This window comes from Humulus lupulus, chromosome 6 (genome assembly GCF_963169125.1).
Source record: "Humulus lupulus chromosome 6, drHumLupu1.1, whole genome shotgun sequence".
NCBI classification, from domain to species: Eukaryota; Viridiplantae; Streptophyta; class Magnoliopsida; order Rosales; family Cannabaceae; genus Humulus; species Humulus lupulus.
Window position 1 is genome coordinate 14,368,457 of NC_084798.1, and position 72,089 is coordinate 14,440,545.

A 72,089-nucleotide genomic window follows, 5' to 3' on the forward strand; every position below is an offset into this window, starting at 1 on the left:
TCTATGGTAATCTATGCAATCATCTCACTTTTTCTAAAATTAATTAAAATAATACCACAACTAAAAGTATTATTTTAAATTAACACTATTAATGAACATGTCATAACTAAATAGCAAACAATTAAGTAACTGAGCTACTTGGATATTACATAGACCCAGATAAGTTTGAGACACTACTTAATGATGCTGAGAAACCGATTTACCCCGGTTGTAAAAAGTTTACGAAGTTATCCGCACTCCTTAGGTTGTACAATTTGAAAGCTAAACACGGTTGGAGTGATAAAGGGATGACTGATCTACTTTGTTTTTTGAATGATTTGTTGCCGGAGTGTAATGAAATGCCAACTTCATTTTATGAAGCAAAGAAAACATTATGCTCATTGGGCATGCAATATGAAAAAATTCATGCATGTCCTAATGATTGCATATTATATCGGAATGACTTTGCAGATGCAAAAGTGTGTCCTACTTATGGTGAGTCACGATGCAAAAGAAAAGAAATGGTGAGGATGTCAAGGAAAAAGTACCCGCCAAGGTCTTGTGGTACCTTCCTCCTATTCCTCGTTTCATCCGGTTGTTTAGAAATGCCGAACATGCTAAAAAATTTATCGTGGCATGCTAATAAGAGAATAAATGATGGTAAATTAAGGCATCCTGCTGACACCCTAGCTTGGAAGAGGGTTGATTTGAAGTGGCCTTGTTTTGGAAATGAATCTCGTAATATACGTCTAGGTCTTTCGACTAACGGGATTAATCCACACACTTCTCTTAGTAGTAAGTATAGTTGTTGGCCTGTTATGCTTGTCATTTACAATCTACCCCCACGGTTGTGTATGAAGAGAAAATTACCTTGTTGACATTGTTGATATCAGGACCTAAACAACCTGGTAATGACATCGACGTATATTTGTGGCCTCTTATCGATGATTTGAAAACTTTGTGGGATGAAGGGGTTAAGGTTTCTGATGCGTACAGGCAAGAATAATTTAATCTTAGAGCTGTATTGTTGTGGACTATCAATGACCTTCCTGCTTATGGAAATTTATCCGAGTTTAGTGTGAAAGGACATAAGGCTTGTCCCGTTTGTGAAGAAAAAACATGTTCTGAATACTTAAAACACTCCCAAAAAGTATGTTATATGGGTCATAGGAAGTTCTTAATTAGTACGCATAAATATCAAACTTGGAAAAGGCATTCAACGGCAAACAAGAGTTTGAGGAGGCTTCTCAACCTTTAAATGGGAGTGAAGTACTTGAGAAGATCTCTAAAATCATGTTTAAGTTAGGTAAGCCTAAAGTTCGTACACCTACAAAGCGGAAGGGTCGTGGGAAGGCTAAGGTTGTGGAAGAGCCCAAAAGTTGTTATAAGAAGAAATCTATTTTTTTCGAGCTTGAATATTGGCAATTCTTACTTGTACGTCATAATTTAGATGTTATGCACATTACTAAAAATGTATGTGATAGTTTGATTGGAACTTTGTTGAATATTCCTGGGAAAACTAAGGATGGAATTAAGGCTAGACAAGACTTGGCTGCAATAGGTATACGTGAAGGATTAACTCCGAAATTAGATAAGAGACGAACATACTTGCCTCCTGCTGCTTACACCTTCACTAAAGATGAAAGGAAGGAAGTTTGTTCCTGTCTATTTAATGTAAAAGTTCCAGATGGCTATTCATCAAATATAAGGTCATTGGTAGACATGAAAAGTTGTACTCTGAGTGGTATGAAATCTCATGATTGTCATATTCTAATGCAACACTTGCTACCAGTGGCAATTCGTTCTGTCTTACCTCAAAAAGTTCAAGAGATTATCACAAGGTTATGTTTATTTTTCAAGTCATTGTGTTGTAAGGTGATTGATCCTATTAAGTTACCCAAGTTACATGATGAAATTGCTGAGGTCTTGTGTGAGCTGGAGAAATACTTCCCACCTTCCTTTTATGATATAATGATTCATCTTACAGTTCACTTGGTTAGAGAATTGAGATTTTGTGGTCCCGTTTATTTAAGATGGATGTATCCATTTGAATGATACATGAAGATTCTTAAGGGGTATGTCAGAAATAGAAGTCGCCCAGAAAGGTGCATTGTGGAATGTTATATTGCTGAAGAGACAGTTGAATTTTGTTCCGAATACATAGCTGGTGTACAGAGGATTGGGGTAAATGAAGTTAATAATGCTGAGATTCAGAGTCGTCGGGGTAATGTTGTTTGCGTAGTGAGTCAGGATGAACTAGATGAAGCACATCGTCTAATATTGCAAAATATTAATGAAATTCAGCCTTATATCGAGTAAGTTTATCTTCATAGAAATAATGCATATGCAATGTAAATATGTGATAACTTTCACAATTAGTTCACTAACAACATATGTAATTTTGAAGGGAACATTTTAACTAGATCAAGACAAAATTTCCATCAAAGTCAATGAACTCCAAATGGTTACAAGACGAACATTATCGTACATTTAATAGTTGGATAGAAAATAAGGTATATTATGTCGATTTTTTAATTTTATTTTTATTATATAGTAATATATGTTGTTTGACTAGTTTTATTTTTAATAGGTTGTCAATGAATTGAAAAACACATCAAATAATGTGTCAGACATTGTTAAGTGGATCTCTTGAGGCCCTTCTCATAGAGTCATCAAGTTTTCATCATATATAATCGATGGTACACAATTCAATACTAGGGAGCGTGATACCAATAGAACCACACAAAATAGTGGTGTTAGTCTTGTCGCTAGAACTATGCAAATATCCAGTGCGAAAGACAAAAATCCTGTTCAAAGTGATATGACTTTGTATGGAGTAATTAAAGAAATCTGGGAGTTAGATTATATCACAAATCGAATACCTGTTTTATTTTGTGATTGGGTGAAGAGTGACAGTGGCATAATATATGAAGATTTTGGTTTCACATTAGTAAACCTAAATCGACTAGGGCACAAATCTGACAGATTTATAATGGCTACACAAGCAAAACAAATGTTTTATGTGAATGATCCTTCAGAAAACCAATGGTTAATTGTGCTTACAACACCAACAAAAGAATGGAATACCAAAGATGGTGATTTGCATGATATACCTATTGAAGAAGAATCAATCATATTCACTTCACCAATATGTAATGATGAAATTGATGATGATGGTGTTTGTTTACGTGATAATGGTGAAGGTTTATGGATTGATAACCTGATGTGAGGTATAATATAATTATGTTTGTCATACTTGCAAAAATGATTTTGGTTTGTTTATGATATGTTTTTGTTTGTCATTTTTTTTTCTATATATATAACTTATCATATTGATTTTTATGTTTCACAGATGTCAGATCCTTTTGGTGATAGTGATGAGGAGGAAAATCCTCAACAAAATCCTGATATTGAGCCAGAGATTACAGATGAAAAAAATGTGCGAGGACGCACATGGATGAATAAATTGATTAAGAATAGAAGTGAAGGAAATCTTATACCTGTAACATTCAATGAGTATGGTCAAGTAATAGGTACCACAAGAAGAAATCGATCTTCAGCATTGGGTTCTATAGTGAGGACTATTGTGCCCATCACCTGTAACTCCTGGAACGAAGTTCCAGCGAAGACCAAAACTCATATATGGGATTTAATGAAGGTATGATTTAATTACTTCTATTTAAGAACGTTTTCGTAAATAAGAGGAAATGTTGAGATCTTTCATGGCCCAACATAGTGGTTCAGGATCCAATATTGGAGTCCCACTAGTAGTTTCAACCCCACCGGGACCATCTTACTATGTGCCCGACCCACAAGCACCATCTTACTATGTGCCCGACCCTCCAGGGCCATCTTGCTATGTGCCCGACCCACCAACACCATCTTACTATGTGCCCGACCCTCCAGGGCCATCTTGCTATGTGCCCGACCCACCAACACCATCTTACTATCAGCCTGAACCACCACTACCATTTGTGACTAAGGTAATTTCAATTTGATAGTTGAAAATGACTATGTATGTACATGCATACGCACATATATACATAATGCTACTTATTATAATGTGCAGGTACCTAGTTGTCAGTTAGCCATTGGTTCGCTATCCAATATTGTTACATCAGGCAAGCTCATTGACAAAGAGTCGGGTAACAACTACCAAGTGGTGATTACTGACGCTATTAAGCCGGCGACACCTCTTCCTTATGCAAAACCTGATCAGAATATGTACATAGTCATTCAGGCTATTGGGCATCCTATATCATGGCCTAAGGAATTGGTCATCGTATCTGATGATATACATGAACAGGTGATGTATCATGTTTATATAATCATATTTGTTATTATATATTTCAATTTGTTTGTAAATTTTCTAATAATTAATATTATTTTACAGACTTGTTCTAGAAGTAATAACATATTAGAACGACCAATTGCTCCTTCAACACAACGACCCCGAGAAAGAATACAACGTTTAAGTGATCCTCTGACACAAGACACCAGTCCTTTGGAACAGATTTACAATATTATATATCGTTGGAATGACGATGACTGTGTCAATCCAGGCATAGATGATGATGTATTCGATCAGGATATTTCATATGCAAAGACCAAAGAGGACATACTTCAATTTTTCGAATGGAAAAGACTGGACAAGGAGTTGTCGTTTGCTACATGAGGTATCTCATAAGTTTTTTAATTAACCTTTCTTATTTGATTTATTTTAACAACAAATTTCCTACATTATATTTTTGACTACTACTCTTTTTTTAATAGGTTGTTATACAATTTTTTGGTAGAACAAGGGCGCCAAAATAAATTTTTATTTGTCAATCCTAATGTTGTAGCCACTAAAGGAAGTTCATTTGAAGAGCGTGTTCAAGGTCTGTTTAAGCGCTGTCGTCAATTAAGATCAAGTGAGCAACTTATGATTGTCCCCTAGAACCATGGGTAAGTTCAAAAATTTGTTACTGCCAGATACTTAGTCCTTATAACATTTGCGTTGGAGACTTATACCAAGTATTGTTTTTCTTGTGCAGTGATCATTGGATGTTGATTATATTGGCCCCATATGCATATTACGTTTGTTGTTGTGATCCGGTGAACTCAGAGCTGGAAACCCGTGAAAAAATTGTGGCAGTAAGAGTCAATGCTTTCAACCTTTTTCTGACCAGTCTACCAAAGCCTCCGCGAGATTCCAAATAATATAGAAATTGTGCAACCAAAAGTAAGTAACTACGACTTTAATTATTTTGAAAATTTATACTTGAACTTTACTAAAATTTTTTTATTAATTGCTTGATATTTTTTTTAAATATTAGTGTCCGCACCAACCAGACAATGTGGCATGTGGATATTATGTGATGAGAATGTTGAAGGATTACATTGAACATTCACGACCTGGACGTTACTTGAAGAAAGAGGTATGTATATAAATTTATACAAAGTTAACAATTTATTTATTATTAAAGTATATATAATCAAATAATGATTAACTAATGTATTTTACTTTGTATTTTTTGTAGCTAAACACTACGCCATATACATCAGCACAAATTAATGAAATGCGACAACACTGGGCGAACCATATGCTATCGATAATTCAAAGTCATCGTCCCACATATTAGGTTTTTTTTTTTACTTTTTCTTTCTTACTATATGTCTAGCTAGCTAGTGTAATATTTGTTAATTTTGTATGTTTAACAACAAATATTACAATTTTGTATATTTAGCTAGCAAAAACATATTATATACACATTTCGGTTTTATTAATGAAAATTCACAATTTAAATTTTCATATAATTTAGATTTTTTAATTAATATATTTAATTCTATTTAAAAAAAAACTAATATATTTAATTCTATTAATTAATATACTGAAAATAATTATTTAATTATTTTTAAAAAAAAATACAAAAACCAATGATGACTCGTTATATATAAGTCATTGAATGTCTACAAAGTCTCCCCATGGGAGACGTTGTAGGTACCTATGACGTCTCCCATGGGGAGACTTTGTAGACATCCAACGTCTCTCAGGGGGAGACGTCATAGGGCAACTTTAGATGGCTCCTGCAACAACGTCTCCCCTAGGGGGAGACATTAAATGTCTACAATGTATCCCCCATATAGCCATTAAATGCCTATTTTGTTGTAGTATATAAAAACACACAGAAATATATAAAATCAAAATAAACCCAATAAATTCAAAATTACTTTAAAACTTAATAAATCAATTAAAAACTCAAGAATTAAGCAACAAGTAGCACATAAAAAGTGGTAAAATAACTCTATTTTGTAAAGTTATCATAAAACCACATTTCTTATGTAATTCATTTATTATCAATAAAGTAGTAGAAATCATTTTGGTAAATCAAATTGCGTTGTTTACATATTTTATTACATGATTAAATATTATTAATACAAACGTTTATAAAATCCCGAACATATGTATATTTAAAATTCAAGTGACTTGGTCACATTGGATTATAATTGTAATTATATGTTCAAAAGCATTTTGTCCTAAGATTAAATCAATACACTGGATTTTTACTGATTGGGTAATCTATGATAAGATCTACTTACACATCTGGTGTGATTTCATATCCAGGACATTGACCAAGTAGATAAGATCGGATGTATTTTGTTACATTGGACTGGACCGATATTGATTATTGACAAGATATGTAAATATCGTTATTATCTAATCTAATCATATCACAACGTTGACCATAGGTCAATTCAATCTTAATTCTGAGTGATTAATATTCTGCAAATTGTATTATTCAAGTCTTTTGATTTGTTCGCTACCAGCTTACCCTACGGACTAACTTATACTTACATATTGAATATTTGGTAGTATTATTGAGTGAGAGTGTTTATCATAGATATGAAATCTATAGCTTCTGTGTTAAGAAGTGAAATGATGATTTCTTTATAGCTTGGCTCAAGTGTTAAATGATAGAGTACTCATTTCTGTAATTCAATTTACAGAAATATCATTTACAAGGAACTTAGTGGGAGTTAAAGATAAAATAATAATGAGGGATGAAATGGTAATTTGCACACGTCTTATTAATAGATCATCTATAGATGATTGAATGATGGTTATGGTTATAACAATGGATAACGTATTTACATTTGGTGTAAAACGTTCTATGAATTGAAGAGTGCAATTTTGAGTCTATAGTGGAGTCACGAGGAATTAATAAGGTAGTGAGATTATTTGTTATAAATAAACTCACGGTAACTTATTGGAGCTTGAGTTCATGGATCCATGGTCCCCATATCATCTCTTATCAAAATGAACCTAGTAGTCTTGAATAATTAATTTAATTATTAATTATAATAATATCACATTGACTAAGTCAACGAAAATAAATAATGTTAAATTATACATTGATATTTTGTGAGAAAAGAAATAGAATAAAATTTGAGATTTTTATTGCAAAGTCTCAAAAAGAGAGTATTATAGCTAATTGTGACAATTTTGTTGATATTGATAAATTTGTATTAGTATTAATAAAATGAATTGAAAAAATGTCAAAATTATAATTGGTTAATTTTGACAAGTATTTTATTCATTATAATTATTAAATAATTAAACAAAATGGGTAACTAAAACATATTTTATGTCCTAGCTAATTGCCTATATACGCTAGTGTTATAGAATGCATTAGGTAAACTGAATTTGACAAGGTAAAAATCCACTACTAATATTATATACCTAGCTGCCCACTCTCTCTAGATTGTTTTAGAGAAAGACTTGGAAGATTGTGGTCTTGTTTTAAAGTGGTTTGGATTCCTTGCAATACCTAGCATTCAACAAGGACAAAATGTTAGGAAATCCAAAGGGTATAGTCATTGTTCCGCTACGCATCTCGTAAGTCTAATGATTATATTGCTGTATTTACGAATCTTTGTATGAAAATCACTTCTATGTATGTATTTATGTTTTTCTATTGTATGTTATTTTGTGCAATAAGAATAATGCGTATAGACTTATATAAATGAGATCCTACAACTAGCTTCAGAGCTAAATGTTGCTAGTTTATATGTTTATATACATGTATGTGATTTTTGTTTTGACATGTTAGATATGTTAATTGGATGGTAGCATAAATGTTTGCATGTTTAAATTTTACGTATGTGTGATGCTAAAATAATATTGTTCATGATTTTTGTATGTTTATGATTGTTTATGTGTATTTTATTTTGTTGTATAAAATCCATAAACTCTTTACATAAAATCAAAATTTAAAAATTGCACAAAAAAAATCATTTTTTTGGGTATTTTTTTTCATTCAGCCTATAAAATATGTATATATGGATATATGTTTAAGTATTATTACTATTTTTTTAATGTTTTATGTATATATATATTATTATATAACACACCTTTTTAACTTATAAGAATAAAAATAAAAATAAAAACAGTAAATAATAAAAAAAGAAGAAGGTGCTGCGGCACAATTTTTTTTTAGGAAACTATATTTATATTTATATATATATTTGGTAAAATATTTATATATGGAGGGCAATTAAAAAAATCATTTTATTTTGCATTTGTATCTTTAATTTCTTGATAAATTGTATATTTTTGTGCAAGTAAATATATTTTTGATAAAAAAATTTCTAAAAAGAGAAGATATTTTTTTTTCAAATAGAAACAATTGAACTAATTTTTATTTGATTAATTTTTTTAAGATTGATTGAATTAAAATTAATTGTGATTAATTAATTGATTTCATGAAATCGATTAATTAATTTTTTTAGCTATTTATTTATTTTGCTAATAAATGTGTACATGCATAAATTAGTAACATGTCATATAGATTGTATGCTAGAACCATTCAATTAATTAACATATCATGCATCATTATAATTGTCATTTTTACAAATTTGTGTTTAGATGATGGACTTATAGTAATGACCCATTATTTTAAATAATGAGAAAAAGACAAATAAAATGAGTCATAATCTTGATAGGTTTTATTTCGGTCCAATTGTACATGTAAAATTTAAATTACTCTCTTGTGGGTAGTTCCACTATTGAAGATTCATTTATTTTGCATTACTTCAATGCATTTCTATTTATTTAAATTTTATTTGCAACTTTTTAGATATTTTTTATATTATAATTCATATGATATATGATTTTTTAAATTTGACATATAATACTTTGTATTATATTAAAAAGTTCTTATATATTTTAATTAATAAATATTCAAAATATATAAAATTATAAACCTAATATTTTGAGTTAAGTATATTTTAATTATTTTCTCTAGATATTTTAATCTAAAAACAAATTATACATATATACATAATCAATAATATAAACAGTAAAATAAAAAATTTAATTTAAATAAAATAATTTTTTCAAATAATCAATTAATTATTGTAATAGTGTTAGTTTTAACTTTTAATTTTAACAATAATATCTCGTAAACCAAGAAAATTTGGTTTAATTTAATACACTCTTTTTAATTATAGCAGTTATTCACTTTTGCAAGGCTCAACATTTTATAATAATTATTTTAATCAGTTGAAGCTTTAGCATATTTGATTTAATTGTTACATTTTATAACAATATAAGGCTTTTTCTTTCCAAAACTGAAAACAGAGCCTCAATATAATAGCACATCTTCCACTTTTGACTACACTTTATATATGGATTTGATTCTCCACTTTAACTAATAAAATCATATTATTATTATATGTAATAATGATGATATTTAATCATTATAAAAACTTGATGAAATAAATTCTATAGTCCAAACATAAACACAAATATGAGATATAGTCCAAATATATTAAGATTATTTGGTGGGTACTGCTCTTTTAATTAATACTCAGTAGAATAAGTTGAGAGAGGTCAAGGTAAAAGAAGAAATAAATCATTATACAAAGTTGATCAAATAAATATTATATATCAAAATAAGCCAATGTCACTTGCTAATTTCCAGTTGACTTTCATTGCGTTATCCAAGCCCTGTTTCATGGATTCCTCTTTTCTAGAAGACTCACAGAGTTCCTTGCGCTTCTCAAGTCCAGCATTGTACTCTTCAATCTTCTTCTGCAGTTCATCTTTCTTCTTCTCCATTTTCATTGGGAAGTGCATGTCAAGTACTTTACTTACTTGTTGATAGTAGAAATTTCTTGTGATCTTCTCAAGAGATGCACTTAGAAAATCCACCTTAAAGTCAAGTCCTACAAATCTTATGTAGTGATACCATTGTTGAAAAAGATGTTTAGTGATGTCTATCACCAAAGTGGTATGCATCTCTTTCATCACTTTACATACAAAGAAAAACCCCATGCTCTTCAATTCTTGGGAACCATAATCCCTTGTACTAATATCTCCATATTTGTGAAGCAAATTATTCATAGCAGATGCCAAATGTAAAGATATGGAATAACCTTTAATATCAACAAGTGTTAACGCTAGATCACTAGATTTTATTCTCAACTTCCTTCTCAAATAGGTGGAATGAAACTCATTGAAGATAAATGACATGAAATCAGCTTCTGTTAAATTAGAAAATTTTAGAACCTCATCAATATTATCATCTTCAGGCTCAACTTCAGTAGTCGTTGTACTCACTTCTTCTCCCTCATCCCAGTTAAAATCATCCTTCAACCAGCGTAGCTCATATTGATCAGTTAATTTATGTATCAAATCCCTTAAAGTCAAATGAGATACAACATGATCAATCTCTTTAGGAAATTCCCAAAGATCTTCTCCCAACACTTTCAGTTTCACATCTCTAAGGTCTCATTTTAATACATTTATAACCTATATTAAATATATATATATATATATACAACTCATCAATATAAAATTTCATATTATAATAATGCTAGTCTTTAAGAAAAATAAATTTTAAACAGATCCAGGAGGAAATATAAAATTAAACACTTATACGAATTTTGACTATATGTTTTGATATAAAAAACGATGGACTAATTTGGACAAATTAAAATAGTAACTCTTCACAAGTTTCAGTTATTTAATTTTTATTTATTTATTCAATTGTTCTTTTAAAATACTAGATTTGATGGATTAATGATTTTTTTTTTGTTGTTGTTGTAAATTGTGCCCATTTCTCTTTCTAAAAACAAAATACATTTTAGGATATAGCTCAAATCAGAAGGAAAAGAATATACATTATTTTAGTGATGAGACAAACATTATATTAGAAGGATTTCAACAATGGTTGTATAAATTAATAAAAAATATATAAAAGTAAAGAGCAAATTTCAATCAACTAAAAAAATATTGGATTTTATTAATTAATATCGTGTCAATAATATGAAAAGTAAAAAAATAATTTGGCTAATTAACAACCTTTTTTATCCGGTAAAGCCCAATCAAGTTAAGCTTTATAAGGTCAACAAAAGAATTTCATGGAGCTACACAATATTTAAAATTTAAAAATGACGTGACAACATCAAAGTTTATGTGTGTCAATGCCAATCAATTTCACACTAACATAATTTTTTTAAAATAATAAATAAAAATAAAATCAATATTAAAACAAGAGAAATAAGTATATTTAAAATGATGATATAGTTTGTTTGGCTTTTCACCAAATCTAATAAAATGATTAAGAAAATATATTTATTTTATATATATTTTTTTTTTGCTTATTTTTAAGTAATTTTAGTGTAATATTTAAGTTAACTTTGATTTATTCATTTTTTTCCTTATTTTCTTTGGTGGTAATTAAATATTTTGATCTTTAAAGAAAAATTGAATATATTAAAGCAAATTAAATTTATACTATTATTTTAAAAGAAAAATTATAAAGATTATATACTAAATATTGAAATTTACTTGTTAAGTTATGTAATGCTTTAGTTTTGTTAGGTGGGTTTAATGTTTCATTCTCTTAAATTTTAGCATCCCAAACTACTATTTTCCCTTTGTAATAAGCTCATTGAGATATGCTATATCTAAATCTAATGTTAAGTTTCCATAATATTGATGTAAAATTTCTCATTTTAATTCAGAATATATCATAATATTAATTATCTATTGGAGCTAATAAATTTAATTAGCAAAGCTTCTTAAAGAATTAATAAGATATATTATACTAAATATAAAAATGAATGTCAATTAGTACATACCTCAGAGATAACACAGTGTACGTGAGCGATATATTTGCACTTCCGACAGCAGTAAACACGTATTCGTGGATTTCTTTCTTCTTCACAAATGTCACAGTAATATTCACCAAAGTTATCCTCAATGAATGAATCAACAAGATCTAAGGAGTGCATATGACTGTCATGTTTTATGATAGAAGGCAATGGACCACATAATAAATGAAGTTTGAAGTCACAATCCAAACATTGAAATTTGGAGGAATTTGTTTTATAGAATTCCTCAGTATTGCACATGATTGATTGCTTCAAACAGGTGTTGTAGGCATTGCATTGTTCAACTGCATTGTTTATTTTCTCCATAAAGCAAAGAAGATGTGGATGATCTTCATACTTAATGCATGGTCTTCTCACACCACATTCTAAACACAACCAAAAATCGCATTGAGGACATTCGAAATATAAGACAGGGTTGTTTGTATTTTCACAAGTGCTACATTTACGATTGTTGTATCTTTTCATAAGAAGGAAGAGACGGTTGTGATTAGGATGGTGAGAGGTTTGGATTTCTTGTGGTAATTAGTCAATGCATTATTTATGAAGAAAATAGTTACATCTATTGCAGCCATAATAAACTCCACCATCTGATGATTCTGATGGTGGGCTCTTGGATCAGCATGCAAAGCATCTAACATTAACACCTTTATAAATAGTATCTGTTGTGTCAACAAGTAGTAGCAAGTGGGGATGGCTTGAATGTTGAATGCAATGTTGGCCTAAAGGGCATGTTGTTATGGAGTTTGACATTTTAAAGCATTCAACATCCAAGTCAAATTTACAGCCAACACAACTGAACACGAGCCTATTTATTGAGACTTGACCACAACAATCGCATATGACATTTCGTTTTGTAAGAGAAAGAGGGTGGCGAGGATGTAAAGGGTATTTGTTGATCTGCTTTGGTAGTTCTTCACATGACTTGTGGACATAATATTCGCACGAATCACAAAAATAATAAGGAGCTGCCATAGAAGACTTACATATTTTGCAAATAATTTTGTCACCACATATCTTATTATCCTTTAGGAGCAAAATATGTTGTTGAGGACAGAAGTGTTGAATCTCCTCCATTTTTGATCTATTATTATGATTTAATAAAGTTGAAACAAAAATGAACATGCATTAATAGCTTAACAATATATCTATATCAATATAAATATAAATTAGAGGGCTACATGTACTCGTTATATTACATGTTAGGAAAATTAAATATCAAAAGCGAATAAATAATCAAATGGGCGTACCAATGAATCAAAATTCACCACAGAACAAAAGCATTCCTCTGTTTTGATTTTTATAAAAAAAGAAAATGTACACTATTGATTATGCTCTGTTTTGAAATGTATCATATTTATGTTTTAAAGGTAAGAAAAGGCAAATAAAGTATATATATATTTCTCCTGCTGCAATAACTTATTATTTTTTATAATTTATCTTCTATGATAATTCCTTTTAAATTTCAATAAATAATATTTCTTAAACAATATGATATCTCTGCATTATTATCAGTTTCAAAAAAATTTAAAATCAATTTCAGTTTTTAAGTATTACTAAGATGCTTGTTTTTTTTCTTTTCACATGTGATAAACATATTAATTAATTAATGGTTAATAGAATATTATTAACTTGTGTATCAATAATTCTTTGGATATAAGGACAGAGAAAAGAGAAATCTAACACACAAAACAACAAAAGAAAATTCTATGCATGCAATGGTTACAAAGTGAAGAATAAAAAGAAAAGGAAAGCACTTGTTAAATGATGAAATATTTGTATGTATTCGTCTTTATATTACGTTGAAGATCCTAAATGAGTCAAAGAGTAACAAAGAAGATCAAGGAGTAACAAACACTTGTTACTTTGTAATTTGATCATCACATCAAGTTCCTTGTCATGCATAGTAAAAAAAAAAGTAATTTGATTATCATATTGCTTGGAAGAAAGGAAAAGTATAAGAGAAAATGAAAAGAAGTTTTGAATACGTGACTTTGAGTAATGAGCTGAGAGCATAATCATAATCATAATCATAATCTTAACAGTACACTAACTAACTTGTTAACAAAAAAGAACTAAATATAATAAAAGAAACAAAACAACAAAAGAAAATTATTTGCTTGCAGTAGTTACAAAGTGAAAAGTCAAAAGTCAAAGGAAAATTAGTCAAACCATGAAATGTTTGGTTTTGTAATTTTTATATATTATTGAAGATTTATAAAAGTAAAGAAGATCAAGTCTTTACCTTTTATTTAGGCCTAATTTGAGGTGTTTGTAATTTGATCATGTCAAGTTACTTTTTATGGATACTAAAAAAGAAAGTGATTGTAGATACATAATTTTTGTACACTTAAAATTAATTAATTTTAGTCATTACTAATGAGAAAATAAAATTATACACAGCCGTATTATAAGTCAAGTGCCCCTTATTATTAAAACAAATTTTTTTAAATACTTAATACATAGAAAATAGAAAAAATAATTATATATATTTTTATATATATAGTAGAAAAACAAAAGGATGTTAAATTCCTATTATGATAAAGTAAGCCATTGGCTCCCAATTACAATCATACTTTACAAAAAGATATTATCCCATTTAATTAAGTCTCATTTGTTGATGTAAAGCGTTAGAATACCAATCTTCATCTTTGCAACCAAGATAATGATCATAGGCTTGAAAACTTCTCTATATATATATATATTACAGATGCTGACAGAACTGAAAACCCAACTAAGAAGGTATTATAAATAATACAAAAATTATCATTATAACATTATTACAAACATAAACATATCGTGGGCAGTGACCAAATCTCTTATAAAAATCTCTTACAAAGTCAAAAGTCAAATGTCGAACGATTTGCGCATGCGTTCGAATGCATTTTTGTATCCATCACGATCCAAAGGTTCGGGAGATGAACGAGAAGACATTATCACATCAAATGAGATGATTGTCGAAGATTTGAGCTGAAGGAAATCTCTAGGGTTTCTTAGGAGCTTCTCTCTGGAAGTTGGAACAAAGTTTGGGAATTTGAATGAAAATTATTTTGAAACAAAAACTACTTAAATGAAAGGTAAAATTTTGAGCCAAACGTCTTACTCGATAACCGTGTTCGCATTAAGTGTAACTTGTCAGGTAATCAAATAATCATGTACCTACGGATTGCCTCGGTTTACGGAGAATGACGGTTTTAGGTGAACCTTTTGGTGTTGAAGAGTCGGCCCAAGATTCTAACAGATCAACACACCACGCCTGTCCGAAGCTTGGGCCAGGGGGCATCTGTTGGGCCCAAAATGTTCGGCCCGAAAACACTTGCCTCATTTATCAAATATTCAAAACGGAGCATTTTGACAAAGAGAGGTTCCGAAGGCAGAAGCTGTGGGTCAGAGGCAATCTGCGCCTCTAACCCCTGAGCGAGACATTTTAAAAGTCGGTATTTTTGGAGGGAAATTCAGTTATTCTCTTTCCCCCTTTCCAGGGTTCGCTTGAACCAACTAACTGCTTTGTATTTTTCATCCTATAAATAATGAGATTTTGAGAGGAGAAAGGGATCGAACTTTGAACTGACTTAAGCATCGGAGTGTCTTTCTTGCAGGTGATCCCGACGAGTCAAAGGCAGATTTCATCACCGGAGTAGAAACAAGTTTTCATTCATCGTTGGGTTTTTACTTCCAGATATAGAAAGACAAATTGTTGTCCCAACAATAATATATTAGAGATTGTAAAATTTAATATGTTATATTATATATATTAATAAAATATAATATAATATAATTTATAGCTAAAAATAAAAATACAACACTTTAATTTGAAAACTTTATGTATTTTAGCCATTTACTCAATACAATATAAATACTGTAGGAAAAACTCATTGCAGGATCTTTATTCATTTTCATGCAATTTACATATTATCAAACAAACATGCAAATCCCTAGAACATGCTCCTATGAAATTGATACAAATACAAAGTAAAGTAAAAACTTACATTACGCAGCGGAACTGGAACAACTCCATCCTTCAATCTCTCTAACCCTTGATTCCTTTTTGTAGCAGAGTATTATCAAGAGATTGAACAAGATCAGCAACACAGTCTTCCTCACCAAGCCTTTGATCAACCTAGAACTAGTGTGGGCTGGTTCTCAACACATGAGACAGAGATCTAGAAAAGAAGAAGATATTGTGGCTAAGAAAGGATTAGAGTGTCTAGGTTTTCACTTACCCAAATCAACTAAGACTGACTTGCTTCTGAAAACCCTAGATATCATATTCCTTATATAGGCAACTTAATGAGATTTATTTAAATTTAAATTAATTAAAAATAATAAACAAAAATAAAAGCCTTGGGCTGCCATAAATGGACTTGGGCCCAATCTCTTTATTTTGAACTTAAATCCCAACTGTGCCTAAATTCAAAACCTTTTATTTATTTATTTATTTATTTTTAATTAATTAGTTAAATCCTTATTCAAATTAACTAATTATAATTTGAAACTTGATTTAATATTATTTATTTATATTGATACCAATTTATCAATATTAATAAATTTACCCAAATATTCTATTTTATTCTCTAAATCTCATATCTCTGTAAATTTTCCAAAATTGACCTAGTCAACTTTAAAAATCCTAATTGATAATTAAATCAATTAATTGAGACATTCTAGATGATTTACTCAAAGGTGATGCGGGGACCATGGATCCATGAAATCAAGCTCCAACAAGTTACCGTGAATTTATTTACGAATAATTTCACTACCTTATTAATTCCTCGTGACTCCACTATAGACTCGGAATTGAACTCTTGAATTCATAGAACGTATTTTCAAAACCATAAATACGTTATCCATTGTTATAACCATTACAATCAGTCAATCCTCTATCGATGACTTACTAACGAGCTGGGTGCAAATTACCGTTTTACCCCTCATCAATATTTTATCCTTAACTCCCACTAAGTTCCTTATAAATGATATTTCCGTGAACTTAATCACAGAAATGAGATCTCAATCATTTAACCTTTTGAACAAAGCAATTAAGGAAATCATCTTTTCACTTCTCATACAGAAGTTATAGATTTCGTGTCTATGAATAATACTCCCACTCAATTACACTAATAAATCTCCAAGATGTAAGTATGGGCTAGACCGTAGGGTAAGCTGGTAACGAACAAGTCAAAAGATTTAAATAATATAATTAGCAGAATATTATCACTCAGAATTAAGATCGGCTTAATATATGGTCAACGCTGTGACATTGATTAGATTTGATAACAACGATACTTATTTATCAATCAATAATCAATATCGGTCCTAGTCTGATGTAACTAAATACATCCGATCTTATCTACTTGGTCGATGCCTTGGACAAGACATCACACCCTGAATGTGTAAGTAGATCATATCGTAGATTGCCTAATCAGTGAAAATCCAATGCACTGATCTAATCTTAGGACTCGTTCTTTTGAACATATAATTACAACTATAATCCACTGTGACCTAGTCACTATAATTGTAACTATCCATATGTTCGGGATTTTATAAATGTTTGTATTATTTCAATAATCATGTAATAAAACAAGCAAGCAACACGGTTGTCAAACTAAATGATTTCTACTACTTTTATTGATAATATGAAATCATGCTACATGTCCGACATGGTTTTATAAAAACATAAAACCCAACAAATACAAGATTCTTTCCTAATAGTAGTAGAAAAAACACATACAAAGTATGTGTTACAATTACAATTTATTTTTATTTATTTTTTGAAAGAAAACTTCAATGCACTTCTATTTATTTAAATTTTATTTGCATCTTTCTGATATTTGCATATAATATATGATTTTTTTAATTTTACATTAAATACTTTATATTATATTAAAAAATTATTATATATTTCAATTAAATAAATATTCAAAATATATAGAATTGTAAACCTAATATTTTGAGTTAAGTATATTTTAATTATTTTCTCTAGATATTTTAAATCTAAAAACAAATTATACATATATACATAATCAATAATATAAACAATAAAATAAAAAATTTAATTTAAATAAATTAAATTTTTAAATAATTAATTAATTATTGTAATAGTGTTAGTTTTAACTGCTAATTTTAACAACAAAAAAATAGCAATATCTCGTAAACCAAAAAAATTTGGTTTAATTTAATACACCCTTTTTAATTATAGCAGTTATTCATTTTTGCAGGGCTCAACATTTTATAATAATTAATTTAATCAGTTGAAGCTTTAGCATATTTGATTTAATTGTTACGTGATTATTGTTGTTGTTATTATTATATAGCATGCTAAAATAGTAATGTGTGTAACTTTTGTTTGCAATTTGGAAGTGTGCCAATATAATAGCAGAGCCTAAATATAAGGCTTTTTCTTCCCAAAACTGAAAACAGAGCCTCAATATAATAGCACCTCTTCCATTTTTGACTACAGTTTATATATGGATTTGATGTAATAAAATCATATTATTATTATTATTATTATTATTATTATATAGATGTAATAATGATGATATTTAATCATTATAAAAACTTGATGAAATAAATTCTATAGTCCAAACATAAACACAAATATGAGATATAGTCCAATTATATTATAAGATTATTTGGTGGGTACTGCTCTTTAATTAATACTCAGTAGAACAAGTTGAGAGAGGTGGAGGTAAAAGAAGAACAAAATCATTATACAAACTTCATCAAATAAATATTATATATCAAAATAAGCCAATGTCACTTGCTAACTTCCAGTTGACTTTCATTGCGTTTTCCAATCCCTGTTTCATGGATTCCTCTTTTCTAGAAGACTCACGGAGTTCCTTGCGCTTCTCAAGTCCAGCATTGTACTATTCAATCTTCTTCTGTAGTTCAGCCATCTTCTTCTCTATTTTCATTGGGAAGTGCATGTCAACTACTTTACTTACTTGTTGATAGTAGAAATTTCTTGTGATCTCCCCAAGAGATGCCATTAGAAAATTCACGTTAAAGTCAGCCCAAAATTCTACAAATCTAATGTAGTGAAACCATTGTTGAAGAAGATGGTTAGTGATGTCTATCACCAAAGTGGTTGTTGGAAAAATTATATTTTATATATAATAAATAGCCAATTTAGGCTAATGTGTGAATGGAAAATTGATGCCTTAAATGTGGTCCATTGATAGCTGCTAATAAATGCAGATTTGGTCAAGGATGTAATCACCGTAAAAATGGTGAATATTCTGATCGATATCAGAAATTATGGTAAAGATTGTGATTGATCAATATCACTAATTTTGTGGGATTTTTGGCATTAATTCCCTTGTGTTCACACTTGGTATTCCACCCCATATGAAGTCTATAAAAGGAGGCTTCACCTTTCATTCTAGACACACCAACAAAATAGAGTCACTCACAAAAAGTTCTTTTGTCTTCTTCTTCTTTGTTTTTCGTAAGTCTTAAGGTGATAGAGTGAATGTATTAATCTGAGTTCGCTGGAGTAGTGAAAGTGGTGTATTCCTCTACTCGTTAGTCGTTGTATCCTGGGAAGTGGTTGCTCACGTATCCTCTAACACCAATCAGGTAGAGGGGGCAAATCTGCTTTAAGGAAAACGTGTTTTACGTGCCTCGGCTTTCTTTTCACTTATCAGTTTTATAATTTATTATTTTGTATTTATTTTTTTTTTGTTCTTCAATTAAATATATATTACTATACATTTTGTTCTTCTCCACTATATGATTTTTAACAGTGGTATGCATCTCTTTCATCACTTTACATACAAAGAAAAACCCGATGCTCTTCAATTCTTGGGAATAACCTCCTCTACTTGTACTAATATCTCCATATTTGTGAAGCAAATTATTCATAGCAGATGCCAAATGTAAAGGTATGGAATAACTTTTAATATTAACAAGTGTCAACGCTAGATCACTAGATTTTATTCTCAACTTCCTTCTCAAATACGTGGAATGAAACTCTCCGAAGATAAATGACATGAAATCAGCTTCTGTTAAATTAGAAAATTTTAGAACCTCATCAATATTATCATCTTCAGGCTCAACTTCAGTAGTCGTTGTACTCACTTCTTCTTCCTCATCCCAGTAAAAACGACCCTTCAACCAGCCTAGCTCACGATCACTTAATTTATGTATCAAATCCCTTAAAGTCAAAGGAGACGCAGCATGATCAATCTCTTTAGGAAATTCCCAAAGATCTTCTCCCAACACTTTCAGTTTCACATCTCTAAGGTCTCATTTTAATACATTTATAACCTATATTATATATATATATATATATACAACTCATCAATATAAAATTTCATATTATAATAATGCTAGTCTTTAAGAAAAATAAATTTTAAACAGATCCAGGAGGAAATATAAAATTAAACACTTATACGAATTTTGACTTTATGTTTTGATATAAAAAATGATGGACTAATTTGGACAAATTAAAATAGTAACTCTTCACAAGTTTCAGTTATTTAATTTTTATTTATTTATTCAATTGTTCTTTTAATATACTAGATTTGATGGATTAATGATTTTTTTTTTTGTTGTAAATTGTGCCTATTTCTCTTTTTATAAACAAAATACATTTTAGGATATAGCTCAAACAGAGGGAAAAAAATATACATTACTTTAGTGATGAGGCAAACATTATATTAGAAGGATTTCAACAATGATTGTACAAATTAATAAAAAATATATAAAAGTTAAGAGTAAATTTCAATCAACTAAAAAAATATTAGTTTTTATTAATTCATATCCATGTCAGTAATATGAAAAGTAAAAAATAATTTGGCTAATCAGTATGACCTGAATGATCATTTAGTTATAAAAATACTAACAATCTTTTTTTTTTCTAATTTTTTTTTTTTTGGTTCTCTTTGTCCATCAATTATTACTTTATTATAAATGTTAACTACAACAAGTAAATACTTTCAAATAAAAGATTAATTTAAAATTGTTCTTTTGGGCCGAAAATTTCCAACACGCTATAGCATTTTTAAAAAAAATTGTAAAATACTTATTTTTAGTAAGACCCAATCAATTTAAGCTTTATAAGGTCAACAAAAGAATTTCATGGAGATACACAGTATTTTAAATTTTAAAATGACGTGACAACATCCAAGTTTAATCAATTTGACAATAACATAATTTTTTTTAAATAATAAATAAAAATAAAACCAATATTAAAACAAGAGAAATAAATATATTTAAAATGATGATCTAGTTTGTTTGGCTTTTCACCAAATCTAATAAAATGATTACGAAAATATATTTACCTTATATTTAATTTTTTTTTGCTTATTTTTAAGTAATTTTAGTGTAATATTTAAGTTAACTTTGATTTATCCATTTTTTTTCCTTATTTTCTTTGGTGGTAATTAAATATTTTGAACTTGAAAGAAAAATTGAATATATTAAAGCAAATTAAATTTATACTATTATTTTAAAAGAAAAACTATAAAGATTATATACTAAATATTGAAATTTACTTGTTAAGTTATGTAATGCTTTAGTTTTGTTAGGTGGGTTTAATGTTTCATTCTCTTTGTAATAAGCTTATTGAGATATGCTATATCTAAATCTAATGTTAAGTTTCCATAATATTGATGTAAAGTTTCTCATTTTAATTTAGAATATATCATAATATCAATTATTTATTGGAGCTAATAAATTTAACTAGCAAAGCTTCTTAAAGAATTAATAAGATATATTATACTAAATATATAAAAATGAATATCAATTAGTACATACCTCAGAGATAACACAGTGTACGTGAGCGATATATTTGCACTTCCGACAGCAGTAAACACGTATTCGTGGATTTCTTTCTTCTTCACAAACATCGCAGCAATATTCACCAGAGTTATCCTCAATGAATGAATCAACAAGATCTAAGGAGTGCATATGACTGTCATGTTTTATGATAGAAGGCAATGGACCACATAATAAATGAAGTTTGAAATCACAATCCAAACATTGAAATTTAAAGGAATCTGTTTTATGGAATTCCTCAGTATTGCACATGATTGATTGCTTCAAACAGGTGTCGTAGACGTTGCATTGTTCAACTACATTGTTTATTTTCTCCATAAAGCAAAGAAGATGTGGATGATCTTCATACTTAATGGTTCGTGTTCGTCTCACTCCACATTCTAAACACAACCGAAAATCACATTGAGGACATTCGAAATATAAGGCAGGTTGATCTTTATTTCCACAAGTGCTACATTTACAATTGTATCTTTTCATAAGAAGGAAGAGACGGTCGTGGTTAGGATGGTGAGAGGTTTGGATTTCTTGAGGTAATTGGTCAATGCATTGTTTATGAAGAAAATACTTACATCTATTGCAGCCATAATAAACTCCACCATCTGATTCTGATGGTGAGCTCTTGGATTGACATGCAAAACATCTAACATCAATATCTTCATCTTCATGAATTGCATTTGTTGTGTCTACAAGTAGTAGTAAGTGGGGATGGCTTGAATGTTGAATGCAATGTTGGCCTTCCGGGCATGTTGTTATGGAGTTTGACATTTTAAAGCATTCAACATCCAAGTCAAAATCACAGCCAACACAACTGAACACGGGCGTCTTTGTTCGACCACAACAATTGCATCTGGCATTTCGTGTTGTAAGAGAAAGAGGGTGGCGAGGATGTAAAGGGTATTTGTTGATCTGTTTTGGTAGTTCTTCACATGACTTGTGGACATAATATTCGCACGAATCACAAACATAATAAGGAGCTTCTGTAAGAAACCCATGACATAACTCACAATTTTTTTTTTCATTATTAATCTCGCTATCCTTAAGGTCTTCAGTCATGTGGAAGTAATTCGGAACCTGCTCCCATGGAGTGAAGTATTGCTTGTACGCCAACCCCTGTGGAAGTATTCTCAGACCTTTTTTCTTCGTGTAGAGGTCGAAACCTATAATTAAATCCGGCGACAAAGGTGTTGATCCTCCATTTTTTATCTGTTTAGATTCAATAAAGCCACAAAAATAATAATAAGTGAGACACACATTAATAGCTCAACAATACATAAGTATAAATATAAATATATAAACAAATATAAATTAGAGGCAATACATATACTCGTTATATTACAAATTAGGAAACTTAAATATCAAATCTGAATAAAAAATTAAATGGACTTACTGATGTATCAAAAATTCAATGCCAAACTTGGAAACTAGAAAAATAAAAACGAAAGAGCACTCTTCTAATTTGTATAGAAAAGAGAGAAAGTACTCAACTGTTTATGCATTGAATAAATTATTTCTTTGATTGAGAAAGCTGAGTTCATTTCTATTATGTTTTTATAGAAAAGAAAAAGAGAATAAAGTAAATATAAATCATTTCCTTGTCCCATAACTTATCTTTATGATAATTCATTGTCTATTTGCATAATAATATAACTTAAAGATGACTCATATCTCTCCCTCCTTTAATAACATTTTCAAACAAATTCAAAATCAATTTCAATCTTTAATTAGGATACTTTTTCTTTTCACATTTGGCACATATGTTGATGATTCTTTGGAAAAGGAAAAAGAAAAGTGAAATATATCACAAAAATAAATAAAATATAAAGTATATTCTTTGCTTGCAATATAGTTTTAAAGTGAATAATACATCAATCATATTATAATGAAGTTGTGCCTTTTGTCTCCCCAAAACTAATATATACACCTATTTATGTTTTTCTTGCACATTGTTTCAGACTTACAAAAATAAAATAAAATTAAGAACCAATTTTTTAATTTGTGAGGAATTCAAAAAGTAATCATGCTAGTAATATTAGTTATTTCACTAAAATTTTAATTTTTAATAATCGAATATTTCAAAGTTAAGTTACAATAGTACATGCTTATATATTTTTTAGACATTTAATAGAAAATTTCTTCCTTGCATATTACTAATTCTTTGGAAAAGTGGAAAAAATAAAATTATTTGCTTGCAATAATTACAAAGTAAAGAGGAAAAGTAAAAGGAAACAACATTCAAAATCATGAAATATTAAAGATCCTTTAGTATAGAGATCCTATACTTATCACAATAGCAATCCATTATTACACTTCCAGATCTAGTCATCTCTTGTTGTTTTTACCAGTAACCTTTTATCAACAAATAAAGAAAAATAGAAACAACTAGATTTTTTTTTATTATTTTTATGAATGAATAGGGATATTTCTTTAATCTCTTTATATTTCTTTCTAAATAATCTCTTTATGATTTTTTCACAAATCTTCTAAAATAGTTTTAGTACAAAATTGTTCAAAAATAAATCATTTTATTTATAAATTTTTTTAACTCTGTAATTTAATATGTAATAAATTAAAGCATATTTATTTAGGAATCTCAATTAAACTTAATATTTTTTTCAAAAAAATAGAAAAAATTAATCATAATTTTTAATTTTATTGTTTGAGCTCAATATATGAATAAATATAAATAAATTTAATTTTTCTTGAGAAACATATATCTTATTAAAATTAAAATTATATATATTCACATATATATATATAAAAAGAGATTAGAAAAAGTAAATAAAAAATAAAAAAGAATGAGAGAGAATAAGTGGGAGTGTAAAAAATAATAAAATACTTTTACATTTTATGAAGTGTTTTCTAAATGTAACTGAGTAACAGTGCTTTATGTAAAATACCTAAGGTTTAGCTCATCTAATGTAGAAGCCTTTTACTAGTTTTTAGGTTAATATTTACAAATTAGGTATTTTACCTATGCTAGTGTGAGTGCTCTTACTAATTAAAACAAATAAAATAAAACCAAAATTTTTAAAATGAATTAAACTAAAACAAAATAAAATATAATTTTACTTTTCATCTTCATCAACTACATCATTGTGTTTTCACCAACACCAAAATCTGGGTACATGAAAAGCACCATATCTGAATTTTGTGTCTCAATTATTTATTTATATAATTTATCACATCTAAAAATAAGATTTATATAGGAAAATTCTAAAATATGGGCATGCCTTTTGTCCCCACCGTTAGGAGTATTTCTGTATATACATATAAAATCAAAACTTATAAACAAGACAATATATTAGAATCGTATATCAAATTAGCAATATAATAAATTTAATTGGATCAACGATTTTCATTCCCATGCTATGAAAGAACAAGGGTTGAATCTAAATACCACACATTGCTATACTTGAACATTAGACTTTGCTTTCTGGAATAGTATGAGCCCAAAGACTATCAATCCTTCTCCCTTAGGAGAGAGAGAGAGTATTCTCTTTTACAAGCAAACAAAGGTACTCCCAAGTGAGGCTTCCAAGAGAAGCCTCGTTTTTTATTAAGTGGATCAAGTGAGGCTTCCGAGAGAAGCCTCGTTTGTTAATTAAGTTGGATGGTGGAAGTTAGCTTGTAGGTCTATAAGAGAGGTCGATTCTAGGGAAGCAAAAGAGACTACCATACTTTATTCATGTGATAACCAGAGGTGGTGCCCTTTGGCAATGAGATATGAGTTGAATTGCATGTGACATGCTTTCCTAGATGTTGTGCATGACAAACATCCTTTTGATCGATTCATAAGAGTGTTTCTAGCTCCAAGGCTCCAATGTCTCTACTTTAGAAGTGAGATTTGGCACTTGCAAAGTGGGGAGGAATTACCCGAGACAGAAGGATGAGCATGAGGCCTTCAAGTCTCCCAGGGATGTGAACTTGATGCCTTTGGGCTTGTCTAAAGGGTAAACTACTTAACTTAAAAGTTTCTTGTGCGGTAACGACACTGTTATAATTCAAGTCATTTAGGACTCTAAAAGTAAGACATGAAAGACTTTTTACATTACCTACTTGCTAGACATGAAATATAGGGTTGTGAAAAATATCCATATTCATGTCTCCCAGAACATGTATTTCCTTGCAAATCTAATGGGGTTGAACCAAGTTATTCTAAACAAACATTTGAGACTGTGGATGAGAATATCCATGATCAAGAACAAGAATAATTAAAATTATTAGTAAAATCACAATATTCAATTTTTGTGTCTGTAAAAAGAGAAATTAGTTACATAAATACTCAATATTTAAAATTGGTTGTTGCTAGATATTAGTATCCAATGTCATAAAAAAGCAATTCTATTACACCTAATATGTTAACTTCTGTTAGTTGCTAACTAGACCGACATGTGTCAGATTCTTATTGGTCTAGCTTATATATATATTTTAAATTATTTTAATTAATTTTAAAATAAAAATTAATTTTACAACACACTTAAATTAATAATATAAAAAATATAACTAGTGTGACATGTTAATTTTTAACTGGTTATCACCCTACAAAACTGTAACTAATTAGTGTCATATTTGTAACCAACTACCCTCTTTAAAATTTTAAAATTTGAATCAAGTGAGATAAAAAATTTATGTAAAATTCTACCTTTGTAACCAGTTTCCCCAGTTTCACATTGGCAACCAATTACAATATTTCTCAGTTTAAGAATAGCTACTAGTTACAAGTATGGAACCAAAAGAAAAAAACTTCGCAAACTTGGAACTAGTCACAACATTTCTCAATTTTAGAATTATAATTGGTTACATGTCTAGAACCAAATGGAAAGAAAAAAATCACAAACATAGAACCAATTATAACTTGTTTAACGCCCAAAATGTGACTACACTAAGCGGTAGTTGTAGTAAGATTGGGCGGTCGATCCACAAGGAGGTAACCTAAAATCAAAAGGTTAGTAGAAAATAACACAAAAAGTTAGTAACAAGAAGTAAATAAAATTGTAAATGGAAAGAGGTTTGAGATTTTGGTATTGTATTTTTGATAAAGTGATGAAATGAGATAAGTGAAATAAAGGTAAGACATAATCAAGAGTTTGAGAAAATGAAAGGTTTCAAGAATCATCCATATGCTTGTTTAGTTACTTGGCTACTTGATTTACAAAAATACACAAGTAAATAGTTCACATCCCAACATTTACTTGGAAAATCTAACATTAAAGTCCATAGTTTTTTCTAACAAAAGTTCATTTGAGTTATAAAGTTCTTTACTTTAAAAGCACAATGTTAATTTTATGAAAAATCTAAAAATGACAAAATACCCAAGGGCAATAATGCAATAGAAGATTAGACATAAAATTATGTATCAATATTACTTTTACTAATTAGAAGCACGTAGAAAGAGCATGACTAATCCTATATACTATTAGCATAAGTAAATAAAGATAACAAAATAAAGATAGAGATGAAAGAACATAAATAACTCAAATATATTACATTAAGAACATAGTAAATCAAAGTAGCAAAATAACATCACTTGCATATGGAATCATCCCTAACCTTCCTAGGAAGATTAGGCCATTATGCTCATGATTCTCACAAAATTCTAAGAAGAAAATATGAGAAGAAAGTGAGTGGAAATTTTGCTATAGTTTCTCTACTCTAAAAATTACATATCTATTATGAAGAAAGAGTCCCTATTTATAGAAGGAGAAAATGACTAAAAAGAAATTAAACAACAAAATGGGGTTTACAAAATAAATCTGAAATATTAATAATAAAATATGATTTCGAAAAATCAAATCTTATTATTAATATTATAATAATATTAATAATACCACAAAAACATGATCTTTAAAGCTCAAAATAGCAATTTACAAAGCTCAATACCTACAAAACATGGCTAGTGACACAAGAGGGTTTTGACCCATTTTCAGCCAATGAGGGAGTGACACGTAGGTGGCTGGGCTGAAGAAGCAAGATGCTTGGGCGTGAGAGGCTGCTGCACTTGGAGGAGACGTTGGGCCTGGTAGTCTGTTGGAGAAACTATGCATGCTGGAGGAAATATGCAAATATGCATGCTGGAGTCTTGGCAGTACGGTGCCTTGGAGGAGATGATGCGGACAGGTGGCAGCTGTGGCGTGCTAGGGGTGCAAAGAGGCTGGCGGGCCTGGGCCTATTTTGGGCTTCAAGTTGCGAAAATACTAACTTTTCATCATTTCTTCAGTTTTATTTATTTATTTTTTTTCTTTTTCTCTATGCCAAAATGCACTTTAATTCCTACACAATAACAATAAATTAAATTCTAATCAAATATTTTCATTTATAAAATAAATCATATTAATTCCATGAAAATATTAATTAAAACTTAATTTATTTTGACAATTAAAATCAACAAACGTGCATTTTTCACTACTAATCACAACTCTAAAAAAAAGAATAGTTGTAACTAGTTACAACGTTATTATTGTAACAAATTATTATGGCATGATTTCAAGATTTAGAAAAAAAAAATTCAAATTCAAATTCCACCCAAAAATCAATTATTAGTTTCAACCATTTTAATAGAATTATAAATTGACTATTATTGAGATTGGGTAAAATAAAATCAATCATTGATGTATAAGTAAAAAAACAAATTGAGAATATTTATATATATATATATTTATATATATATATTTATATATAAATAAAGCTAGTCATTCAATTATTTTTTAAATACTTTTACATTAGTGTCTCTCTTTACAAGAAGCATATGAAAATTAGTTAATAACTATACATTTATAAATAGGAATAAAAAAAAGACGAACTGTATTATATAAAAATAAATATATATGCAGCAAAGTTAGGTATATATACATTATAATACTTGAATTTTATTTAAATTTTAATATAGAATTTTATATAGTCATATATTCTCACATTTGAATTTTGTATCCACCACTATTCAGTTCACATACATAATTATACAATTATATATATACAAAACTACCTAGAATAATTTAAAAAAAAAAAACTATATAACAAAAATAAATAATATACATACAAAACTATATAACAAAAAATAAAGAATATACAAAAAGCTTCCTAGAATATATATATTTTTTAAAACACTACTTATTCGTATATATAAATAAAAATAACAAAATCTATATATATTTTTTAAATGAATCATTTTAAGCTTGAATGTGTTTTATATAAATAGTTTATTAATTATTCATGTTTAATATTTTTTGTTGTTGGAGAATTAGTTAATACATATGAGAAATATGAGATTTTTTGAAACTTAATTCACAAAATAAGCCATATAAAGTATGATTTTTTTAAAATTAATTCAAACAAAATGTATACTTATGATAAAGCAATATTTTTATATATTAGTTTTTAAAAGTCATATTTTTAAAAACTTTCCCTATTCTAATGTGGTTATTATAACTTACTAAGTCACTACATATCGGGCAGAAGATGCCTTATTATTGGGTTTTGTTTGGATTTTGGGCCTGATACGATTTTGTTTCTATTTTATTTATGGGAAATCTACAAAAATGCCCTAAAAGTTACGGTACATCACAAAAATACGGAATTTTTGGATAAAAACACGGAATGGAAAAATTGTAAATACGGAGTGGCAAAATCATAAATAAAAGCTGTAAAATATAATTTTTTGTAATCAACGTTTACAAACTAGTAAATATCTGTTACAAACTTGTAAATATCTGTTACATGTTTGTAAATAATATTTACAAAATCAGTTATAGAATTGTAGATTTTTTTTTAGATAAAACTTTCAAACAAATTCGTAACTAAATTTTTTATTTTTGTAACAATAGTTTACAAATATAGTTTTACAACTAAGAAAGATATTTTTGTAGCTAACATTTACGAAAATATTTTATAGTTAAGAAATCATAAACAAAATATACATAAAAATATTATACTTTTCCATATTCTTACAATATTGTACCAACAAATTGCAGGAACATTTATATTTATGCTATACAACTTAAAAATATAAATTTAAAATATTCGTTATTTATAAAACACTTTATTGAATATATATATAGTGGTGAAATACAATATTTTTTAAAACAAATTTTACAATTTTGTAGCAACAATTTACAAAACTAATTTCACAACCAAAAAAGTTTATTTTTGTAACTAACATTTACATATATATTTATAAATTTATTTAACATGATTGTTACAGAGATTTATAAAATTAAGTTGTGAATTTAGTACATGTTTGTAACAAAAATTTATAAAACTAAGTTTGTTACTAAAATATACTATTTTATTTTGTAACTAATATATACAAAAATGTTAGATGACATAAAACAAGTAACAAATATTAGAAAAAATATATAACTACTAATATAGAAATAGATTATATTTATTAAATATGATAATTTATGCAAGCATAAATATTTGTTTAATATTAATAGTATATTCATTTTAAATATATAAAAATTAAAAAAAAAATTGAAGAGAAAATGATTGAATATTATTATATCACATCAATATAATTAAATTACATCAATTAATGATGTTTCTTTTTATGAATAAAAGCTCATCAATTAATGAACTGTACTCTTGTTTTTTCTTTTTACTAATCTCTGAGTATTATTTGAAGGCACCGTATAATTGTAATTATTTGTATTCACCGTATATTTCAAATTTTTTATAAATATGCAGTGTTTTATGTAATTAATCATTTATTTAGTATATAGAACAATACAAAAAGTTTTCCATTAAAAATTTATAACATTTGTTATTTCTAATTGCTAATTTTTCTTTCTCTAATTGCCAAATAATGTAAAACATAAATGCCATTTATGTTAAAAATCCTACGCTATATCTCTTCTATATAAAAAAATGTGTAGATAACAAAAATTATTAATTTTAACGATTTATTTTATTAATTTTAATGAAATATTCTAAATATTTAACGGAATATAATTTTAAAACTAACTAAAAATAAATATTTATGAATTATATTAATATAAATTCAAATATTATAAAATATCATTATTATCATAATATTTAATATAAATATACATATATAATAATTATATTAATATAAATTCAAATATTATTATGATAATATTATATAATAATTTATTATATATGATAATTAAAAATTAATAAAAATAAATACTTTGAATAGACATGTTTATAAATTTAAAACTAAACAAACGTGCATTACTCGTTATTTATTAATATATATATACAACAATTAATTCACGAAAAAATTGACAAGGACTATAAAAAATTATCTTTTAATGACAATTTATTTATCACAACTGAATTTTTTTGTGAATAAACAGTATTTTTAGTCACAACGAAAATTAATGGGAATTTTTCAAAAATATGGCTTTTATACCATTACTGTGCAAAAATATGAGAATTATACTTTTATTAATTTGTATGAGAAAATTTATTAAAAATAAAATTAAAGTATGAGAAACACAATTAGTAGCTAACAAAAATATGGAAATGTCATATTTTTTTATCATACTTATTTGTTCTTCTATTTTTTACTTTTTGTTTTCTACCAATTTTTTTCCTTTATCTTTTTTTTTCTTTCCATTTTTCCATTCTTCTTCTTCTTTTAATTTTTATTCATTTATCTGTTTTTTTATTTCATTTGTATTGTTCTTATTTTTTGTTCATATTTTTTTAGTTTTTTTTTTCTTTTTTTTTTCTTCATTTTTGTATTTATTATTTTCTCCTTCTATTTTTTTTTTTTTTCACACATATGAGCTTTTTTCTCTTTCTTTTCTTCTTCTTCCATTTTTTCTTTTTCTTTTTCTTTTTTTTCTACCAATTTTTTCATTCATATTTTTTTCTTTCCATTATTCCATTATCTTTCTTCTTCTTCTTTTCATTTTTATTCATTCATCTATTTTTTTTCCTTCATCATTTCTTTTGTTTTGTTTTTTTTTCATATTTTTTTAGTTTTCTTTCCTAAGTTTTTTTCCTTCTTTTTTCTTCTTTTTTTGTACTTATTCTTTTCTCATTCCATTTTCCCCCCATTTTTTCACACATATTTTAACATTACATAATTATTTTAATATTTTATTTATTTATTATCTTTTATTATTGTAATTGTTTTATAGTTTTTTCCTCTATATGTAAAAAAATTCAAATCAATTTTATCAGCATTTTCTTTTTACTGTAACCCTTATAGGAACACCAAAATTTGGAAAGAAAACTAATAAAAATATGAAAACATGAATGGGTAACTAGTTACCCTGATGGGAACATTCAAATCTAGAAAAAAAAATTATATGAAGAAAATGGGAGAGAAGGGAAAGGGGGTGGGGTGGATCTGATTTTTTTTTTTCTATCTTCAGATTTGTGGAAACTCGTTACCTTCCTGTTTTTTGTGTGTAAATTTCTGGGGGTAACTGGTTACATTCACGTTATGATGTGTGTGTATATTTTTTGGTTCTTTATGGTAACTAGTTACCTATGTTACTAAAATCATAGTTACTTCTTCCTATTTTTAATGAAGTGTTTCCTTTTTTTCATTCAAATTTGATGTTTCTTCATATTTAATATGAGTAACCTGTCACCCCTCTTACGGTAACTAGTTACCCCTCTTATGGCAGAAGGTTACTCCTCTCAAGGTAACTAGTTACTCCTCCTGGTATATGTTATTTAACCTAGCTCTATGATTTTTTTTACATAATTGTCAGAGATCAATCAAGTAACTGGTTACCTTATACAAGATTTGATGTAATGACCCAACTATTGGGTCATTATATTTGAAAAAAGAAACATACAATATAAAAATAAGGAAAAAATGTTTATAATAAATAAAAAATAAATAAACACAATTCATATCATAAAAAAAAAATTGCAAAGCAACCAAAGAAAAATTTAATATAAAATTAGTTATATAAAAATAATACAAAAAAATATATAAGCTAAAAAAATATAAATCAAATTACAAACATACACTTCAAAATTAATAAAACTTGATTAAGAGTAAAACCATGGCATAAACCAACTTCTATACAAAAATATGGGAAAATAAACCCATAAAAAGTGAAAAATCTTAAAAAAAGCCATAGAATAACTTTTTTTGAAAAAAAAGTCATATTTTTGCACACTCTATTAAAAATCTCATATAAATGTAATTTCTTCAAAATTAATTGTAACGAAAATCAATATTTAGTTAAAAATGCTAAGGATGTAAACGGGGCAGGGAATTGGCGGGGAGTGTTCCCCCATCCCCGTCTCCATTTATATTTTTAATCCCCGTCCCCGCCCCATCCCCGTTTATTCCCCGTAGGGGGCAGGGTGGGGAATCCCCTATTGGGGCGGGGAATCCTCACGGGGAACAAATTTATTTAAAAATAAATTTTAAATTAAAATTTTAAAATAAAAGTCATAAATTATATGTAAATTAAAATATTTCACAATATTTATTATTTAAAATATTAAACATTATCCTAAAATAAAATTGAAAATATTAAAAAAAAAGTTACTACTATACTACAATAACATATAAAGAAAGATATAAAATACATATAAAATATTACAAAAATATATAAAAATTTAAACGGAGCCCCGTCGGGGTGGGGAGTGCTATCCCCAGCCCCGCTCCATTTAACATTCGAAGATAAAAAATTAACCCCGTCCCCGTCCCGTTCCCCATTTAGACGGGGATTCCCCGCCCCATTAGGGGTGGGTCCTCGCGGGGCCCCGTCCCATGGAGATAATGTGCATCCCTAAAAAATGCACATTCCAATCTTATCCAAAAAAAAAAAAATTAAACTAATAAACTTCCAAACAACCAAATTAATTTTTAAATGTCAATCTGATAACTTCTCAAACCATCGCACCGTTTAAATTAAAGTCCTTATTGTCAATATTATAATTAGGCCATCATTTATTGGTATATTTGACTGTTCGGCTTCTACTCATTATGACCCATACCGGTAATGGTATTTCTGCAAAACCCATATTGCTAATGGTATTTCTACACATTTGAACATTGTTTGTGTTTAAGAAAGATTTGTATTTTGTTACTACTTTTTTTCCAGTTGCTAAATAGCTCCTTAATTTTGAATATACTGGTACTTTTGCTAGTTTTTCAAGCTTAGTAACTGATTATTAATGTTTTCAGTTCATAAGTAATGACAGGTTAGTAGTTGAAATATAGTTGTTGATTTAGTAGCCAACAATGATCAAATTATTAAAAATGATAGTTACTGATTATAATTATGTTATTGATTTAATGTTCGATTATTGCCATATTTATGATTTATTTTATATATCTCTTAGTTTAGCGAATGGTTATTAATGTTTCAATTCTTAGCTAGTTTTGAATTACTAGTTGAAATCTGAATATTTATTTGGTAACTAGTTACTATCATATTTATATAAACATTATAACTTGTTCTCATTAAGTTAATGATAAAGTATCTAGGTATTTTCATGCTCTGGTTAGTGACTAAATATTGCCATGTTATTGTCTTAGAATCAAATTTAGTTTGATTTAAACAAATAATGACTTATTTTCCTGATCTATTTTTTTTAATTATTGCATTAAACAAATTGATATTCTGTCTCCCTAAAGGATAATTACCTTTTTTTTTATTATTACTCAGCAAGTTTCATTATTTTTAATAAGTATAATTTTGTTATAATTTTAACTTCATTTGATTTTGTTGTCCCCAGCCATTTTTATTAATTAATAGAAAACTCAAAAGAATCACATCTCAAGTCTAAACTATATTATAGTTATATAATGAATTGGTCTCAAATTAAAATAAGGAAACATTAATACAATAGTCACATCTACACTTCATACAGATAATAATATCAACTTAATTAAAGAATGAAAGAAACATTACAATATATTTAGTTGCAATTACTACATATTGTATATGTGCTATAGTACTATACTATATATATATACAATAGCTAAATTGAAGAACTAAGGCTACTCAGAACTCTGGTCATCATTGGTATGAAAGAACTGATCTTTGGGAGATGATGACTACTGTGGAGTCCTTAGAGATGGCGAGGCTTGATCGCTGCCAAGAGGAATGTCAGAGATGGCGGCGAGAATCCGATTAATACTCGAAGATCGAGGCGGTTTGAAGCTAAGAGATCTCATCTTGTTGGAGAAGACATTGGAAGAGCTTGAAAGAATGACATAAACCAAGCCTTGGACTATACAAAAACACCCACCTACAAAGCAATCTCACCTAAACGTGACGTGTGTATATATATTTATATATATATATATATATAACAATTCTTCCATAGAGATTTCACTTTCAGTGTTTCTCGACCTGTGAACAGTTTTCGGCGCGACTTTTTTTTATGATTGTGTATATTGTAGCTATTTAGAGCATCCTGCAAATTTTCAGAAAATTTTTAATAGTTTACAGTACCGAAAACTAGGTTCAAACATGTTATTTTCCACGCGCATAAAAAAAATTAGTCACACGTGCAACAACATGTTTGAACCTAGTTTTCGGTACTGTAAACTATTCGGAATTTTTTGAAAATTTGCAGGATGCTCTAAATAGCTACAATATACACGGTCATAAAAAAATATCGCGCCGAAAACTGTTCACGGGTTGTAAACACTGAAACTCCTACCGATAAGACTTAAAGTGAAACCCCTATTGCAGAATTCCCCTATATATTTATATATATATCAAATATATATTAATATTGAATTTATTAGGATTAAGACAGGAACATCATTTTTACAAATCATTTCTTTTATGTGATGTATTTTAAAATTAAGATTGTCTCTTCCGTTGTAATTCATTTCAGATCAAAAAATATATGTTAATATCACATTGTTAAAATATATCGTGAAAGGATATCACAAGTTCATGTTGATCATAGAAATAATAATGAAAATTAAGGGATATATATTTAATTAAATATATAATAAGTGTGTAGATAACAGAAATTCTTGTTTTTAACAGTTTTTTATTTTTTTAATATTAGCTTTAACGGAATATTCTTATATTGAACATAATATTTTTATATTTAACTGTAGTTTGTAAACACTTAAACTTAAATAAAATAAAATAAATAATTTAAAAAAATTAAAATAGGATATTTTTAAAAGATTTTACAATGATAATTATTTAAAAATAATAAATAATTAAACAAATTAAAATATAAAATTTTTAGATATTTTACAATAATAATTATTTTTAAATAATAAATAATTTAATATTTTTGAGATATTTTACTATAATAATTATTTAAAAATAATAAAATCATACATTTTATTATACTGATTTGATCGATCGACTAATTAATTATTTATAAAAGTAATAATGAACATTAATTGCACACTTTGATTATTAATAAGAGTTGAAAAAGCTTGAAGTAGAAAAGATTCATTACAAAGTGGCGTCATCATAATATTATTATCGAACACAAAATAGTAGAGGTTTATTATTGGATACCAATTTGGCTTGCTAGCTTCCACTTGGCTTTCAATGCCTTATCCAAGCACTCCTTCATGGATTCCTCTTTTGAAGAAGACTCTTGGAATCTTCTCCAGTCAATTTTCTTCTTTTGTAGCTCAGCTATCCCAACAATCTAGAATTGTTGGGATGTGGTCTTCATCAAGATGTTTCCTTAGCTGTTGATAGTAGAATTTTCCTATGATCTTCTTCAGAGATGCCCTTAGAAAATCCACCTTAAAGAGACCCCAAAATTCTACAAAGTATATGTAGTGAAACCATTGTTTAAGAAGATGTTTAGTGATGTTTATCACCAAAGTGGTATGCATCTCTTTCATCACTTTACATACAAAGAAAAACCCCATGCTCTTCAATTCTTGAGAACAATATGACTCGCTTCTACTAATATCTCCATATTTGTGAAGCAAATTATTCATAGCAGATGCCAAATGTAAAGGTATGGAATAACCTTCAATGTCGACAACTTCTTTCAATGCCATATTACTGGATTTTATTTTCAACTTCTTATCCATATAGGAAGAATGAAACTCTTGAAAAATAAACGACACAAACTCATCTTTTCCAAAAGTAGAAAATTTTATGACCTCGTCAATTTGATCATCGTCTTCAAGTTTAAGTTGAGTAGTGTTTTCACTGATCACTTCCTCATCTTCATCCCAGCAAAAATGATATTTAAGCCAGTCTAGCTCATTTACACGTAATTTAAGTATTAAATCTCTTAATGTCAAAAGAGATAATGTGCCAATGTCTTTAGGAGAATTCCAAAGATCTTCTCCCAATGTCTTTAGCTTCACATTTCTAAGGTCTCCTTTCAGTACATTTATAATCTACACAACGTTCAACTAAATAAAAATTATATATTAACATCCTGGATTAACAATAATTCAATAAATAACAATTATTATTAAAAATAAGAACAAATTTTAATCAACTAAAATAATCAATTCTTGACACATGCGTCAGTTATCTGACTGGATTAAAAAATTTGATCGAATACAATGTGTAACTAGAACAATTATTTACTTATAAAATACTAACAATTTTTTTTCCAAATTTATTTTTTCGTCTTTTTGTCCGTCCATTATTACTTAATTACAAATAAAAACTAGAAGAGCAAAATTATTTCAAACACTATTATATATTTCTTTTCTGTGTGTTTTTTATTGTGTCTCAACTCCAGCATTCACAACTAATAAGAATTCGGCTACCAAGTGAAGTTTAGTAATCATATTGGGTATAATTGTCACCATTACTCATATTATAGTTATTAATCATTTTTTGTAGCACATATTATAGTTATTAATAATTTGGTATAAAAAAATTATGTGAATAATTTCTTTGATTACGAATAAGTATATATATTTATATAAGTTAACTATACCAAAATTTGTATCCAAATGATTATAATAGTTATTATTTATAACTATATATCTACTGATTTTTGCTACTAAAAACAACCACTTAATGTTTTATCTTACTAATTTTTACTGCAAATTTTTGTATTATATAGAATTATAACAAAATGCTCAAAATATAGTTATTAATTTGATTAAAAAAATTATATGAATATCTTCTTTAATTACTAATAAGTTATAAAATAATGAAAAAAATAAAAGCTTAATATATTACAATTTGTACCCAAATTTACATCTTTTATGAGTTTTTTTAACAAGTTTACAAAAATATGATCTTTTTCTTCAAAAGAACTTATTTTATGGCTTTTTAAAAAAAAAAAAAATCAATTTTATGGATTTAGATTCCCATATTTTTGTATAAAAATTAGTTTATGCCATAGTTTTACTCTTAATTAAGTTTATTTAAATTATGAGATTATTTTAGTTATTTAAGTGTTTTTTTATTTGATTATTTTTATATTAGTTTCATTATATAATATTGACTTAGAATTTTAAAAACGGAATTTAATCAATTTTATTGTTTTTATATTGTTTAATGTTTATTTTTCATAATTTAATTTTACAATTTCAAATCACAAATATATTTTCACTTTACTATTTTTAGTTTTGATCTCTTCCACTTCTCTTCTCGTTGACATCTTATTTCTCCTCCCTCTTTGTCAATTTTTTTTGAGAAAACTTCTTAGAGCAGTCCCAATGACTGCTGTATAGCACATAATTTTTTAAAATTTTAGAGAACCGGTCAAAAAAAGAGCTCCATCAGCTACTGTATTATACATAAATGTTTTAACTTTGCTACAGTACTACACTATATTTATAACATACTGTTCATACTCTAAATTATTTTTTTTATTAATTTCTCATACTTTCTCTCTCTCCTTGTCTCCTTCAAGCTCTACTTCCATTTTTTTTTATTTGAATGTCTTTCTTTAGTTATTTTATATTAATTGAAACTAGCAACACAACAAAAAATTAGTTATGATTAATTTATTTAAATTATAATTTTTTTTCTTTTTTTTATATATATACTCTAATATATATATTTTCTCTCTACCATAGATTTTTGCATAACAAATCTTTCAATATCTTTAGTTATATAAATATTTGAAATAAATATTAATGTAAATATTAAGATATATAATAATATTATTAATAGTTAGATAAATATTTGAAATCAATAAAAAATAAAATATTTAAATGTTGTAAGGAAAATATATTTTAGCTTATTTTATAAATTTGGATTAATTAAAAATAAAATATTATTATATTTGACATTATGCATAGATAAATATTGCAAGTATTAAAAGATATATAAATATTATTGTAAGAAATAGAGATATTACTGAAAGTGATTGAAAATATTTAAAATTAATAAAATCATAAAATTAATAATATTTAAATGATATAGAGAATCTGATGTATGGTGTAATGTAAAACTTAGAGGTAAAATAGAAAAATGTGTGTTTTGAAGAGGGATTTTAAAGGATAGAGTAGAGCATCCATTGTGAGTGCTCTTATTAAGTCACCTTCCCTTCAACTCAAAATATTTTATTATTTATTATCATTTTTTATTATTGTACTTGTTTTTTTTATTATACATAAAAAAAATCAAATTAATTTTTTTGTTCTATTTTTTTTTTTACATTTTTTTTTAATATATCATGACTATTTTTTTCCTTGTTTGGGTTAAGTAACTAATAACAATCACATTTTCATATATGATTTTTTTTTTCAAATTTGGATATTCCCATCAGGGTAACCAAATACCCATTCACATTTTCATATCAGTTATTTTTTTTATTTCAAATTTGAATGTTTACATTAGGGTATAACTGGTTACCCATTCATGTTTTTTATATCTATTTTTTTTCTTTTCAAATTTGGATATTCCTATCATGGTTATTGGTTACCTATTCAAGTTTTCATAGCTATTTTTTTTTCTTCCAAATTTTGATGTTCCCACTAGGGTAACTGGTTATCCATTCACATTTTCATCAAATTTTTTCTCTATTCATATTTGAATGTTCTCATAACTGGTTACACATTCACGAATTCATATCTATTTTTTTTCTTTTTTAATTTGGATGTTCCTATCAGGGTTACTAGTTACCCTTTCAAGTTTTCATATATATATATATATATATATATTCTACATTTGGATGTTCCCACTAGGATAACTGGTTACCCATTCACTTTTTCATATAATTTTTTTCTTCTAGATTTGAATGTTTCCATCAGGGTAACTAGTTACCTATTCACATTTTCATATTTTTATTGTTTTTCTTTCCAAATTTGGATGTTCCAAATAAGAGTTAAAGTAAAAAGAAAATGCTGAAAATATTTATTTGAATTTTTTTTTACATATAATGGAAAAAACTATAAAAAAAAAACAATTACAATAATAACAATAAATAATAAAACAATAAAATAATTATGTAATGTTAAAATATATGTGTGAAAAAAAGTAAATGGAAGGAGAAAATAATAAGTACAAAAAAGAAGAAAAAAAGCAAAGGAAAAAAAACTAAAAAAATATGAAAAAAAATTAAACAAAAGAAATGATGAAGGAAAAAAAATGAATGAATAAAAATGAAAAGACGAAGATAAATAATGGGAAAATGGAAAGAAAAAAAAAAGACGAAGGAAAAAATTAGTAGAAAAAAAAGAAAAAAAAAAGGAAAAAAAAATGCTCATATGTGTGAAAAAATAAAAAAACGAAAAATAAAAGGAGGAAATAATAAATACAAAAATGAAGAAAAAAATATAAACAAAAAAGAAAGAGAACTAAAAAAATATGAAAAAAATTAAGACAATACAAATGCAAGGAAAAAATAGATAAATGAAGAAGAAGAATAATAATAATGAAAAAATAGAAAGAAACACAAAGAATGAAGGAAAAAATTGGTAGAAAAAATGTAAGAAAAAAAAAAATAGAAGAACAAATAAGTAAGGGAAAAAAGAAAGAAAAAAACTGAAAAAATATATTATATGGTCTTATGCAAGAAAAATTGTAAAAATTTAGCTGCAGCAGCAAAAGAAAATTGTTTGTTAGGGTGTCTCTCTAGCTGCAGCCACACAGATAGGTTTATGTTAAATGATTTGTATGGTCTTAAATCTAATTAGTTCTGAATTACTTCCTACATGCAATGCAAGTTCAGAAATATATTATAAGTATTCTATTATGTTTATATATTTATATGAACAAATTCTGAACTTTGATGAAAAAGTAGTCACCCTTTTGTTGTATGTGTTAAAACTTGAATGTGTTTTGAAAACCTACATAGCTTGATTAATAAATTAATTGATTTAAAACCTAGTTAGTGATCTAATCGATTCTCCATGATTAAATAATGTAATCTAAGGTGACTGCTAATTATGTACACCGCCCCTGCATTTTGTGCTATACCTTGATAATGTTTATTATTTTCGTGGAAATTTCAAATGATCTGCATCATCATCGATCATTGATATATTTCAAATTTCATTGTTATATTACTTTCTACATGCGTAAATATGTGCCTCTTTTGATAATATATATATATATATACTAGATACAAACGTGCATACACATGTTTGCTTAGTTTTATTTATAAAATTTATTAATTTTTTTATTGAATTTATATTAATATCATATAAATTTCAAATAAATATCATATTTTAATTAAATAGTTTATTTATTTTTGTTTAAGTTTATATTTGTTCTATTTTTTGAATTTGGGAGTGACAATTATATATTATATGTTTAATGTAATATTAAATATTATACCTGTATTTTAAATTTAAGTTTCTTGCTAGTTTTTTTTTAAAAAAAATCAATTTGTTATTAATTGATAATAGATTATATTATATATTTAATATGATATTATTCTAATAATTGAGTTTAAGTTTAATTAAATTTTATTTAAGTTATAAAATAATTTTATTATTTTTAAATAATTATCATTGTAAAATATCTCAAAAATATTTTATTTTAATTTGTTTAATTATATATTATTTTTAAAAAATTATAATTGTAAAATATCTCAAAAATATCTTATTTTAATTTTTTAATTATTTATTTTATTTTATTTTAATTTAAGTATTTACAAACTATCATTAGATATAAAAATATTCTGTTAAATATAAGAATATTCTGTTAAAGTTAACATTAAAAAAATAAAAAACCATTAAAACAAAAAAAATTTATTATCTATACACTTATTATATAAAATAGATATATATAAGCCTCTATTTTCATCATAACTTTCTTATCACTACTACTTCACACAAAAACAAAATAATAAATTAATCTCCCACTAATAATGAATGAATTAAAACTGTGAGACCCTTGCCGTATTGTTATTGAAATATCCCGTTTCTTCTCTCCAACATGACCTAAGAAAATCATATCTCTCTCTATATATATAAAATTAATTCTTACATCCAAAATTTTGGAACTTCTGTCGGCCGGCATTAACACACCTTATAAATGTGCAGGTAATTTAAGTATTAAATCTCTTAATGTCAAAAGAGATAATGTGCCCATGTCTTTAGGAGAATTCCAAAGATCTTCTCACAATGTCTTTAGCTTCACATCTCTAAGGTTTCTTTTCAATACATTTATAATTTACACAACGTTCAACCAAATAAAAGTTATATATTAACATCCAGAATTAACAATAATTCTGTTACACCCAGATTTCGAGATAAGAAATTATGACCTCGAAGGCTGGACTTGTCGAGTGTGAGCTAGAGATATATAAAAATGCATGTTCATGGTCTAGCTGTAAAACCCCCGTAGCAAGATAGCAATCTCGAAGATGTAACCTCGAGATTCTTTCTAAGCTCGAAAGAGCATAGCATCGAGATTCATCCGTCAACGAATGCTTTCAGACCGAGTAGTCTGAGCTTAAAGAGCACAAGCTCGAAATGTGACAGCCTCGATGGTATCTATCTGCTCCGAGCAGGTCTTGGAATAAGACGGCCAGTTCGTAACCTGTCTGTAAACCTTGACTGATGCGATGCTGGTTGCTGATCTCGGAGATTTGATGAGTCATCTGATGTAACGCGTTCTGTACGTTTAAAGATACTTATTGTTGTAACATCTCAACATTAAAGGGATATTAACAAGTCTGTTATCACAAAATTGTAGTTGGTATTGGAGGAAGATTGTTGAAGTCAAGAATGCTATTAAGGAAAAAATGGAGATGGAGGAGTTTAGGAACATGAAAGTTACTATTTCTGGTTTGTGTGGGAAGCTTTGGCCGAATCAATCACAAAAAGTTTGGCATGCCTTCACTTGGAACAGGTATAGCTTTCCTAAACACAAATTTATCACTTGGTTAGCTTGTCAAGATAAGTTGTTAACAAGGGATAGGCTGATTCGGTTTGGCATTACTACTGAAAGTAATTGCCTCCTTTGTGAGCAGGCTGCTGAATCTCATCAGCATATTTTCTTTGATTGCTTCTATAGTAAAGAAATTGTTTCAAGGATCCTTTCTTGGGTGGAGATGAAGGTGACTCAAAGAACTTTAGAAGCTTGTTTGAAGAGCATTAAGAGAAGGAAATTGTCAAAATTCAGGAGAGATTTTCTTGTGGCTGTTCTGAATGCTGCTGTGTATTGCATTTGGGAAGCAAGGAATGTAAGTTTGTGGGAGCAAAAAGTCTATACTGTAAATAATATAGTCAAAAAGATTAAATATGATGTTTGTAATAGGTTTTCTCATTTTAAAAGAGAGAGAACAAGTAAAGTAGATAGAGATTGGTATGAGGCTTTGAGCTCTAGTTATGGAGCATTTTGATGGCTGTTGTATAGAGTTGTAAAGAGGTTGTTGGGCAATAAAAATTCTACTCATTTCTCAAAAAAAAAAAAAAAAGTCTGTTATCCATTTTCTGGTTTTCAGGGGACGTTTCCTTGTATATAGGAGTTACAGCATTTAATATCATTATTTCAATTAATATGCAGAAGTATCTTCCCTAAATATGTGGGAATGAACTCTGAAAACTCTCTATAAATAGAGAGGTCATGAGCACTTGTAAAGGACCGATCTTCGGATATCTTGAGAGAAAACTCTGGAGAATTCATCTCTGAAGGATTTCCAGAAAACTCCAAGTTCTAATAAAATAGACTCGTGGACTAGGTAGATTTAACTGTTGAACCACGTAAAACTTTTGTTGTTCCACTATACTATTCACCTGCACCATAGCTCATATTGTTTAATTGCTCTATATTTTAAGTTGACGAAAAACGGCGTCAAAAAATTCAATAAATAACAATCATTATTAAAAATAAGAACAAATTTTAATCAACTAAAATAATCAATTTTTGGCGCATGCGTTAGTTATCTGTTAAAAAATTTGGGCTAATTTGTATTTAATAATTTGATCTGTTACAATATGTAACTGGAATAATTATTTACCTATAAAATATTAACAATTGTTTTTCGTCTTTTTGTCCATCCATTATTACTTAATTGCAAATAAAAACTAGAAGAACAAAATGATTTCAAACACTATTATTTCTTTTTCTGTGTATTTTTTATTGTGTCTCAACTCCAGCATTCACAACTTATACGAATTCGGCTACCAAGTGAAGTTTAGTAATCATATTGGGTATAGTTGTCGTCACCATTACTCTTTTTTTTTTATTTACATTTTTTGTAAAGATCATGACTATTTTTTTCCTTGTTTGGGTTAAGTAACTAATAACAATCATGTTTTCATATATGATTTTTTTTTTCAAATTTGGATGTTCCCATTAGGGTAACCAAGTACTCATTCACGTTTTCATATCAGATATTTTTTTTCTTTCAAAATTGAATGTTTACATCAGGGTAACTGGTTACCCATTCATGTTTTTATATCTATTTTTTTTCTTTTCAAATTTGGATATTCCTATCATGGTTACTGGTTACCTATTCAAGTTTTTAAGCTAATTTTTTTCTTCCAAATTTGGATGTTCCCACTAGGGTAACTGGTTACTCATTCACATTTTCATCAAATTTTCTCTCTCTTCATATTTGAATGTTCTCATAACTGGTTACACATTCACGTTTTCATATCTATTTTTTTTAATTTGGATGTTTCTATTAGGGTTACTAGTTACCCTTTCAATTTTTCATATATATATATTCTACATTTGGATGTTCTCACTAGAATAATTGGTTACCCATTCACTTTTTCATATATTTTTTTTTCTAGATTTGAATGTTTCCATCAGGGTAACTGGTTACTCATTAACATTTTCATATTTTTATTGTTTTCTTTCCAAATTTGGATGTTCCAATAAGGGTTAAAGTAAAAAGAAAATGCTGAAAAAATTGATTTGAATTTTTTTTACATATAATGGAAAAAACTATAAAAAAAATAATTACAATAATAAAAATAAATAATAAAACATAAAATAATTATGTAATGTTAAAATATATGTGTGAAAAAAAGTAAATGGAATGAGAAAATAATAAGTACAAAAAAGAAGAAAAAAAGGAAAAAGAAGCAGAGGAAAGAATACTAAAAAAATATGAAAAAAAAATAAAACAAAAGAAATGATGAACGAAAAAAAAAGAAAAAAAACAAATAAATGAATAGAAATGAAAAGAAGAAGAATAAAATAATGGAAAAATGGAAAGAAAAAAAAATGAAGGAAAAAATGGAAGAAGAAAAAAAAAACTCATATGTGTGAAAAAATAAAAAAAAAAACGAAAAAAATAGAAGGAGAAAAGAATAAATACAAAAATGAAGAGAAAAATAGAATGAAAAAATGAAAAAAAAAAGAAAAAGAAAAAGAAAAAGAAAAGAGAACTAAAAAACTATGAAAAAAAAACAATACAAATGAAAGGAAAAAAAATAGATAAATGAAGAAGAAGAAGAAGAAGAAGAAGAAGAAGAAGAAGAAGATGATGGAAAAATAGAAAGAAACACAAAGGATGAAGGAAAAAATTTGTAGAAAAAAATAGAAAAAATGGAAGAACAAATAAGTAAGGAAAAAAAATTGAAAAAATAAAAAAAAAATGAAGGAAAGAATAAAAAATAGAAACAAAAAATAAAATTACCTTAAAAATCAAACAAAACATAACTATGATAAAAAATGTGGCATAATTATATATATTTTTTTCAAATTTATGTGAAAGAAAATCACATAAATATGAACTTCCAAATAAAAAAAACCATAAAAAATATAGAAAAATTAAATATCCATATTTTTGTAAAACAACCTTAAAAAATCCATAAATATGAAAAAATCCCAATAAATAACGACAAAATTAATGCACCTAAATCCCAACAATGTTGAATTAATATATATAATTCTTTATAAAAAATAAAGTCAATATTAAAACAAGAGAAATAAGTATATTTAAAATAATAATCTAGCATGTTGGGTCATTTTCACCAAATCACATAAAATGATTAAGCAAATATAATTATTTTACATTTAAAAAAATTTGCTTATTTTTTCAGTAATTTTAGTATAATATTTAAGTTAACTTTCATTTACCTATTTTTTTTCTTATTTTCTTTGGTGGTAATTAAATATTTTGAACTTTAAAAAAAATTACTATTATTTTAAAAGAAAACTATAAAAATTATATACTAAATATTGAAATTTACTTGTTAAGTTATGTAATGCTTTAGGATGGTGAGAGGTTTGGATTTCTTGTGGTAATTGGTTAATGCATTGTTTATGAAGAAAATAGTTACATCTATTGCAGCCATAATAAACTCCACCATTTGATGATTCTGATGGTGAGCTCTTGGATTGGCATGCAAAGCATCTAACATTAACACATTTATAAATAGTATTTGTTGTGTCAACAAGTAGTAGCAAGTGGGGATGGCTAGAATGTTGAATGCAATGTTGGCCTCGAGGACATGTTGTTATGGAGTTTGACATTTCAAAACATTCAACATCCAAGTCAAAACCACAGTCATCACAACTGAACATGAGACTCTTTTTTTATTTTTATTCACAACAATCGCAATAGGTATTTTTTGATGTAAGAGAGAGAAGGTGGCGAGGATGTAAAGAGTATTTGTTAATTTGCTTTGGTAGTTCTCCACATGACTTGTGGATATAATATTTGCACGAATCACAAACATAATAAGGGGTTGTCATAGAAGACTTACATATTTTGCAAATAATTTGGTCACCACATATCTTATTATCCTTTAGGAGCAAGATATGTTGTTGAGGACATAAATGTTGAATCTCTTCCATTTTTGATCTATTATTATGATTTAATAAAGCTGAAACAAAAATGAAACACACATTACATTAATAGCTCAACAATATATCTATATAAATATAAATATAAATTAGAGGACTACATGTACTCGTTATATTACATGTTAGGAAAATTAAATATCAAAAGCTAATAAGAAATCAAATGGGCGTACCAGTGAATCAAAATTCACCACAGAACCAAAGCGCTCCTCTGTTTTGATTTTTATAAAAAAGAGAATGTACACTATTGATTATGCTCTGTTTTGAAATGTATCATATTTAAGTTTTATAGGTAAAAAATGGGAATAAAGTATATATTTTTTTTTTCCTGCTGCAATAACTTATTATTTTTTATAATCTATCTTTTATGATAATTCCTTTTAAATTTCAATAAATAATATTACTTAAAAATGAGGATATCTCTGCATTATTATCAGTTTCAAAGAAATTTGAAATCAATTTCAGCTTTTAAATATTACTAAGATGCTTTTTTTTCTTTTTCTTTTCACATGTGATACAGATATTAATTAATTAATGTTTAATAGAATATTCTTTACTTGCGTATGAATAATTCTTTGGATATAAGGACAAAGAAAAGAGAAATCTAACACACAAAACAACAAAATAATACTCTATGCTTGCAATAGTTACAAAGTGAAGAATAAAAGGAAAATGGAACACTTGTTGATGAAATATTTGTATGTATTCGTCTTTATATTACATTGAAGATCCTAGATGAGTCAAAGAGTAACAAAGAAGATCAAAGAGTAACAAACACTTGTTACTTTGTAATTTGATGATCATATCAAGTTCCTTGTCATGCATAGTAAAAAAAAAAAGTAATTTGATTATCATATTGCTTGGAAGAAAGGAAAAGTATCATAGAAAACGAAAAGAAGCTTTGAATACGTGACTTTGAGTAATGAGCTTAGAGCATAATCATAATCATAACCATAATTTTAATCTTAACAGTTACAATAACTAACTTGTTAAAAAAAAATCTAATATAAAAAGAAACAAAACAACAAAAGAAAATTCTTTGCTTGCAGTAGTTACAAAGTGAAAAATGAAAAGTAAAAGGAAAAGTAGTCAAACCATGAAATGTTTGGTTTTGTAATTTTGATATATTATTGAAGATTTATAGAAGTAAAGAGGATCAAGCATTTACCTATTATTTAGGCCTAGTTTGTAATTTGATCATATCAAGTTACTTTTCATGGATACTAAAAAAAATGATTGAGAATACATAATTTTGTACACTTAAAATTAATTAATTTTAGTCACTACTAATGATAAAATAAAATTATACACAGTCTGTACGCCCTGATTTTCTCACGGGTTGATTAGCAGGCCGAGCTACGGACTAATCACGATTAGTCCATGAACATCCCCAAGACCGGAGCTCCTGTTTCGAGGTCGTACCTTCTTAGCTCGAGCAATCCTTAAGGACTCGCCAAGGTTGCCCAAGACTGGAGCAAGGAATTTGAGGGCCGAAGGTCGGGTCAGGGGAGCAGCTCGTGGTACGAGCTAGATATGGAGCTCTGACCCTCTGTAAAGTCAACACACGCAAGATAAACGTGCATATATCTGACATCACGTGTCCGATATCCCCTTGACTTCTCGGACACGCAGTAGGAACGTGCGTATTCAGGCACCCACGGCTGGGTTGGGCCGTGCGGCCCATTATCTCCTTACCTATTGATTTGACCACACTTATGTGTCAGGTTTAGGAATTAATCATAAGTGTCACAGAGTTGACATGACAAATAATAAGGTCACGGGATGACCTCCTTACCAACTTCCAGGTGCCTTCTCCTATAAATATGGAGACCCTAGGAGTTGATAAGGGTTGGAAAATATAGTCTCTGAAATGATATATACTTTGTAACCAAATACCCAGAGTATATCAATAATATTGACTAGTGGAGTAGAAGGATTTTAACATTTGAACCACTTAAAAACGTGTCTTGGGTCATCTATTTCATTATCTAAGATCTTATATCTGTTACGGTTCTATTATCAGCACTAATCTCTAATATTGACTAGTGGAGTAGAAGGATTTTAACATTTGAACCACTTAAAAACGTGTCTTGGGTCATCTATTTCATTATCTAAGATCTTATATCTGTTACGGTTCTATTATCAGCACTAATCTCTTTCTCTCCTTCTCTTAATTACCTGTTGGCGAAGAACCGCGTCAACAGTTTGGTGCTTTCATTGAGAGCAAGTTCGATTAGTGCTGCTGCAAACATCCAACTATGGTGACTACTCGATCCAGGCATGGCAACGAAACAGAACAACATGATGGGCAGGAGGCTCATCATACCGCCATCCCTGATGAACAAATTCCTGAAGTCCAGCAGAGGCCAGGAAAGCAGCCGGCGGGCCAAGACGATACTGGTAGTTCGGCGCCCCGGCCACCTAATCCGAATCTGTGTTATTATACTGCGGTGGAGATGGAGAATGCTCAACTGAGGGGCCAGTTAGCAGCAGCTGGTCAGCAAATCCAGGATATTCTGGCCCGACTACCCCCTCTCACAACCAACGTTAACGTTGGAGAGAGGCAAGGTGAGGCTCCAAAGTCTCGCCGGGGTAATCGGTCCAGGCATAGCCGTTCGGATAGACTTCCGGCAGCCAACTCCACCCCTTCATCACACCATCGAGAGGCAAACTTCGGGGAAATGCCTGGGACCGGACAACAGCAATACAGCCGTTCGGTCAGGACATCAACTCCTAGCTCTCAACCATCCTCGAGGACGCCAGGGAGAGCTCGAGGAAATTCCCGAAGGAGATCCGGGGAGGGCCAGCGACGTCAGCCTGTCCCCGAAGACCGCCCGGCGCGGGACCAGCAAGTTGGCAGGGCCGAAAGGCCTCCGCCGAATTTGATCCGTCCAGACGGAACTAGGATTGCCTCCCCAGTCAGGCATCCTCTTTCTCCAATCAGATATCCATCTCCTCCTCGGACAGCCCGAGACATCCCGGCTTACGGGAGTAGTAGGAGAGACCCGCCATCAGCTGGACCTTCCTGGCATAGCAGGGTGCCAGGGGAAGGCTCAGGTCGTCACCACCAAAGACGGACTCCAAGCCTATCCAGCAGGAGCCACTGGACCGGCAGTCGCTGAAGTGATCTCTCCGGGGGAGACCTGCGTCAGCGGTTAAGTTCGGCTCAAAGTCACCAAACCAGCCAGGGAGGCGACCTTCGGGATCACCTCAACTCTCACAGAGAGGATCGAGCTAGAGATGGTAGTCAGGCTCGCTCGGGGGGGGCCCGATCCGAAGTAAGTAACGGAGGGAATGTCCCAAATAACCTATCTCAAGATAGGAGGGGCAATAACCCACCTAATATGTACAATGGATCCGGAGCTGTTGAGCAGCCCCGAAATAACCAAGGATCTCAGGACCAAACCCTCGAGCGCCTAACTCAGATGGAGGAACTGATGAGGAAGCTCCTATCAGAAAAAGAAAAAGACGAATATGATTCGGGAGACGAGATGAAACTCTTCGCCCCCAACATAGCAGCGACGGCATACCCATCTGGTTTCCGTATGCCTCACTTGTCAAAGTTCAACAGGGACGGAGACCCGTCGGACCATTTAGGGATGTTCAACACCCTAATGATGGCCCATAACATTGGCCCGGAGCTGCGGTGCTTAATCTTCCCTTCCACACTGACTGGACCTGCCAAACAATGGTTCAAGCAGAGTAAAAGACAGTCAATTAGCTCCTGGAAGACCTTCTCAGCTGACTTCAAAAGGGCGTTCCGCGCCTCCCAGGCTGCCCGAGTCCAAGCCGACTCCCTAGCTAACGTGAGACAGCAACCCGGTGAGACGCTGAAAGCCTACTTGAGCAGATTCGCGAATGTCGCTGCCCGAGCCAGGGATGCAAATGATAGCTCCAAGCTCATGGCCATGAGAACCGGAATCCTGGTCGGGGGAGACCTGTGGAAAGACATTCAGAGGAAGGGAGTCAGCTCGGTTAACGAATTCCTTAACAGAGCCCAAGAGTGGATAAATTTGGAAGAAGCTGAAGCTTCAGCCGCGGGGACCAGCCAGGTTCCCGAGAAGCCCGCTGGAACGGGGACGGAGATCGTGGTGGCGACCCCCGATGTCGCGCAGAACAACCAGTCCGGTGGTGGCAAAAGAAAGGGGAATGGTGAAAACAGTCAGCACGGTCAAAAGAAGAATAAGTCTGTGGATAAGTTCAAGCCCGTGTTCACAACATATACCGAGCTCACCCAGTCCAGGGAAAGTATCTTCCTGGCCAACTCTACTCGGGTCCCCTGGAAGAGGCCGGAACCATTGAAACACCATAAGGGAAAGAGAGACGCTTCCAAATTCTGCCGTTTTCATAACGACGTCGGCCACAATACCGACGATTGCAGGCATCTCTAAGATGAAATCGAGACTCTCATCTGAGCAGGCCCCTTGGCGCAATACTCACGAAACAGGGTCCCAGCGAGTCGACCCGGTCCAGAAGTCCCAGCCAGTCAGCCCGGGCCTCGGGTAGATCAGGACATCCCTCCTCCCGTGGTCGAGGGAGAGATATCCACCATCTCTGGAGGACCGCACATGGCTGGAACGAGCAGAGGCACCCAGAAGAGATATGTGAATGAATTAAAGGCCCACAACGGAGCGGAGTTCGTCCCGGAGCAACGTCAGTCAAAACAGCAACGGTTAGAGAAGCAACCGATCACTTTTACGGAGGAAGATGCAGGCCATGTCCAATTCCCTCATAATGATCCCTTGGTTGCAGCAGTCCAGCTCGCCAACCGGAAAGTAAGGAGAGTGTTGGTGGACAACGGAAGCTCGGTGAACCTCCTATTCCGATCCACCTTAGAAAAGATGGGTCTGACCGTCGCTGAGCTAAAGGCGACCTCCATGATGCTGTATGGTTTTTCGGGAGAAGGATCGGCAGCGATAGGGACGATCGAGCTGGTGATCACCCTAGGAGAAGAGTCTCGGACAGTCTCCAAACTACTTGAGTTCGTGGTCATTGACTGTTCCGCTGCCTACAACGCCATTTTGGGCCGACCTACGCTCATAGCTTTCGAGGCAATCACTTCCATTCGGCACCTCGCCATGAAGTTCCCTACTTCAACCGGAATCTGTACTATCAAGGGCGATCAGCTCGCTGCCAGGGAATGCTACAGCATTTCCATGAATGGAAAATCTAAACCCGGGCTGCTGGCAATGGCCATTCAGAGCGAAGAGGAATCTCAGGGACCCCTGGCGGATCCTGAGATTGAAAAACCTCAGAACGCCGAAGAGGGAAAGCTCGCCTTGAGTGAGGACATTGACCCCCAGGTAGGCGAGGACAGATCCGAGCTCCAGGCTATTGAGGAGCTCGAGGAGGTGAACATTGATAAACAAAATCCATCACGGACGGTTAAGCCCGGGAAAAATCTCTGCAGTAAGAGAAAGGCGGAGCTGACTATGTTTCTGCAGAAAAACCTGGACGTATTCGCATGGTCGCACGAGGACATGGTGGGAATTAGCCCAAGTGTCATTATGCACACGCTCCATCTGGATAAAAGCGTTCCTGCCAAGTCTCAGAAGCAAAGGCGTTTAGGAACAACCCGAGCCGAAGCCCTAGAAGAAGAAGTGGCCCGGCTAAAAAAATGTGGATTTATCCGTGAAGCCAAATTTCTAGTTTGGGTCGCCAACCCCGTGCTAGTTCCAAAGCCCAACGGGAAATGGCGGACCTGCATTGACTTCTCCGACCTGAATAAAACCTGCCCCAAGGATTGCTTTCCATTGCCAAGGAGCGATCAGCTGGTGGACGCCACGGCGGGGCACGAGCTCATGTCCTTTATGGACGCGTACTCAGGCTATAATCAGATCGCGATGAATCCGGCGGACCAGGAGCACACCAGCTTCATGACCCTGACTAATGTCTTTTGCTACAAGGTCATGCCGTTTGGTCTGAAGAATGCCGGAGCTACCTACCAAAGGCTAGTAAACAGAATGTTCACGGACCAGATCGGAAAAAACATGGAAGTATACGTCGATGACATGCTGGTCAAGTCAAAGACTGCCGACAACCATATTTCCGACCTGGAAGAATGTTTTAACATACTGCGAGAATATGGCATGAGGCTCAACCCTCAGAAGTGCACTTTCGGTGTCGCATCGGGAAAATTCCTGGGTTTCATAGTCAATACCCGAGGAATCGAGGCAAACCCCGACAAGATCAGGTCATTGCTCGAGCTTCCTTCCTTCCTTCCCCCAAGGCCTCACAGGAAGAGTGGCAGCACTCAACCGGTTCATTTCCAAGTCAACCGATAAGTGTTTGCCCTTCTACAACCTGCTCCGGGGAAACAAGAAGTTTGAATGGACAGTAGAATGCGAAAGCGCATTCCTCGACCTGAAGGCGCATCTGGCTGAACCGCCTGTGCTATCCAAGCCCAAGGCAGGAGAGCCTCTTTTCCTCTACATGGCCGTCACTGAGGACACAGCTAGCGCCGTGCTAGTACGAGAAGAGGACCAAGTTCAGAAGCCAGTCTACTACATCAGGAAGAGACTCCTCGGAGCAGAATCACAGTACCCAATGATGGAAAAACTGGCGTTCTGCCTAATCACGGCCTCGCGAAAGCTCAGGCCGTACTTCCAGTCTCACTCAGTACACGTCATGACCGATCAGCCTTTAAGGCAGGTTTTGCAAAAGCCTGAAGCATCGGGACGTTTGTTAAAATGGGCAGTCGAACTCAGTCAGTTCGAGATTTTCTACACTCCACGAACTGCTATAAAAAGTCAGGCCCTGGCCAACTTTGTGGCAGAGTGCACGGGATTCCAGGAGGATCCATCAGAAGGCTTACCTCAGGTCGCCTCGCCCCATTCGTTGTGGAGGATCTTTGTGGATGGTTCATCTAACGAGAACGGCTCCGGGGCCGGAATCATTCTGATATCCCCCGAGGGACATAGATTCCACTCGGCGCTAAGGTTCGGGTTCAAGGCGTCTAACAACGAGGCAGAGTACGAAGCTTTGTTGGCTGGGCTGAGGATAGCCAATGAGTTAAAGGCAAGCTCCGTCCAGTGTTTCAGTGACTCCTAGCTCGTGGTAAACCAGGTTCTGGGCGAATATCAGGCGCGGGGACCCAAGATGGCTGCCTATTTGGTGAAAGTAAAAGCCGAGCTGTCCACATTTGAGCGAGGGTCGATCGAACAGATACCTCGGGAACAGAACGCCAATGCGGATGCTCTTGCCAAACTCGCCACCTCGGGAGAGACAGAGACCCTGGGGTTGGTGCCAATAGAATTCTTGGAAAAACCAAGTATAGAAGAAGATCGGGCAGAGGTCGAGATGATTGATGTTAGGCCGACCTGGATGACTCCCATTCTTGAGTATCTCGCTGAGGGCAAGTTGCCCGAAGGACGTAACGACGTACGACGAATCCTGTATCAAGCTCCGAGATATACGATAGTCGGTGGAGCGTTATACCGATGTGGGCACTCCCTACCTCTCCTCCGGTGCGTCCTCCCAGGTGAAGCGGAGGTCATCCTGCAAGAAATTCACGAAGGATTCTGCGGAGACCACACTGGGGGGCAAAGCTTGGCCTTAAAGGTTCTTAGGCAAGGTTATTATTGGCCAACTCTATCCAAAGACTCGATCTCGTACGTAAAGAAGTGCGACAAGTACCAGCGATTCGCTGCGGTTGCCCGAGCTCCTCCAGTCGAGCTGAAGATGATCTCGGCCCCTTGGCCGTTTGCCGTTTGGGGAATAGACTTAGTAGGCGCCCTGCCTACCGGAAAGGGCGGGGTCCGTTACGCCGTGGTAGCCATTGACTATTTCACTAAGTGGGCCGAGGCAGAGCCGTTGGCAACGATCACGTCTAAAAAGGTACTCGACTTCGTGGTTAAAAGCATCATCTGTCAATTCGGCCTGCCCAAGAAGATCGTCTCCGATAACGGCACTCAGTTCGACAGCGACCTGTTCACCGAGTTTTGTGAAAGGCACGGAATTGTGAAAAGCTTCTCCTCCGTGGCCTATCCTCAGGCGAACGGCCAGGTCGAGGCTGTCAACAAGACTCTAAAGGCGAGCCTCAAGAAGAGGCTAGATGAGGCAAAGGGGGTCTGGCCAGAGCAGCTCCCCCAGGTCCTATGGGCATACCGGACCTCGCATCGGACTCCTACGGGTCATACTCCTTTCTCCCTAACCTTTGGGAGTGAAGCAGTCCTCCCCGTGGAAGTTAAGGTTCTGTCGCATAGAGTCCAGTCCTACGACCAAGATCGGAACCATGAGCTCCTATGCCATTCCCTCGATCTAATTGATGAAAGGCGAGAGGATTCGCAACTCCAGCTCGCCCATTATTAGCAAAAGATCACTCGCTACTTCAACACTAAAGTCAAAAAATGTGCCTTTAGCGTTGACGACTTGGTCCTAAGGAAAGCTTTCCTGGCCGGGAAAGATCCCAAAGATGGAGTCTTGGGACCGATCTGGGAAGGACCATACCAGGTCATCGAAGTCATCAAGGAAGGAACTTATAAGTTAGCTCGACTTGATGGAGGGGCAGTCCCACGGACTTGGAACGCCATCCACTTAAAGAAATATTATCAATGATCCACTTGTAAGGCCTGAAGGGCCACTTTTTATGTATTAATAAAAATCAGCTTTTTTCGCATATTTGCAAGTGTAATCTTAAAGTAACCACGAAAGACCCTTTCCCAGTTGCTTGGGGGGCATATGGTACCTGGATGTAACCAGGTCTCCTTAACGACTTAGATGTTGATCCTTATCTATTGATTGTTGTTCTTCTCAAAAAACTCGAGATATGGATAGGGGTTAACGCTGACTGAGTCCTATCCTGGTTTTAACTGGGTCATAAAACTTGGAAGTTAACTTAAATTTATTGATCGTGGTTCTTCTTAAAGAGCCCGAGATATGAATAAAAGTTAACACGAACTAAGTTTTTTAAATAAGTTCCTGGTTTTAACTGGGTCATAAAACTTGGAAGTTAACTTAAATTTATCGATCGTGGTTCTTCTTAAAGAGCTCGAGATATGGATAAAAGTTAACACGAACTAAGTTTTTAAATAAGTTCCTGGTTTTAACTGGGTCATAAAACTTGGAAGTTAACTTAAATTTATCGATCGTGGTTCTTCTTAAAGAGCTCGAGATATGGATAAAAGTTAACACGAACTAAGTTTTTAAATAAGTTCCTGGTTTTAACTGGGTCATATAACTTGGAAGTTAACTTAAATCTATTTATCGTTGTTCTTTTCAAAGAGTTCGAAATATGGATAAAAGTTAACGCGAACTAATTTTTTTCAAAAAAAAAAATATATATGTATATATGTATTGTAGCCAAAAGCATAAAAAAAGCGGGAATTAAAGGCAAAATGTCTCGAGGTGAAAACACCTCATGCAAAGGTTACACAAAATACTTAAAAATATCCGAAGGTAAAAAAAGGAAAAAGCGTCCTAAGCCCCATCGGTTGGCCCCTTGGAGGTCGCTGTCTCACCCTGCTCCGCCGCGCCAGAGGCTTCCCCAGTCTCCGAGGGCGGCGCCTCTTTGTCAAGGCGAGCTTGGTACTTCACCAGCAAGCGCGCCCAGAGGCTCGGTGGCATGAAAGAGAAGTCAGCCTCCGGATTGTGGGCCCAGCAGTGGTAGAACAGATCCTTCATGGACTGCTCCAAGGTGGTCCGTTCGGCTTCCAGGGCAGCCTGAGCATCAGTCTTCGCTGCCTTGAGGTCTGTCCGCGAGGTGGCAAGGGAGGTCTCGAGCTTTTGGACCTTCGAGCGGGTCTTCTTCAACTTGGCCTTCGAGGTCGCCAACGCATCTTTTGTCGCCTGAGCCTCCTGAAGAGCGGCCTGGTGCTCGGTCCTCATTTCCTCGAGCTGAGCTTTGGCCCTGGTGATGCTCCGGTGGATGGCAGCGACGCCCTGCAAGAAATGAAAGATAAATTGGCTAAGTGGAAAAATAAGGCAGTATGTAAGGGTAAAAGCTTTAAAAGAATGGGGCAGCTTACCGTTAGGGTCATGCCCATTGAAGACTCTATCACGTCAACCGGCTCATTGTCTCAATAGCCCGAAGTTCCTTCTCTTTGAACTTATAGAAATGGCTAACGGCGTAGTTCGCCGATTCGTACACCGTTCCCCGGAAGGCCTCTGGGATCTTCTCTAGGTCCCGGGGATCGACCAGGATGCGTACATCGGGGGCTACCACAATCGGAGTCCCGATCTCCATTCCCACGTCCTGGGTGGCTGATGGAGATCGCTGGGGCGGTGGAGGCATTTGTCCTGCTTTGGCAGCAGGAAGAATCGCCCCTGCGACCTGGGCTGACGGGGTTTTTTCCTTCTCCTTTGTCGGAGATTTGGTGGAGACCCCAGCCGTGCTCTTGGACCCTCGGAGCCTTTTCAGTCTTGGCCCGGCTGGGGGGTTCCCCCCGAAGACTATGCTCCGCAAGCTATCCTCGGGCTGAGACATCTCTTCTGTCAAAAACAAAAAACATGGTTATTACAAGTTAGCAATCATACGGAGATAAAGACAAAGGGTAACGCTAAAAAGTATACGAATACTAAGGGAGCCCTACCCCCCGAGCTGGAAGAACCTAAGATGATTATTTCCCGAACAGGCGCAAGTTCTGGGTCCAGTTCTGACTCGGGGCTAGATTCTTCTACGTACTGCCTAAGCCCCGGAGCATAGGTACCCCTCTGGAGTGATGGCCATGTGCGTAGGTTGGTCCCATACTCCTCGAATATGATCGACCTAAAAGCTAAAGTATTGTCTACTACTACAGTACCCCTAGGGCGACTATCTTGGTGATCCAGCACGAGCCGGTCGACACAATGGAGCAGGAGCGTGTTCAGGTCCGGATCGCTCCTGTGACGATGGACGAGCTGCCTAGGATTGAACCTAGCCAGCCGGGGGTCCGCAGCGGCCCTATCTAGACTCCTAAATAGATTAAGGTTACCTTGGCCAGAAAGACCCGCGGCTGCTCCGGATTGGATCCCCTCCTCGCCCATCCTCTGGGCGACCTCCAAGGTCCTCTTCCTGTTCCTCACGAGCGGAACTTCGTTGCCCTCGTCCTCTTCACCTTCGTCGTCCGCGATCTCCTCCACGTTGATAGGTCTGATGTCGCGAACTGGAGGTAGCCCCCGGGGCCTCTTCAAGTTCAGGGTCTGATTTGGAAAAATCAGTTTGCAGAACACCATCGTCTCGTCCGTCACGAGCACGCGGTAATCCTTCTCACTGGGGGGCAAGCCCGCCAGTGTTTCATACTGTGCCCTGAGGGTCACAGACTTCTCTGTCCTCGCGAAGATGGCTGCAAGAGTAATCTACGTCAGATCGAGGTACGGGAAGGGCTAAGATGATCATGGAAATACAAGCTAAGATCGGGGAAAACTTACGGGGACGATTGAAGTAGTGGTACTCGCAGTTCCGGAACCCAGTTGACATGAAGAACTGGTCCTTGAAGTCATTTGGATGGCTGGGCAGCTCGATGATTACCGCCGTATTGGGAAAACGGGTTAGGTAGTAGAACCCGTCGCCTCGCCCCCGCTGGTCCGGGCTGGCTTTGAGGCAAAAGAAGTATAAAATATCCGCAGGAGTGGGGACGTCCCACTCATGCTTCTGGAATAAGTACCTCAACCCTGCCAGCAGACGGTAGGAGTTGGGGGGGAGCTGAAAGGGGGCCAACCCCACGTAGTTCAGGAAATCAGCAAAGTACTGATCCAAGGGAAGGAAGGCCCCTGCCTTAAAGTGTTCACCACCTCAGGCCGCGAATGATTCGTCGAGCGGCGCAAAGCTCCGCTCGCCCTCCGAGGCAGGTCGGGCAATAACTGAGGCTTTCCCCAGTGCGATGTTGTGGGCGAGGAAAATCTTGGTAATCTTCGCCTGGTCGGTTATCTTTGAGACGATTCTCTCCGCCTCAAAGAATGTGTCAGGAGCCACCACGACCTCCTTCTCCACTACCGGCCCAAAATGAGGGATCGAGGAGCTGGGCATCACCGCCTTTCCTTTCTCTTGCTGGGAGGCCGAGCTTCCAACGTTGTTCTGGGGGAGATTCCTTTTTGGAGCCATCTGGTCGCCTATCGAACAAAAGAAAACACTTTAGAAAAGGCGACCCAAGCAGGAGGAAGAAGCAATTATCATTTGCACGAGCTGAGGTAAGCCCAGCCCGTGGAGAGTGGAAACACGCGGTTCAATGAACACGCGCCTATACCCCCAACAGATCCCCGATTACTCAGAATTCGTGTGTCAGGAGGTTTAGAGTAAAATTTTCCTTGGGGGGAAAGTTTCAGTAGGCAGAAAATTGCAAAACCACTTTTGAGGCGTGTTCCCTAAGCTACCCGGTTTTGCACCCAAAATTTCCCAAAACTCCTACCCAGAAATCTTCCCAGGAAAAGCATTCTGAAACCCATACTCTAAAGCGATTTCCTACAACAAATATACCCTAACCTAAGAAGGCTGTCACCCTCCATATCCACAAAACCCAGCAAACCCTTGCATGCGGCTACAGTAAATTTTTTACCTAAGCTACAGTAGCATGTTTTCAAAGTAAACATGGTCAGGAAACTTACAGTGTATGGCTGGGAGATAGACGAGAGTGTTGCGTTGGTAGGGGCTTCGTTGGTGTAATAGCTTCCAAAGCTTCGGAGAAATCCGTGCGCCTAAGCTTCTTGAACGATGAAAATGGCAGCAACAGAGTCGAGGGTTTCGTTCGTCTGAAATATGGATAGGGAAGAAGAAAAGAGATTTGGAAAATTTCGAATGAAAGGGTGGCCCGTGTGTAGGGTGGCCACCCCCTTTTTATATGCGTGAAGGATCATGTATAGAAGGCCCTTGGATGGCCCTAATGAGGGATCCGAGGCCTTCCACTCGAAATACGAAACGATGGCTGGGCAATAGGCTAGGCCATTAAATGCGGTTCTCGTAAGACATACCGTCACCACCCACGATGTTCCACGTATCAGGCACCTGCATAAAGAGTGGAATACGAAGAGTTTAGGGGGAAGTCTAAAAGCCCCTACTGTGGTCTTAAATACGACGTCATATACCACGAGCAGGAGCTTGGGGGGCAGATGTACGCCCTGATTTTCCCACGGGCTGATTAGCAGGCCGAGCTACGGACTAATCACGATTAGTCCATGAACATCCCCAAGACCGGAGCTCCTGTTTCGAGGTCGTACCTTCTTAGCTCGAGCAATCCTTAAGGACTCGCCAAGGTTGCCCAAGACTGGAGCAAGGAATCTGAGGGCTGAAGGTCGGGTCAGGGGAGCAGCTCGTGGTACGAGCTAGATATGGAGCTCTGACCCTCTGTAAAGTCAACACACGCAAGATAAACGTGCATATATCTGACATCACGTGTCCGATATCCCCCTGACTTCTCGGACACGCAGCAGGAACGTGCGTATTCAGGCACCCACGGCTGGGTTGGGCCGTGCGGCCCATTATCTCCTTACCTATTGATTTGACCACACTTATGTGTCAGGTTTAGGAATTAATCATAAGTGTCACAGAGTTGACATGACAAATAATAAGGTCACGGGATGACCTCCTTACCAACTTCCAGGTGCCTTCTCCTATAAATATGGAGACCCTGGGAGTTGATAAGGGTTGGAAAATATAGTCTCTGAAATGATATATACTTTGTAACCAAATACCCAGAGTATATCAATAATATTGACTAGTGGAGTAGAAGGATTTTAACCTTTGAACCACTTAAAAACGTGTATTGGATCATCTATTTCATTCTCTAAGATCTTATATCTGTTACGGTTCTATTATCAGCACTAATATCTTTCTCTCCTTCTCTTAATTACCTGTTGGCGAAGAACCGCGTCAACACAGTCGTACATGGAAGGTAGATTATAACTCAAGTGCCTCTTATTATTAAAACAAATTTTTTTAAATACTTAATACATACAAAATAGAAAAAATAATTATATTTTTTTAAAATATATAGTAGAAAAACAAAAAGATGTTAAATTCCTATTATGATAAAGTGAGCCATTGGCTCCCAATTACAATCATACTTTACAAAAAGATATTATCCCATTTAATTAAGTCTCATTTGTTGATGTAAAGCGTTCGAATACCATTAAACCCTTCCAACCTATAGATGACATTTACTATCATTCGTCTCTATTTGTTTATATATATATATATATATATAGATTAAAGATCTTGACAGAACTGAAAACCAGGTATTATAAATAATACAAGAATAATCATTATAGCATTATTACAAACATAAACATGTGGTGGGCAAAAACCAAATTCTTATAAAAATAACTATTTCCACATGCCATAATATATAATTTTTATTACACTCCAAAAGCAATAATGAAGTTATGAAAAATATTAACATAATTGTTATTATATTTTAATATAATATTTGATTGATTAAATAAGTGTTACAAAAAGTGATTATTTAATCTAAGTGAGGGAATGTTATATTATGTTAAATAATATAATGTAAGATTAAATAATAGGAAATCACATTTTATATGAGATTTTTAATAGAGTGCAAAAATATGGCTTTTTTTAAAAAAAAAATTAATTTATGCCTTTTTTAAGAATTTTCACTTTTATGGGTTTATTTTCCCATATTTTTGTATAGAAGTTTGTTTATGCCATAATTTTACTCTTAATAATATTTTCTTATTTTGGAAGGGTATGTTTGTAATTTAATTACTATTTTTTTAGCTTGTTTGTTTTTTTATATTACGAGTTTTATATTAAATTTTTCTTTAGTTGTTTAGCAAAAAAATTTTTTTAATATGAATTGTGTTTAAAATTATTTTTATTTATCATAAACATTTTTCCTTTTTATTAGATTTTACGTTTCTTTTTTCAAATACTGAGTAAGGTAACCAGTTACTTGACAGTTGTATAAAAAAAAAATCCTAGAGCTAGATTAAATAACATGTACCAGAAGGGGTAACCAATTATCCTGAGAAGAGTAACTTTCTGCCATAAGAGTGGTAACCAGTTACCATAAGAGGAGTGACAGGTTACTCCTATTAAATATGAAAAGAAATATCAAATTTGAAGGAAAAAGAGGAAGAACACTTCATTAAAAAAGAAGAAGAAGTAACTATGATTTTAGTAACATAAGTAACCAATTACCATAATGAACTCATAAATACACACACACATTAGAATGTGAAGGTAACCAGTTACCCTCAGAAATATATATACAAAGAACATGAAGGTAACCAATTACCTCCAGAAATATACACACAAATAACGGGAAGGTAACCAGTTACCACAGATTTGAAGATAAAAAAATCATATCCACCCCATTTCCCTTCTCTCCAATCTTCTTCATATAATTAATTTTTCTAAATTTGAATGTTCCCATCATGGTAAGTGGTTACCCATTCACGTTTTTATATTTTTATTAGTTTTCTTTCAAAATTTTGGTGTTCCTATAAGGGTTACAGTAAAAATAAAATGTTGAAAAAATTGTTTTGAATTTTTTTACATATAGTTGAAAAACTATAAAAAAAAGTACAATAATAAATAAAAAAATAGTAAAATAATTATGTAATGTTAAAATATGTGTGAAAAATAGGGAAAAAATTGAATGAGAAAAGAATAAGTACAAAAAATGAAGAAAAACTAAAAAAATATGAAAAACAAAACAAAACAAAAGAAATGTTGAAGGAAAAAAAAACAGATGAATGAATAAAAATGAAAAGAAGAAGAAGAAAAATAATGGAAAATGGAAGGAAAAAAAATATGAATGAAAAAATTTGTAGAAAAAAATGAAAAAAAAAAAGAAAAAAATGGAAGAAGAAAAAAAAGCACATATGTGTGAAAAAAAGAAAAAATATGGAAGGAGGAAATAATAAATACAAAAATGAAGAAAAAATAGAAGGAAAAAAATGAAGACTGAAAAAATATGAACAAAAAAAACAAAACAATACAAATGAAATAAAAATAAATAAATAAATAAACATGAAAAGAAGAAGAAGAATGGAAAAAAAAAAGATAAAGGAAAAAATTGGTAGAAAAAAAATGAAAAAATGGAAGAACAAATAAGTAAGGAAAAAAGAAAGGAAAAAAAACTGAAAAAATAATTAAAAAATGAAGGAAAAAATAAAATAAAATTACCTTCAAAATCAAAGAAAACATAACTATGATAAAAAAATGTGGCATTTCCATATGTTATTTAGCTACTAATTGTGTTTCTCATACTTTAATTTTTTCTTTAATAAACTTTCCCAAACAAATTAAGAAAAGTATAATTCCCATATTTTTGCACATTGATGGTATAAAAGTCATATGTTTTAAAAATTCCCATTAAATAATGCGATAAAATGTGATTTTGTCACACAAATGTGATTCGTCACACCTCGTAACATATTATTAAGAGTTACAAAATTGGACACATGTGTGTACCCAAATATGGCATATTTTGGAGTTACAAAATTTACAAATTTGTAACTCCCAAATATTACTCAATAATGTGCAGATTGTATGTTACACATTTGAGTTTGGATTTCACAAATCCATTATGAAATATGGTTGTTGGAGACATGTTTTTAACTCTCATTAGGTGTATGGAGGTTACAAAATCATATGGGAGGAGATTGTAATATTTTTTGGAAAATTGAATTTTTGGAGGCTGAAATTGCATGTGGCCACGATCACTGATTATCCTTGGTCGCGTCCAGGGGGACAGAGGTGAGTGGCTGCGACTAGGGGCACTGACAGCTAACTCCAACTTCTTTTGTCCATCTTGAACGGTTCTAATAACATCTCATGTAACTCCCAAAACTCATTTTTAATTCCATAAACATCTAACTAAACATTGGTAATAGCCATGAGGGTTGATGGAATTTGAAATTCAAAGGGTGTCTCAAAACTCTATAAATAGGAGTCTATTGCTCACTTGTAAGACAATACTATTTCTATCCACTAGAGCACTTGGCTAGAAATACACCAAAAAATGCTTGACTATTCCAAAGAGTTATTTCCAATATTGAGAGAATCTCTCAGTGCTTGAGATAGGAGGAAATAAGCTTTTGGATAAAGATGTTGAACTTTGTTCAAATTTGTGATCCTACTACTCTACACTTTGGTTGTATGAGAGTTAGTATTCTTTCTTTTGTTCTTATATATTTATTTGTATTATTATTGTTTTGAGCTTGTGATCTTCCTCTTATACATATTTCTATTTACTTGTATTTTGAGCAATTGAGTTGTAACATTATTTTTATCTATTGTATTCTTGCTTAATTAGAGTTGTACTTTGGTTTCTCTATTCTCATTGAATATAATATTGTTATCCCCATTTCCTGTGTGGACCCGGGACATTCGTCCAGGCCCATGGTCAGGGGCTGTTCAAAATGTGGGCCCGGCCCAAGGCCTCTTGGTACGGGAATGTCCAAGGGGGGTACGGGCCCGGGTGCAATTCTGGGCCCACGAGGAGGTCCGGTATGGTCGTCCGGGGCCCGTCATCCGGGACAGTCATCCGGGAGACGTGCAGACAGTTCGAACCCCCCACGACATACGCGTCCTGGTCCCGGACCCTGGTAACGGTCCGAGCCTGTGGTAAATGAAGAGGGACAAAGATAAACGCACCCGGATCGCATCGTCCCCGGTTGGTGGGACCAAACGTCCAGGACCCTGAAGCTGCCCCACTCCGCGTGGGTGTTGTCCCTACTTTTCACCTGCGGAAAAGGCCACATCGGGATTGCACGTCGTTGTTTCAGATCTGCGCTGCCAAGTACTCTGACTGGTCTTGTCCCCTGAATCTGCCTCGTAACTCGAAGTGTCCAGGCCAAAGGCACCGTTTTGTCAGGCGAAATATAGCTCTTGGGCCAACTTATTGGGCCTTAATTGGTCTGGAATTCATGTATGTGTTTATCTTTTGTATTGGGCTCCCACTAGAAAGGCCAAGAGTATCCATATCCCTGATGGGCCCGGGTCATACCCGGCCCAGACCCAGTGTTCCCATAAGCCTATAAATACAGGCTATAGAACACTGGAAAAAGGATCTCTCTTCGACTTGTATACAGTTACTCTGTCAAAACATAGAGAAAAACTCCATTGTAAAAGACTTTCCAAGCTCGAATACAACCGACTCGTGGACTAAGGCTCATTAACGCCCCAACCACGTAAAAATCCTGTTTTTATCTTCTAAATTCCATATCATTAGTCTTACCTAAACTACATTAATATAGTTTCCGAAAATCTCGGTAAACAAATATATTCTCTAACAATAAAGTATATTTGTTATATACATGTGAATTATCATGATTTTATGGTGTGCCATATAATATGATTATTAATGTGATTAGTAACCATTTAATTGGTAAATAATAGAATAATTTGAGAAATTCAAATTTCTCATTTAAATGTTGAGCATCTCAACTTATGAGAAAAGAAAAGATGAACCAAAGGGGTTACATCTTTTATTGGAAGTGTCTTGCCATTGCAAGAAAAATGGATCAAGGTGGATACAAAAATTGCGGGATGACATATTGAGTCATAAGGCTTGGAGTCTAAAGTATGGGTACTTGGAAAATATTTGAGAATTATCTAGTCACAATAATTCTTAAATATTCAATATCTCAATGAAGAGACATTACAAAATTGGAGAAACAATTTTGAATCTTAAAACCAAAATTAGTGAACGAATTACTGAGAATTTTGTTCATTTTGGATAAAGATAATAAAATTGTGATATGGTCAACTTAATCTCAATGAGGGGATAATTTTAATTGTAAAACCAACTTTAAAGTATAAGAAATCAAAGTATTTAAATAAATCAATGAAGATTTATTTTCTTTGATTTAAGTGTTTTTACTATTGGGTTTTATGCCCTTATAAAATGATGGACCCAAAACGGGTATGTTTTAAATATTAATATCGCAAGCGCACGAATCGTTCATATAGAATAGTGATCGTGTAAGCAAGGATGTCGAACCCAAATGAGTTGTCTAAAATAAAAAAGAAAACTATTTTAAATCAAAATTAATAAATTCTAACCTAGCTCAAAAGATTGATGAGATTTTTGTATAATAAAAATAAAATAAAAGATAATAATAAAGAAATTAAAGACAATATATAAAAATAAATTTAAAGTAAAAATCAAGATGATAGAAGAAAGATTATTAAGATAATAGACTCCACAAAATATAAGTTCAATAATATTTATAAGTATATTGATTTCCAAGTTTTAGTAATAGTAGAAGTTAATCAAACCATCACTTATTCAAATTAGATATTTTTTTTATAAAAATATAGGATTTATCTTCACTTTTAAAATTATAATTTCAAAGTATTTAATGTAAATCAATCTAATGAAATAACAAATAAATCAATGAATATTATTTATAAGGCAAAACATAATATTTTTGTTCGATGCATTTGATGTGCACAATTTAATGGCACACCTTAATCAAAGAATATTATGATTTTACACTAATGAAGAACAAAGTGTAAATATGTGCTAACAATAAAAAATACATGATATTTAAGATGAAAGAAGATATTTGAAAAAAAAATCCATAAACTTTGTTGCACAAATGGGAAATTAACATACAAAATAAATACTATTGTTTCATCATCACCTTAATAATCTTAAAAAGATTAGAAACTCATAACTAGAATAGAAATTACAAACTAAAAAATTACAAACATAAATAGGAAAATTTGGAGGAGGAACTCCCAAAATTTTCCTCTAAAAACTCATAGAAAAAATGCCAAAAAAGAAGAAAAAGATGAAAAGAATAGAGAGGTCTTGAAAGTGTAGAACTTGTGTGGTGTAACCTCTCCAAAAATAAGCCCTCCAAATGGTCTTGAAACTTCCCTATTTATAACCAAAATGAGAGTATTAAAATAATCAATTTAAATAAATTAAATTGATTAAATGAATAATAATATGGCAAATAAGAGTAAATTTTATGTGTAATGATGATTTTTGGATAAAATGTGTAGAAAAGTTTGGGTAAAAATATGGTATTTTGAGACAAGACAAGGGTGAAATTGTTGGGCTCAAAAAAGGGTGGCTTTGGTGGGTGTTGGCAACTGTGGAAGGGTGTTGTTGGGAGGTTGGGCCAGGTGTGGTGGGCTGGGAAGTGCTCAGGTGGCTGGGCCGAAGGCTTGCTACTGGGCCTAAGGCTTGCTATTGGGTACATCAGGCGTTGGGCCTCGTTTGGCAGATGGGCCCAGGCGTGTAAGGGGCAGGCAGACGTGTGCACTAACGTGGGCTGAAGGCTGGAGGTTGGGTGCTGGCGTTGGTTTGGGCAGAAGCTGCTGAAGGAGCTGGTGGAAAAATGGGCCTGGGGCTTGCTGGGCAGGCGGCTGGTGAGGGGTTGAAGGCTGGAGTAGCTGAGTGGAGGCACGGGCTGGGCTAGGAGTGTAGCAAGCGGGCCCAATTGGCTTGGTTTTCAGTTTTGCCATCGTTTTTCTTTCTTTTTCTTACTTTTCAAACACAAAAATGCAATAAATTCCTTACAAAATAAATATAAGATAAATAATAATAAAATATTTTCAACTATAAAATAAATCAAGTTAATTCTTGAAAATATTAATTATAACTTAATTTATATTTAACATTCTAGTTCAATAATACAACATTTTTTTACCTCAAATTAAACAACAATAATTCAAATAATTAATTACAACATTTTACAACAAAATAACTATAAAAACACACAAAAATATATAAAATCTAAACAAACCCAATAAATTCAAAATAACTTAAAAACTTAATAAATCAATTGAAAATTCAAGAATTAAGCAACAAGTAGCATATAAAAAGTGGTAAAATAACTATATTTTGTGGAGTTATCATAAAACCACATTTCTTATGTAATTCATTTATTATCAATAAAGTAGTTGAAATCATTTTGTTAAATCAAATTGCGTTGTTTACATGTTTTATTACATGATTAAATATTATTAATACAAACGTTTATAAAATCCCGAACATATGTATATTTACAATTATAGTGACTCGGTCACATTGTATTATAATTGTAATTATATGTTCAAAAGCATTTTATCCTAAGATTAAATCAATACACTGGATTTTTACTGATTGAGTAATCTACGATAAGATGTACTTACTCATCTAGTGTGATGTCATATCCAGGACTTTGACCAAGTAAATAAGATCAGATGTATTTTGTTACATTGGACTAGACCGATATTGATTATTGACAAGATAAGTAAGTATCGTTATTATCTAATCTAATCATATCACAACGTTGACCATAAGTCAATTCAATCTTAATTCTGAGTGATTCATATTCTGCAATTGTATTATTCAAGTCTTTTGATTTATTCGCTACCAGCTTACCTTACGGACTAGCTTATACTTACATATTGAATATTTGGTAGTATAATTGAGTGGGAGTGTTTATCATAGATATGAGATCTATAGTTTCTATGTTAAGAAGTGAAATGATGATTTCTTTATAGCTTGGCTCAAGTGTTAAATGATAGAGTACTCATTTTAGTAATTCAATTTATGGAAATATCATTTACAAGGAACTTAGTGGGAGTTAAAGATAAAATAATAATGAGGGGTAAAATGGTAATTTGCACCCGTCTCATTAATAGATCATCTATAGATGATTGAATGAAGGTTATGGTTATAACAATGGATAACGTATTTACATTTGGTGTAAAACGTTCTATGAATTCAATAGTGCAATTCTAAGTCTATAGTGGAGTCACGAAGAATTAATAAAGTAATGAGATTATTTGTTATAAATAAACTCACGGTAACTTATTGGAGTTTGAGTTCATGGATCCATGGTCCCCATATCATCTCTTATCAAAATGAACCTAGTAGTCTTGAATAATTAATTTAATTATTAATTATAATAATATCACATTGACTAGGTCAATGAAAATAAATAATGTTAAATTATTTATTGATATTTTGTGAGAAAAGAAATAGAAGAAAATTTGAGATTTTTATTGCAAAGTCTCAAAAAGAGAGTATTATAGCTAATTGGGACAATTTTGTTAATATTGATAAATTGGTATTAATATTAATAAAATGAATTAAATAAATGTCAAAATTATAATTGGTTAATTTTGACAAGTATTTAATTCATTATAATTATTAAATAATTAAACCAAATAGGTAACTAAAACATATTTTATGTCCTAGCTAATTACCTGCAAGTGTTATAGAATACATTAGGTAAACTCAATGGCTTATATAAATGGGATCATGCGTATAGACTTATATAAATGAGATCCTATAACTGGCTTCAGAGCCAAATGTTGCTAGTTTATATGTTTATATACATATATGTGATTTTTTTTTGACATGTTAGATATGTTAATTGGATGGTAGCATAAATGTTTGCATGTTTAAATTTTATGTATGTGTGATGCTAAAATAATATTGTTCATAATTTTTGTATGTTTATGATTGTTTATGTGTGTTTTATTTTCTTGTATAAAACCCATAAACTCTTTACATAAAATCAAAATTTAAAAATTGCACAAAAAAATAATTTTTTGGGGATTTTTTTCATTCCGCCTACAAAATATGTATATATGAATATATGTTTAAGTATTATTACTATTTTTTTAATGTTATATATATATATTATTATATAACATAAGTTTTTAACGTATAAGACTAAAAATAAAAATAAAAATAAAAACAGTAAATAAAAAAATAAAAAAAGGTGCTGCGGCACAATTTTTTGTAGGAAACTTTATTTATATATATATATATTTGGTAACATATTTATATATATAGAGGGCAATTAAAAAAAATATTTTATTTTGGATTTGTATCTTTAATTTCTTAATAAATGGTATATTTTTGTGCAAGTAAATATATTTTTGATAATTTTTTTTCTAAAAAGAGAAGATATATATTTTTTTCAAATAGAAACAATTGAACTAATTTTTATTTGATTAATTTTTTTAAGATTGATTGAATTAAAATTAATTGTGATTAATTAATTGATTTCATGAAATCGATTGATTAATTTTTTTAGCTATTCATTTATTTTGCTAATAAATGTTGTTATACCCAGATTTCGAGCCATAGTAAATATGACCTCGAAAGCTGAATTCGCAATATATGGTCTCGTGAGGTTTAGAGTATGCTCTAGGATTGTAAACCGAGCCTGCAAAGTACGATACATGACCTCGGGTATGATGACCTCGAAATGATCTCGATCTCGAAAGGTAGCTCTGAGAGCACCCTCATCTTCAGGAATGACTTCGGAGCAGGGGTCTTGAGCTCGACGTACTATCTCGAAGGCCACGTGATCTCGGGAGATGTCATTGGCTCGGGAGATGATGGGAAACCTGGGAGGCAAGAGCCTTAGAGATACGCGATCGCCACCTTGAATATCAACAAGTATTATAAACAAGAGATGTAATCTTCATTTATTGATGTAAATCCCCAAGAATTGTGGGATATTATTTAGTCAATTATACGCCCCCTGATCTTCAGGGGACGTTTCCTTTTATATCTGATTATAGGCATTTAAAACCATTTATTTTATTCACAAACGAGTAACTACCCAAAATATGTGGGATAGTATTCTGCAGCCTTCTCTATAAAAAGAGAGGCCATGCACCATTGTAAAGACCGAAAATCTGATCCTTGAGAGAAAACTCTGGAGAATTCATGCTAAAGAAATTTTCAGAGATAATCTTAAGATTAATAACAGAGACTCGTGGACTAGGCAGATTTAACTGTTGAACCACGTAAAAAACCGTGTGTTTGATTTGTTTGTTTCGTTTGGCCATTGTCATTCATTGTTTTTGTGCTCTTCTTTTATCTGTTGACGAAAAACGGCGTCAACAGTTTGGTGCTTTCATTGAGAGCCTTAAGCATTCATCCCTGAGAGAGTCATGGCTACAAACAATCAGAACACGCCTGAAGAAAATTACCCAAGACGTCCTGGAAAGCAACTAATGGAGAACCCGGATGTTGAAGAGAGGAGTGGGTCCACTGATTCTCGGGGACCACCTCCTCCACCAAGGGATGAGGACATGTACTACAATCCTGAACGTTATGTTCCTATTGTAGAACTGGAAAATCGGCAGTTGAAACAGTTGTTGGCAGAGGCCAACAAACGTAATGAGGAGTTGACTAGGATAGCTGCAGAGGCGCAGGTGGCTCAGCCCCCGCCTCCGCGCGAAAACCAAGTCCCTCCTCTAAGGGACGTGCATGTTCCTCCCCGGAGGCCCCGTGGACGTCCACGAAAAGATGCTGCCACAAGGAGGCCGACTCAACCTCCGGCACCAGCAGAACCATCTGCTCCTCCTAGGCCCCAGAGGAGTACCCGAGCTCGGGTCCCGCCTAATCCACCTGTGGAAGTGCCTGCAGGAACTGAGAATAACCGAACCCCTGCAGAGGCTCGGACTCAGGTTCCTGGAAGTGCACCAAACGCAACTGACCCATCTCGGGCAAATTCTGGACCCTCTAGGCCTAGGCAAGGACGGCAGCCACCGTCGCCTATACGGTTCCCTCCTTCACCCATAAGATTTCCTTCACCTCCTCGTAGAAACGCTCAACCTGTTCGAGATCAGGATCAAGGGCGTACAGGGGAAAGACAAGGAAACAGGGAGACGTTCCAGGAACGGAGAGGCGCACCATCTGAAAGAAGTCAGACGTCTCGGTCTCGCACTGCGGAGACGAGGCGACGTAGGAAGGATACGTCACGAAATGGCCGATCAATGAGTTTCACCAGTGACGAGTCCGGAGAAACCAGGTCCGTCAGTAAACACGATCGAGGTCGTAAAAATACTGGAAGCCGCAAGAATCGTCCCGACCTGCGAAATCATTTGAATCAGAGTAGAGGGAAGGGAGATCAAACTGATCCAGACCTAAGGGACTGCTTGAATAGGCGTAGAGATCCCTCATGGAGACGCGAGCCTGGAATCACGATTAATGACAGTCAATTCCAGACCAAACCTCCTACCGACCCTGTTCAAGAAAGGATCAAACAGCTCGAAAAGGCCTTTAGGCAATTGAAGAATGAGCGAGGAAATGGTCGATATGAGGACTCTGATGAGGAGCTCGAACCGTTTGCTCCCAATATTTCCAATACCCAATTTCCTCAAGGGTTCCGGATTCCTCATGTCCCAGCATTTGAAGGAAAGACCGACCCATGTAGTCATCTGAGCACGTTCAACACCATCATGAG

At 32.2% G+C, this 72,089-nt stretch overlaps 1 protein-coding gene across 1 annotated transcript; it reads right to left on the reverse strand.

Annotated features, from left to right (window-relative positions):
* Positions 1-20,162: 20,162 nt before the first annotated feature.
* LOC133784727 (uncharacterized) lies at positions 20,163-33,879 on the reverse strand. Its single transcript, XM_062224007.1, has 3 exons — positions 33,853-33,879; positions 21,898-23,121; positions 20,163-20,406 (listed from the first exon to the last, which is right to left on the reverse strand). The coding sequence occupies exons 1-3, from the start codon at positions 33,877-33,879 to the stop codon at positions 20,386-20,388; spliced, it is 1,272 nt and encodes a 423-aa protein (XP_062079991.1). The 3' UTR covers positions 20,163-20,385.
* Between the last annotated feature and the right edge of the window lie 38,210 nt (positions 33,880-72,089).

Bases quoted from the DNA above. Each gene is read 5' to 3' on its own strand.
- LOC133784727 (XM_062224007.1), bottom strand. From the start codon at position 33,879: ATGGGTTTTGCAGAAATACCATTACCG. The intron at 23,122-33,852 runs GTATGGGTCATA...GAATCTAAACAG, and splicing joins TTGCAGAAATACCATTACCG to ATAAAAAATGGAGGATCAAC. The intron at 20,407-21,897 runs GTATGTACTAAT...TATATAATATAG, and splicing joins TACACTGTGTTATCTCTGAG to GTTATAAATGTATTAAAATG.